The 72,089-nt window shown below is 41.7% G+C and overlaps 1 protein-coding gene across 2 annotated transcripts; it reads right to left on the minus strand.

The window, feature by feature from the left end:
• Positions 1 to 4,303: 4,303 nt before the first annotated feature.
• On the minus strand, positions 4,304 to 37,408 carry VGLL3 (vestigial like family member 3). 2 transcript variants are annotated; one of them, XM_054973074.1, is made up of 4 exons: positions 37,019 to 37,408; positions 23,144 to 23,399; positions 18,419 to 18,931; positions 4,304 to 7,521 (listed from the first exon to the last, which is right to left on the minus strand). In XM_054973074.1, the coding sequence occupies exons 1-4, from the start codon at positions 37,214 to 37,216 to the stop codon at positions 7,478 to 7,480; spliced, it is 1,011 nt and encodes a 336-aa protein (XP_054829049.1). In that variant the 5' UTR covers positions 37,217 to 37,408; the 3' UTR covers positions 4,304 to 7,477. The 2 variants fall into 2 exon arrangements, with proteins under 2 accessions (XP_054829049.1, XP_054829048.1); XM_054973073.1 differs by having other exon boundaries at positions 4,304 to 7,524.
• Positions 37,409 to 72,089: the final 34,681 nt, after the last annotated feature.

Here is a 72,089-nt window from a genome sequence, read left to right on the forward strand (position 1 = left end):
TGCAGATGTACCGATACTGGGTATAATCCAGCATACAATTGAGCACACACAACTGATGTTGAAATCAATATATCTTACATATGTGTTTATTATCAAAGGGCAAAGGCTTTCTGATTTACAATTTTAAGTTATAAAGTATTTCTTTTTATACTTCTTTTGGAAGTTTCATGTTGTCTTTGAAAACTTAGTATTTACAGAATGGATATGTGTTCCAAAAGCAAAATAAAAAAAATATTCCCAAAAGAAAACACAATTTGGCTGGGAAGAATTTTTACCAGATGTTTTGGTCTCCACCCTGCTTACTGTCTTGTCCAAATAAAGGCAAGATGATGCTTTGAGTTATAGGGTCCCCCCCCCCCCCGCAAAAAATAATCTCTATTTTAAGTCACAAAGATGACAGGAAGCAGAAATCTCTGCAGCCTATGAGACCATACAGTTACCAAAGCATCTTGTAAGCCAGGCATCTCCAAGTTACAGTATACAGGCAAATGTGGTGCCATCTGTCAGTGTTTGTGGCCTGCCACAGCTTGCCTTCCTCCCCCATTATAGGCAGCTAAGCATCCATAAGACTCACATGATGTTTCAGAATTAATGGAAGCCAAGCATGTGGCCCTCCAGAATTCCTTGTAGTCTTATTCTTTAAAATTAAAAGCAGGCCACATTTTAGTACTATTAATAATTTAGGCAGGCTACTTGCAAGCCTCCACACAGCCAAAGTGCATCCTTCACTAATGACTAGAGTTAATGATAATGTGGTCCCTGTAATGGCTGCTGCTATACATTGCTGACACAAGCAGTGCTGAAACAGAATCATTTTGTTCACAGCCAGGATCTCCCTATATCAAAGGCTGTTGGTACTAGATCTCAGTGTAGTTTGGCTTGGTTGGAATTTAGCACATTCAAGTATGACTGCTCAGGGCAGCATTTGTGTGTTTTTGAGCATGTTCCTGGAAACAATGCACATTTTGCATGTATTTTTAATGCTTTCTGCAGAGTGTGAACCAAAAATATGAATTCTGATATCCAAAGCCACAAAAGCCATTGTGCAATTCCACAGCCATCTTAACCAGTGAAATGTTTTCCACTGGTTTCAGTGGGATGTGGAATGTTCCACTCTTAGGTAAGAGCAAAATTATCAGGTATGCTGGCTCTTGGCAAGGCAAGTATCTAGCAGTCTGTATGTGGAGCTGTGAAATGATGTGATGTTTCCTGCTTCTCCAACTGAATATATTTTCATGTTGTAAGACATGAGGAAACTGTTTCTGTTTTTAATTTTGCATGTATGCCAACTTTATCATGAAGCAGTCTTTGCAGACATAAAGGACGGCATGGCACCCAAAGTGGCTGTCCCCATCGTGTACAGACCAACAGCACTTGGATTACTTCAGGAAATATTTTTTTAACAATACCATTCACATTAAATTAATTGCTGTGATTTCTTCATACAAAAACCTTTTAAAAATTTTCATCTAGTATCATCCATTATTTTAAATGGATTTCTATACATTTTATTGCAAGTGAGGTCTTGAATCACATGAGAGAAGCATTTCTGATGTTTTGATAGTGTTCAGCAAGAGTTACAAATAGTGAAAAAGAAAATAAATTTATTTCAAGATAGATGTGTGGCTCTTCTGTTGAAATATTGTAATTATAATTCAGTGTTCAGATTCTTTACTTGCAAGGATAGTCCTCCCCTCTGCAGTGTTAGAGGGGAGATATAAAAACATCCCCATGTGGGAGAGAATTTGCCCCTTTGGCACTGGCTAGGTGGAAACAACTGAACATGTTTTGCTTTATTGTTGTTTTAACCAGGAAATTTGTCTACAATATATTTTTCCATTACTTTAAAAGGTTTCCCGGACGTTCCAACTATGATATACTAAGGATGTCTTTAGAGTGAGTTAACCCTCAAATTACGATCTGCTGTGCAAAAAATTTTTGTGGCAGCTTGCAAAATTCGCCAGGCAATCATGCGTACTGAATTTAAATTTTAGTTAAATTATATAAATTGATACTGTTTTGTTTTTGTTATTATGGCCGACCTCTCTTTTGTAATCTGTAAGTCTGAGATTTGTGCTAGTCATTGACCGAATAAACTTGATTGATACTTGCAAGCATAATTTGAAGATGTGAAAAACGTGTGGGAGACTGACTCCTTTCTCAGCCCATTAACTTTCACCACCAAAGAGATAAGCAGATTTTAAAACTAAACTGACACTTGTGTCTTTGACAGGGACAACAGCTGTGGCAAGATGTCAAACAAAGCTTTGGCTATGTCTGTGGCTCTGTGACTGTGCATAGATTCTTTGGGTTGCTGCCTTGATATAGTCCTCTTAAATCAATGGAACTATATCAGCAGGCCTTGAATGACTTCTGAGTCTACCAACACTGTAGAGGGCAGATATGAAAAATAAGATACTCTCAGTTTTATGTGGACAATGTCATCTCTCTGTTTCTCCTCCCACATCTGATTTAAATCTGCACACATGATTTGAAAGTATAGGGCTTAATGTAAATTGTTTTTAATTTATAGTTTATAATGAACACAACAAACTAGATTATTACCTGTTGATTTTAGGCCTAGTCTAAATCTGATATTTCATAAGTGTAAATTACAAAATGGTTTCTGATAAATTCAGTAACTGGAAGAGATCTCCATTTGGGTTCAAGGTAGGCACTTCAATTATCATTGCCTATTGTAGGCTTACTTAAAAGACCAATATAATATGAAAGAGGAGGAAAAGAGTTCCTCCAGCTGTACCGATTTACTATTGCCCAATCAGAAAAATGGGTGCTGCACATATTAGGAGCACTGTAAGCACTGGATCCTTCTGTGCGCAGAAGGCGAAGGTGCCTCATGCACATAATAGGTGAACAATAGCTGCACGAGTGTAAGTTGAGTAACAGATCTTACATGCACAGCATCATAGCCTGTCCTCATTTAACCACACCCATTTAGCACTCTTTCCTACCTCTGATCATGCCCTTTCTTTAAAGAAGTCTATAGAGTGATATTATAACTAAAATATTACTGAGCATGTACAGAGTACCTTACTGTTGAAACAAGCCTGAACACACAGTAAAGGAAGGGCTCTTATCGTACTTTACCATTCTTATTCATTTTCAACACTTTGTGTGGACAAACCGAGAAATCAGTTTGCTTCCCTTATTTACCAACTGCAAACTGCTATTCATGCTTGGGTCCAAATGAAAACAATCTCCACAGAACAAGACATACGATCCAAACAGCATTTCCACTGGTGAAAAAAATGAGAGTCCCTCTTACTGCCAACAAGATCTCGGTGAGGAGCATGGGACCTGAATAAACAAAAGCTGTGGGACAGAGATTATAATAAGGAAGGGAATTGGCTGAGATGGAGTGAAAAAGCTGGCTGGATCCAAACTGTGCATAGCAGTCACATCTCTGGCTACAGAAGAATAAATAGCTGGTATGTAATGAATTTCTAATAACGAAAGTTTACAATTCACTTTTACTAGGCCTATGCCTGTCCTCTGTTGGAAGTGGATCTGACCATTTCCTCTCGGTGCAGTATTTTTTAAATTCCTAAGCACTTTTGTATTTGGGACATGGGATATGTAAAAGTTAAAATATGCTAATTTATCACAGTGTCATTCTACATTGAGTTACACCCTTCTAAGTCCACTGTTTTTAGAGTATGGGGAAACATATTTTTGAAGTTAATCTTTCTAAACCTCTTTTCTCAGGATGCATCAATAGACTCTTTGGAAGGGGCATTTGGAGCAGTGGGAATTTAGTAAGAATGTAGGCGTGAGAGTCATCCCTGAGAGCTGATAATGAACACCATAACTGTGAAGCATATGATTAGAGGATAAGCTGCTAGCATGGGCACCAGAAATCCCAGTGCCCTGTGCTGCACCAGGGCTCCCACAGCTGTAACTAATAAAGTTGTGGCCCTTTCAATTCCAGCAATGTATCTCTGGTGTTTGGTGTCCATTGCCTTGGCTACCACCATCCCCTTTGCCACTGAGGCCACAAACCCTGAGCTCTTGTGCTGCATGCTACACTGCCTTCTCTTCTATGGACTAGCAGCAACAGCAGCACGGCAGATACTCCACCAGTGCTTCATGGAGACTCTGGAAGCCAGGGTACAAGTAGAATGCATATATTTTTCTGCACATGCATGTAATCTCAGAACTAATCCAACACATGCTTTAAATGCCTTTTTAGGTACCAGTAGCCAACTTTCATTCTTTCAGATTCCTAACAGTTCTAATGGGAATAAGCGGAGAAGGCACTCAATGGAGTAAGATGAGAATTCACTGTGGAAAATGAATAACTTTATTCCAGTATTGAAAAGTACTGAGTTTTGAACATACAGTTCTCACAAAAAGGAACCTGATCCAGAATGAAAAAGCCACTGCTGAAAGTTTGTCTGATGACACCTGGACAACATGACATCTGGACAGCATTCTATCTGAATTTATTTCTGCTTGTAGAAATGTATTTGGAATAGCTATTGTTTCGGGGAGCTAAATAATTAGTAACACAATGCTGAGGGAGAGGCCAAAAAGCATTTAGGGAGTTGACCAGGAGCTATGCCGGCTCTGTGAGATATGCTGATGTATGCAGGAGTTACACCCCGGTGCTGCTATGTCAGCATCGGTCACCAATGCTGCCCCACCATTACCATATGCCAAGGGGCATGGTGGTAATTAGCTGGCTCCCTAAGCTGCTCCACCTGGGAATGCTCCCCAACAGAGGTATAAAGTTACACCAGCAAAAAACATGGCACGCACATAAATGCCCATGCCTTGGGAAAGGCCAATGCCCCCAAACAGGTGTGGCCCCACCCAAAAGCCCCAGCAGAGCACAGGATGCCAACTACACCACAACCAATCAACCCCCTTCCCAACACTCAATCACTACGCCCAAGCACTACCTGCCTCAGAACTCTCTGCTGTTCAGACTTAGAGTGTGCAGCCTTGCACTTTGATGGCAGGGGAGGCACAGAGTGGGCACTTAGCATTACTAGGGCAGCACGTAGAACAAACCCCCAAGAGGGAGACTGAAGTCCATTCTGTATGGCTGACGTGTCTCATTTCAGAAATCTAACAGGAGACACAAGCAAAAGGGGCAATCATGCACTGGTGAGCAGGGCAGGAATCCACTCAAGCACTGGGTTGTTAGCATACTCTTTTACCAGGGTGCCCTCTCTCACGTAGGGGTCAGGGCACAACTGAGGTTTGGGGTTGGGACAGCTGGCCACTATACTCTGTGGCTCAGCTGGCCAAGTTACCCTGGGACCCACTGCATTGCAGGATATGGGCCACATGAAGCAGCAGCAAGCAGTAGTAGAGCACTTCTTTATGGACTTGACAAGTGTCATTAGGATGAGCCTCAGGCGGATCTCCTGGCACATATCTTCTCACAGCTGGGACCATGGACCCTGCCAGGGCTATGTCCATCACTGCACATATTTGTTTTGCTTCTGTGCAGGTGCTGATTCACCAGAGAGACCTAGGAGCACGGTCATTGCCACTGCTGCCACTCTATCCAGTTACCATTTCTAGGTCCCCTCCTGGAGCATCCTGGCTGCTCTTGGGCATGCATTCATTTGTGAGGGTGGATTGTGGATTCAAGGATGGCCTCTTTCTTCGTCTTCCTATTTTTACTTGGCGGGGGGCGGGGGGGAGTCGGATCAATGATGTTTATGTGTGGGTAGCACTTCTGCTGCCAGTCAAGCCCTTGCTGGGTAAGGAGGCAATGTCTTGACCACCACAGGGGTGCCTTTCCCCTGATGGTTGGGGAGAGGTCTGTCAGGCCACATGCCTCTGTAAGAGTTGCACTATTACCAAATCTTTCCTCCCTGACTGCAGGCTTCTTGTAAGGTGTGAGTGGGAGTGGCATCAAGGGTCAGCAGCTGGATCAGCAGCTGATTTCCTGCACCTGTTTGTGCCACTCAAAGAAGCATCATTGGCTGACATCTGATTGGTGGATGTTACCAGGGCTGCTACTGAATCCAGTACACTTATTGTGCTGTCTGTGCCTTCTGAAAGGGCTTACATTCTTGTTTCCCCCTGCAGAAGGCCCTTAGGGAATAGAGTAGCCCAGCCATTTTGCATCAGCTGCTTCCGCCTCAGTGGCCCTCAAGATTGCACCAGCTGAGTTCAGTCTTGAGTACTTTTATTCTTTAGTTAGTTGTATTGGCTTCTAATGAAATTTTCATTCTTGTTTGCATATGCTATTAAGGCAATAGCTTACTGTGCTGGGTTGACCTTTACCAACTATACTAGTCCTCCTCTGCAGCACTCAATAGGCCTTTCAGCCCCATAAAAGCTTTACTGCCTGATGGAAAGGAGTTCCAGCTATTATTTAGATCCAAAGAATTGGACTACAAGGGCATTGAAATGTCTGGGGTGTTTCAAAGCCAGTTTGTAATTTGGAACGCAAGTCTTCCATTCAAGGGTAAGAAGTGAAACATCCCATTGGAAACACCATTGGGCATCCCTAAACTAGAACCTAGGCTATCTATAGACACACACAATGGTTAGCAGAAATATAGGCCAGCAAAAAAAACAATTTAGCCTCAAGAGCCAGGCACAGGCTCTGTCTTCAGCAGCAGTGGTATTTATCAACAGTGTAGCTGAAATCAATTTAAAGGATCTGGCTACCCACCTATGTAGGCTTAAAGTTTAAATAACATCTGTGGCTCGTTTCAACAATATTTTCTCATGGGTTGCACAGCTCAAAGTTATCTTCAGAAGCAGCAAAGGAGATAATCATTTTTTAGTAACCGAGCATGGCCATAGAAAATATTCGACATTTGATTGATTGGTTAAGCAAACAGCAAAGTACATTCAAGATCCCGTGGGATTGTTATATATATGTTTGAATCATTTCATGATAGATACTTCAGACAGCAATAATAACAAAATCCCATACAAGCACATCAGACATCTAAAAATATGCATCTTATACATTTTGCCAGTGCTTCTCTGAGAACAAGTTCTTTAAACAGAACTTTACCATTTTATATATTTTTTAAAAAAATACATTGTTCTAAAATAGCCCAACACTTATGCAAACTTTCTGTATTTCTACAAAAAACAGATGCACAAAGAGCTACAAAAACTGTATTCCTGAACAGATGATGACTAGTCAAGGCTAGGCCTCTCCTGACCAGCCTCTCTCTCTCTCCATATATATATATATATAAGCAAAATACTGTTACAGGAGCAAAAAGGTTAGATTGCAGAAATGCTGCTGCAGGCTCAGATATACAATAGAAAGGCTTTTTTTTAAAATGTCCCGGGAATTAGAAATGGTCTTCTAGAGGTAAAGACTCAATCACAAAATTATGGCTGGTTGTCCCTCCATCAGTTTAGCAGTAAGTCTGTTGCCACTGTGCAGAAAGGGTGAAAAAAAAAATTGCAGTGCTCCCTTCACAAAGGTGGAGACTCTTAATACTGGATACAGGTAAGGTCCACTTGTATTTCAAAACCATGACGTCTCCTTACTTTTTTCCTGGTGCTGTATGCCTACTTTTAAGAAAAAAGAAAAAAAAATAAGTGTACACACTGACAAATGTTTAAACATTTAAACAGGAATGCCATAAGGTAACCATAGAATTAGGTGCATAAGCACAGAATTAGGCGCACAGCATGTCTGTGATAGACTAGCCTAAAGTTTCTCTAACTTCAACCAATAATATTAAATTTAAAATATATTAACATTCACTTCTAAGATGAATTACATTTGTCAACAACACAGATCTCTTGGTTTCTTGAGGTATCACCTAAGGCAGGAAGAGACACAAGATTATTGGGGGGGGGGGTTGAATATGGTTTGAGAGACCTTAGTTGTAGTATGTGCCCTCATTCTTTGCCTCTATAACACAGGTTTGGCAGATTTCTATATTGTTTCACAAAGCACCAAAGCCCATTCTTCATAGATAAAAGGAGACAAAATAAATGAACTTGTGTCTCTTCTCAATGACCTTAAAATCCCTTTAAAAGGCCTGTTGTTATCTGCATCCAAGCTAAATTCTTTCTGTTAAACTGAAAATTGTACTGAATGCCTTACACTGAAAGGGGGAAAAGATGACAACATTCTTAAAATTACTTACTGTTGAATCATTTCCTTATGCTTTGAAAGGGGCTGTTCCTAGTTAATTTATGTACATTTTATAATCTTTTAACATCGGTATAGTTATGTGAGGGTATTCAGGATCCATATCTGGTCTGCTAGCTCGTTAGCTCATGGAAAGGCCTTTCTCAGAAGCTAAGAATAATCTTCAGACAGATGCAAAACATCCTCATTAAGTACATGGTATGTTTTTTCTCAATAATTCCACATTGAATTCTGCAGGCTCTTGTGTTGAGATAAACATCTAATCATGTACTAAAAAGTTTGAATAATTTTCTCAGGATAGCTTAAGTTATCTATATAGGGGTGCTTCATATGAAGGCTCAGTCACATGCAACATCTTCATGTTGCTACCAGAGATGTACAACAAAGGCATGCAGCACACACTTCATGCGACTGGGGAACATATACACGGTAAATGTTTTTTGGTAGTCTTTCCACATGGAACTTACTCCTTTATAAAAGCAAACTGGCCAGGTTAAATATATATCCCCATAGTTCTTCTTTTCCTATAAGTTTTTTCTGAACATCTAGAGTATACCATACTGGCGGCTTCCTTTACCTACTCCTGTGTGAACATCTTTTTCCACTTGGATTTTGTCTTGGATCTAGGCCCCAGAAACTTCTACTTTGCCTCTTCCTTGCTTGTCCTGAATGGTGGCATATAAATTGAATGTTATTATTTATTACTATTATTGCCACTTCTTGTCACGGTCCATACCTCTAATCTCGTGCTTACCTATACATCTACTATCTATATTCTTCCTTTTCTTCCTACTTTTCCTTGACCTTCGATTTCCTCTCTGTCCTGGCTTCCTTTCTCATGGCTTTCTTATGAATCCAGCTCTGTAAATATATGGAATCTACTATCTCTGCCCAAGGCACACAAAACACAGCAACCTCATTAATTCACTCCTATTCTTTCTTCAGGCATTTAAAATCCTGTGGCCATATCCTTCCAAAAAGATTCTATGAAACAAAGTCTGCTTCCTAAAAAAATTAGTTAAGAACCTGTATTTCAAGAAACACATCTAGACTGATGGGAGTGTGTAGGGGTTCTTCTCTTGATTGAGAAAACTACTGGACACAATGCTATTTTTAGTATAACACCACTAAAAACATCTTGGGGTCTCTGACTTAACAGGGGGCCAATTTGTGTGGCCGTGAGGGGAGGCGCAGAGCAGGAAGGTCCCTCCATTTTGTGCTGCAGTGCAGGCCTCCTGCATTCCCCCCTCTCAGGCCAGCCACTGAGATTGCAAGGTGGCCTAGCAGGGAGGTGAGACCTGGCAGCTAGATCTGGGGAAGTTTTCACTGAGGTCTGACTGGCCTGCACTTAAGCAGGTGGCTGCACTGCCGGGCAGCAGTTTGGGCTCTGGTTTTCAAGAGGCAAGGAGCTTCTTGCCACTGCAAAAGCAGCACTATTAGTTGAATCAAGAGCAGTGATAGCATCAGTTGCAGCGGTAAAAGAGAGTGGCAGAGACAGATGGTGAGCAACTTGGGCAACAGCTTGGGCTGCAGGGTGAGCCAGCAGCTGCCTAGAGCAGCATCAGCAGCGGCAGAAGAGAGCAGTAGCAGACGGTACACTAGCTCAGAGGAGGCTGATTCCCCACTCCTCTGCCTGAAGCCAGCTGGGTGACCTTGGGTCAGTCACAGCTCTTTCAGACCTCTCTCAGTCCCACCCACCTCACAGGGTGATTGTTGTGAGGAAAATAACACACTTTGTAAACTGCTCTGAGCAGGTATCAAATTGTCCTGAAGGGCAGTATATAAACCAAATGTTATTATATATTATATTATTATGGTGTGAGTCATCAAATAGCAAACATCACACTTAGAGCAGGTCATGTACTTTGTGTGCAGATTTGTATTGGTGTGCCTATTTGCTAACACAGTTGAGCTCAACATCACCCTAGACTGCTGTGCAAGAATGTGCTGGGCCTCACTTGCTCCAACTGTGCCCAAGTTTGCTTAGCTGGAGCAGGACCCTCGATGCCCTTGGGCAAGAACAACCTTGGCACGTGGAAGGGTTTGGATCTAACACTGGCAGCCCTGATTGACCTGGAAGTTTGTTCATCCTCTTCCCTACCACACACTTCTCATCTGACCTTCAGAGATGTGCCTGGCATGAATATCCTTGATCTTGAGAAAATCCACACAGCCATGGTAAATTTGTTGAGGTGTTAGGTGGCCATCAAATTCAACATCTGGAGATCCCCTTTTGGAAATAGGTGCTCTTTTGCCTGGGTGGTGACCATCTATAGGACTGGGAACAGGACATCTGGCTTCACAGGATTAGCCACAGTCTTAGTGTTTGGTTGCAGCTGTAGGGGCTTTGGTGAAAGCTGAATGGGCCTCACCCTTCTCTTGTGGCAGAACTGGCATTGGTCCTGATCCATTTGGAGGGGAGACAATGTCTGTATCCCCCATTTTGGGAATCCCCTTAAAGGATCTTTGGGTGAGGGCTGGTTGGACACAGCTAGTTTGAGGACTGTCGGAAAGCTCTCACTCCCAGATGTTAGGGGGAACCATGCAGCAGCGTGCACCATGTGGGACCCTGTTTTCTTTCATCCCTCAATATCTGCCAGCAGGTGGGCTGGGGATAGATGCAAAGAGTTTTCTTCATTGGCTGGCAGGTGGGTCGGTCAATGCTTGGATCGTTGCCCTATGCTGCACCAAAATGATATGCTATAATTTTAGGCTGAATTCTAGTATTGGTTTAAGCAAAACATATTCCATCTAAGTCAAGGTGTACTTTGAACTTTGTTAAACTGAATGTTTGAAGCTAGAGAGTACCCGCTCTCCCATTTTTACTACAGCACAGCAAAATATGCTAATAAATATTATTTATAATCTGAATAACTTGCTCCCAGCAGCCTTGATTCTCATTTTTTTCAGAAGAATTCTCCCAGAGGATACGTCACAATGTGGATCACAAAACATGGCTGTTGGATGCAAAAACTAAGGGTTTTTTTGGATCTTGAAACACATTTAAGGGCTATACACTACATTTGTGGTTGCAAAGAAATTCAGAATTCTACCTGCAGCACAATCTGGTAGTCCTAGTATAGGGTGAGACTTCCAGTACAATCCTATGTAAGTCTACTCAAAAGTAACTTCCATTTTGTTCAACAAGCTTTAAGTGGGATTGCAGCCTTGTTCACCATGCATTTTCTTGCTGCGTCTTCATACCTTTTTACACCTTAATCTTACATATCATATCAATTTCTCAGTTATCTCCATTGATCAGCAATGTGTAATAAAAACCCAGGTGGAAAATGATTTCAGCACTCAGTGAGAATGATTCTCCAGCAACTGATGCACATCTGTTTTTAAGCTGCTGCAAAATATTTAGCAAGCATGTCAACCTGCCATAAGGCCAAACCACGACAACTAAAAATTCCATATTCCCAATACAATTCCTTTTTAAAATGAAAATTATATCTGTCTCAAATCAGAGCAGAAAAGTAGATTGGGTAGTGGGGACAGAGAAGAAAAATGTTTCCATTTGTTCATTAAAAATGGCACTATGGGTTGCTTTTCCCTGAAGGGAAATAATAATGGCATCCCTCATCTTTCCATTGCAGAAAGAGCACTTGTTGTGTGAGAGAGACAGAGAACATGAAATAGATTGCAAATGGTTTTCTATTTCTCTTCTCTCTTTCTATGCTCTCCCCTCCTAATTAATAAATGTGTAAAAATGCACTGAACCTTGTCAATATTTTACATGTATTGTCGAAGGCTTTCACGGCCGGAGAACGATGGTTGTTGGGGGTTTTCCGGGCTGTATTGCCGTGGTCTTGGCATTGTAGTTCCTGACGTGGTCTTGGCATTGTAGTTCCTGAGGTTCCTACACCTCTGAAGATGCCACCCACAGCTGCTGGCGAAACGTCAGGAACTACAATGCCAAGACCACGGCAATACAGCCCGGAAAACCCCCAACAACCAATATTTTACATATTTGAGAAAATAACTTCAGTAAATTAAGCACAATGAATTAATGAATACATGTTAAGGTCTGAAAGATACACTGAACTCAACTAGAGCTAGAGCTGAGTTCAGTACTAAATGAGTGATTTATTATCACCACCACCACCACCACCACCATCATCAAAATGTAGTCAAGGCAGCTAACAAAATAAAAACATGCATAATAAAGTATGTCTTAAAACCATTAAAACAAACAAAACACATCAAAAATAAAACAAAGTTAAAATACACATACAAAAAAAGAAAAAAAGACAAAGAATAGGGCAGGAAGGACAGCTCACTGAGAAAATGCCAGACGAAACAAAAAGTCTTAACCTGCAGATCGAAGATGGCAACAGAAGGGGACAAGTGAGTCACTCTGGAGACAGAGTTCTAGAATTTGGTGCCACGACTGAGAAGGCCTTCTCCTGGATTACCACCAGCCTAATCTCAGAAGACAGGGACACCTGAAACAGGGGCTCAGAAGATGACCCTAGTGGTCAGGTAGGTTTGTAAGGAAGAAGACAATCCTTCAGGTGCTAGTTCCACAGTCCCTTGGAAACAGATTGCGAGCCAGCATAGATGAGCCAAAACTGGAGTGATATGGTCCCTCCAACCCATTCTAAGTCACAATCCTGGCTGCAACATTCTGTACAAACTGAAGGTTCCAAACACTTTTCAAGGCAGCTCCACGAAGAGTACACTGCAGTAATTTAATATAGATGTAATGAGGGCATGCATCATAGTGGCCAGATCTTTTATGTCCAGGAAAAGTTACAGCTGGTTTACCAGTCAAAGATAGTGAGAGGCACTCCAGGACACAGCTGCCACCTGCTTATCTAGCAGTAGAACAGGGCCCCAAACCATCCCCAAACTTAAGACTTTATCCCTCCAAGGTGAGTGCACCCCCCTCCAGAACAGAAACACTTTAATTTCTGGGTCAGACCTTAATAACAACAACATTCGATTTATATACTGCCCCTTCAGGACAACTTAACGCCCACTCAGAGCGGTCTACAAAGTATGCCATTATTATCCCCACAACAAAACACCCTGAGAGGTGGGTGGGGCTAACAGAGCTCCAGAGAGCCGTGACTAGCCCAAGGTCACCCAGCAGGCTTCAAGTGGAGGAGTGGGGAATCAAACCCAGCTCTCCAGATTAGAGTCCCGCGCTCTTAACCACTACACCAAACTGGCTCTCCACTCATCAGTAGCACTACACCTTCCACTCAGCAGTAGCACTTCCATGCTGTTGGGGTTAAACTATTAATTTATTAGCCCATATCCACTCCAAAACTGCCTCCAAGCACCAGTTTAGGGTTTCTGCAGCCTCCCTGGGATCAGCTGGAAGTGCAAGATAGAGCTGGTGTCATCCGCATACCCAAGGCAAGCCAGACCAATTATCTGGATGACCTCACCCAGCAATTTGCCAGCATTTCTGCATCCAGGTTTGGAGCTACCCACACAGGTTTCATGCATCAAGCAGGCCACAAAATCCACAGGACAGTCCTTTCAACACAAGTATCCTCAATAAAGTTTTACTGTTGAGCAGGTGCACACAAGTAATCACAGTTAGAGGGCCTGGGATATTTGGTATTTTATGTACTTGGTATGTAAAAGTTTTAAATTAGACTTGCACACTAAGCCTCCCTCTTCAAAATGCAAATCCAAAACTACAATTAAGATTTCTCTTTTCTGCTTTCAGCTACACAGGAACAAGTTGCAGCAATTTTCTTAAAACAAGATTCCTGCTCTATATGCAGATAAAGTATGAGACTGTCTAGATATCTAACTTAAAAAACTGGAATTGCTATCATATTAGAGGAGCCTTTCTATCCATCATTAATAATGACAAGTTTCACAGAAAACTGAAATTTCTTCATGAATATGTCTTGCCAAAAGGCAGACCCCATGAAGGGAAAAACAATTGCTCCCAGTCCTGGCAGATGATCACTTTACAACCCAGAGCATGAAATTTAATTACTCTTGTATCATCTGTACAGCTGCAAACATTATTAATAGCTATAAAATTATCCAGACCTTTTAAGGATCCAGTTAAGTTATTTTTCTTAATTTCCTGAGGCAGCAAATAGCACTGTTTGATTCTTTCACTATGTAAAGGAGAATAAGAGGTTGAAACCTGCTGGGATACAGCAGATAATATAGAAAAGTGAGACAGAGAAGTCAGAAAAGGCTATTCTACCAAAAGAATCCCCTGAGTATTTGGGTTTTGACATTAGATTTCATTATCACTCATTCTCCTTTCAAGTTATTTTTATTGCTCTAGTTTGTTTTTAAAAACCCTCTATGCAACGAAATATTTGGTTAGAAGAAGAAGGAATTGTCCTGCTCTAAACCACTAAAAGAGAAACTCAAACAAGGACTTCAAGGAACGGCAGAAACATCTAAAGATATTTAAAATGGCATAGTTGCATACAAAGATGCTAAGACGTATTAGGCTGTCTGATGTGATGAATAAAAAGTTCTGGCTGAAGAAGATGCCAAAAGAATGAACCTCTATGACAGGGATGGAGCTGCAATAGTTTCCCATAAACTCTACTAAACCTGAGAAAAATAATAAACTTGTGTTGAAAAGAAATTGCTTTTCCAAATGTTTAAAAAAAGCACACAAAGCAGTCTGAAAACTGAAGAAGTAGCTGGAAGAAGTTTCTGGAATTCATGGCTAACAAAGCAGTTGAAAAATAGGAAGGCATTCAGTTGCAATCATAGGTGTAAACTACGGGGGTGGCTGAGGGGCTCAACCCCCCCCCCCCGATTTTGGCTGGGGAGGCTGAGCCCACCCCCCCGGGCAACTGGTGAACTACATGGGGACTGAGGGGCTCAAAACCCCTTGGATTTGGATGGAGGGACAAGCAGTGACAAACTCTCATGAGGGACTCAGTTATAATGGCAGATGAAGCATTGTTCACCCTTCCTGTTGTACCATATTACAATTTCCATTATTATTTGGGGCGTTGTTCCTGTTTTTTGCTCTTATGTATTTCTGTGTTTATTAAGAATTTATAATTTTAAAAAGGAGTTGCAGTTTATATAAACAATTTACAAAAAAATGTTACAAAAGAATTAAGAGACTCTGATGGAAGATATATGATTTTGAAAATCAGGCTCCTAGAAGGCAAGATTTACACACTAGCAACAATATATGCACCAAACAATGCAAGAGAAATTTTTTTATGAAAATGTTTTCCAATCCATTTTCGATTTTCAAGAAGATAATGATCTTCAGAGACATGAATGGGATAATGGATCTAAAAAAAAGATAAGTGAAAGAAACCAAGGTAAGTGTGGGCAAGGTAAGTGTAGGGCTAGGGCTGGGCACTTTAAAGGGCCCTGCAGCTTGCAAGCGGTAGCTCCCTCTAAACTATCAGCTGGCAGGCAGCAAGGGGGGAATCCCCCCCTGCCACCTGTCAGCTGATAGTTTAAAGGGCCCTGCCGCTTACAAGCCACAGGAATTTTTTAATTTAAACTGCCCCTTTACGACCCAAACGAATCAGTAGACCAGTTCGTGGAAGTTCATGGAAACGAGCTTCCATGAACCACTGGTTTGCGAACCATGAACCAGACTGGTTTGTGCAGGTTTTTGGATCGTAATTCAATTCATGCCCATCTCTACTCTGGACAAGAAACTACTATCAGGACAGAACATGGGGAAACAGAATGGTTTCCAATTGGTAAAGGTGTCAGACAAGGATGCATACTATTTCCCTAGCTGTTCAATCTCTATGCAGAGCATATCATAAGGAAAGCTGGATTAGATCTAGAAGAAGGTGGAGTGAAAACTGGTGGAAGGAACTTTAACAATTTGAGATATGCAGATGACACCACGTTACTGGCAGAAAATAGTGGACTTGAAATGACTACCAATGAAGGTTAAAGGAGAAAGAGCCAAAGCAGGATTACAACTGAACATCAAGAAGACAAAAGTAATGACTACTGAGGAATTACACAATTTTAAAGTTGAGAATGAGGAAACTGAAATTGTCCAAGATTTTCTATTCCTTGGCTCAATCATCAACCAAAAGGGAGACTGCAATGAAGAAATCTGAAGACTGAGACTTGGAAGAGCAGCTGTGAAGGAGCTAGAGAAGATCCTTAAAGATAAACGTCTCTCTGGTAACTAAGATCAAGATAATCTAAACTGTGGTATTCCCAATTACTATGTATGGATGTGAAAGTTGGAGAATGAAGCTGACAGGAAGAAAATGGGTTCATTTGAAATGTGATGCTGGGGGAGAGTTTTGCAGATACCATGGACAGCCAGAAAGACAAATAAGTGGGTACTAGATCAAATCAAGCCTGAATTCTCCCTAGCAGCTAAAAGGATAAAACTGAAGCAATCGTACTTTGATCACATCATGAGAAGACAAGATTCTCTGGAAAAGTCAATAATGCTAGGAAAAGCAGAAGGCAGTAGGAAAAGAGGAAGACCTAAAACAAGATGGCTTGACTCAATAAAGTTTGCAGGATCTGAGCAAGTCTGTTAATGATAGGACATTTGGGGGGTCTTTCATTCATAGGGTTGCCATAGGTCGGAAGCAACTTGATGGCACATAAAAACAACAAGACTCCACTTCTAACACTGTCCCTTTCCTCAGGTTTCAGAGGGGGAGAAACTAGAGAGTTAGAAAGATAGATAGGTCAAGGCATCTGTTTACTGTTTGCTCCTTTACTGCCCTGAACTGTCCTTTGATGTGTAGATAGCTAATCTCTGGACTTCCTCCTCAGGAATAGCTCAGTAGATAGGAGTCTCTCTCTCTACTTTCCTATCAAAATATGGAATTCCTACAATAAAGAACTCTTACTCCTTTTCTAAAACTAAGCCAAGTATAAGTTTTCTATTTTCTCTTTCACATGCACACCAGCCAGCACGCTCCAACCACCCATCATCATGTTTTTTCTGCAATCAATGCTACTCTGTTAAGGAACAGTTTCTGTTCCTTTTAATAGGGAAAAAGTGAGTCTCTATTTTATTTTACTTTTCAGTTACTTTCTCATTACATTGTATTTTGGAAATGGAACACTGGGAAAGGGTAGACCCTATGTTTCCTTGTTGAAATAGCTTTATTTTGCTTGCTTGCTTGCACTTTTGGCGGGGGCTGGGTGTGGAAGAACAGTTAGTTTTTTCATGGTAGTGTGGGGGGGGCTGCTTCAGCCACTCCTAAGCTCATCTTTCAATTTCCATTCCATTTTTAAATGGAGAGGTGGTGTTTATTGCAGAAAAGGACAATTCCTAAAATGGCAGCCTGAATGCTGTCTCTCTGAAACAATGAGAAAGCCCATCTGCATTAACAAGATTGTTGGGGGGGGGGGGGGAGATCAGATCAGAGGCCTTTTCAAAATTTCCTTTTGCCCTGTGTGCAGCCCGGAGAGAACATTGGCAAGGAACGGGCACTTAATTATGTGATTTTGTTAATAATGTGTTCTGAATGTCTTTGTTTTTAAGGTGGAATTTTTAAGCAGTGAGCTAAGAAAGCAAGGTATATACAATTCTAGGTAGTATAACTGAGTTTTCTTTGGGGTCGTGACTAGCACTGTTCTGAATTGCCTCAAAATGTGCTTGTACTCACTTATAGGATATGAGTTTGAAATGAGAAGGAGAAGATTGCTACTCTGAACTCTGTACATTGCTCAGAAATGAGTGCACAGCAACAGTTTTGTATTCTGCCCTGGTTCAGACTTCAACCACACATTTACTAAATGAAGGCATCTGCCACAATTTAGTAAATTTCAGTACTAAGTCACTCTTATGAATAAGGCAGAATCAAGACTCCTGTAAATGAACATCCATGAAAACTTTAAAAATGTTCCCCTACAGGCTTTTCTGTGTTGACTTTCTTAGTGTCAAATTTGTGACCATTAGTTTGTCCTATACACATGGTAGGTATATTTGTAGATCTTAAACTGACTATCCTAAAAGTGAATTTCAAAAACAGGACACAGTAGGAGATCGTTGAGATAGCACTATAACCACTGGCCAACTCCCACCTTTCCCTAGGTTTGGCCCAGCCCAGGGACATTATTAGGGGGGGTCTCCATGGGTGCCCAGGTCCCCCTAAATTTGTGGGGAGCCCCTCCTTATATCTCCCATGGCCCCGCCTCCATAGATGGTGGCAATGGAAGCCCCTCCCTGTGATGTCATTGGCTGCTCTCTATGATGTCACTGGGCCTCAGTTCTTTTAAGGACTAGATATAGCAATGCCTCTGGCCCAGCCCCAGCCCCCGGAAATTGGAAAGTCTACGCCCCTGGTTGCAATATATATTTTTAATAACATAACATATTGATGTGAACAAAATACAGCTTACCTGTGTCAAACCCAAAGGTTGGCACAATGTCGACTGTTCCATGAAAAGTTCCAGCCCATGCTGAGGTAGCACTGGTGACAGTTGTAGAATCTGTCCTGGCTGCATCACAATGTGGTGGAGGAATCTTGCCTGTACAAACTGAAGGCATCAGCAAAGGTCTGTACCCTGGGTCAAGGTGTGAAGTCGGCGGGTGGTGGTGGTGATGCATGTGCGCATGGGGGTGATGATGATGCATGTACACATCATGCATGTGTCCATATGTAGGACTCACCTGAGATGCCAAAGGATAATGCCAGGATTCTGACATGCTAGGTGGAGGAGGAGGAGGTGGAACAGTCTGGTGCAGGGTATGTCCTGGCCAGTTGCTAGGATCTGCAGTTGAGAAGGTGCTTGGTGCAGTAACTGGGAAATCATGATGAACTCCAGCTAAGCATGGTGGAGGTGGTGTTTGATAAGAACTGGTCCAAAACGAAGCTGGGAAACCACTCCTTTGGCTTGCTATTGCAGAGTTCTCTTTGAAAAGCAAGTAAGAGGTATACATGAGAATAAATTTTCCAAAGTAGCTTCAATAACAAAGCTGTATTTCTCACATTAAAAACTACCCATTTGTAAGAAAGAGATTTATAAAAGCAAATAATGACAAACAGGAGAAAATCACAATAGACAAAATCTAGAAGGAAAAGAACCCACATGTTAATATTTTTAAGCACTAGAGTTACTTATTCCTCTTTTTTCTCTTTTGATGAGCTTTGAAGGAGGTAAAAGAATTTTAATAAAACATAAGCTATTTAATAGTTAGTATATTTGGCAATCTGACTAACTGGCAGAACTAAGAGACTAGCTTAGCTAAATTCCAATGCCATTGTATTACAAAATCACATATTCTAATCCCATCTTTCTAAGGAGTGGTTAGTGATTGTGGTATATTGGCAAAAGTTCCATTAGTTTTCTTGCCAAAAACTTGATTTGAAGAAATGGTTGAAATAAAACATCTTGGTAGAAAGTTTGGGAAGAAATATAGGAGCCAGAGATGGAAACAAATGATAATATGACCTATACTTTGTTATTAGGAAATAGAGCCCTTCAAATACCCCAAACATAAAAACAGGGGGGAAATATCCGACCAGTCAAACAATATGTATCAAATGACCATACAAAATACTTGTCTTGTAACCCCCCAAGAATCCTTTAGAAATTAACAAGTGCTTCAATTTTTCAGTTTTGATTCCCTTACAAATATGGTGGAAACCAATACCACACATTTCTTTGTGTGCCAAAGTTAGCCTTAGCAAGGATCATGAATTCACCAAAGTAAAAAAAAGCTCTTTCACTTTAATTTCTTCCAATGGTTTTTATATCCAGTTTTCCAAGGACATCTTCATTTATAACCTACATAATTTTTGTAGCTAAAACTATACCTCCCAGCCAAAGAACTTACCTTTAGATGAAATATACTTCTAAAGCTACAAGCCTAACAACTATACTATAGGTTACAGTGCAATCCCAAGAAAAGTTACTCCAGTCTAAGCCCATTACACTGTTAATTTTACTATAAAATTAAGCATTTGGAGTTTATTTTTGCTAATATCTTACATTTATAAACATAGGATTTCAGATTGCGTCAATAATGTCACTTCATTTTAAAGCTATAGACTAATGTAGGAGGACGGTATCAGCAGAACAAACACAAGGATCATGAGGAAATCTCAACATATTTAAAGTTTGCTCTTTGGAGAGTTCTTTTCCTGAAAAAGAGAAGCTGCTCAAAAATGTTGAGTCTTTTTCAATAAAGCTTTATTTTGAATCATTTCAGATTCACATATTTATGTACACTGATAATGGGTTGTTTCATCAGTCAAATGACCTTTTGATGCTAAGTTATCAAAGGAAAAATATGTATATGTGAGCTATGCCTTCAAATAAGACAATAATTCTGTAATTCTGACAACAGTTCAGTATTGTTCACAGTTTTAGTCTCAGAAGTCATGTATCTCCTCAAAAGATATATATTTTAATTCCAGGCACAAAGTGAAATAACTGAATCCTTTCTTAAAATAAAATAAAGCATTACCTAAATTACAGAGAAGCAAGTAGACCCTAAACATTTTCTTCCCAAATCAATCAAGGCAATCAGATAGATTAGTGTGCTAGCACTACTATTTATAGATTATCTGTATATTACTCTATTTAATAGGAAACTTGCTGTTTCCTGCACAGATGAGAAAAACAGCAACACAGATCACCTACAGACAAGGCAGTGGATTATGTTACTCAGTGAACTCCCCAGGTATGCATAAAATATGACTATACATAAATTGAAAGGAAGGGAAAACCTCAAATATGGCCTAGTAAATAATAAATATGTTTCAGTAAGGATAGAATGTTTAGAGTTGCTGAGTGTCACTTAAAGGGGCCAAAGGGGGTAGAGTGGAAATCAGTCTGTTCACATGCTTTAGAGCTTAGAGAATCCCGACGAGTAGAGTGATTCTGGAGGTGGGATTTCTGAGTTATCATATCTCCCTACCACCACCCACCACCACCACCACTTCAATCCTCATGGGTCCCCAGCTTGTATTTCCAGCTGGTAATTGCAAATGTACTATTTTTAATAACCTTTAAGAGTTTTGTTGACTAAAAAATTCCTGATTGCCCTTGGCTAGTCTTCTCCTTTAATTTTTAAGATATTCAGTCTAACAAGAGTAGCAACTTCTTCAATTAATGAATTCTATATAAAGGAATATACATCAGCAGAACTGAGACACTTTGACCTTCTGAAAAAATTAGAAAGCATCAAGGTGACATTCAATTTCCTTCTTCCAAACTGATGTACTTCTGATGAACATCTAGGCATGGCAAAGTTCATTACAACCTATTTCACCTTGAAAATGAAATATCTGAGTAATTCTCTCAGGCTACAAAATAAAACAGAACTATCCCTCAGTGCAGAGCAAAGGCACTTCGTGGAAAATGTTCCTTGCTGTGCTCCAAGCAAGAAAGTTCTCCACATTTTGTACAGACAGATTGCTTGGCAAATCTAAGTAACTTCTTGTGTCTCAGTAAATTGATGTGCAGCATGGTAGTAAGCATTTATACTCAGAAGCAACACTCATTGAGTTCAATGGTTTTACTAACCAGTAAAAGTTAGTTTCTACCCTTTAGCGAAACAACAGAAATAATTCAAGACACAAAAATCAAGAAATACTTGTCTAGTCAGACATTCTTTCTAATGCGGATGAGCCCAGCACCAGCCAAAAGAGATAAGGAAAATGCTTGTCTGTTCCTTTAATATCTCTGGAAATCTTTTGCAAAATCAATACAAAGGAATGTGCAGTATCAGATGAAATTGCACCTTCATGCTTGAATGTACATACAGATGATTCAGTCTAATTCATAAGCTGTATAACCATTTTATTAAATATATGAGAACTGTTATGATTCCCCAACCAAATGATAAATATACAATCTGTTGTACGACTGTACTGTACGCTACTTAACTGTCAGGTAACTGGGATAGGGTGACTTTTGGAAAGTAACTGAGAAACTAAAAATAATTATGCTATATCTTATAGAGATTTTCAGTACAGAACAACAAAAATACTCAAGATTCTTGGACATCATCCTATATATGCCTGTATTGGAAATTAAAGAGTCCTTAATATTTTTGTTTTTCTTTACTTAAAATATCTGGTGAGGTGATATCTTGATCTTCTCATAATTATTTTTTTTTTCATTTATGTCACCACCCTAGTTTCTCTATCCTTTGACAATTTCATCCTTGAGCAGTTTGCTACCATTTTATGACAGCTAATCAAGATGCTAGATATAGCCAAACCAAGTCTTGCATATTTATTGTAGTTGATCAGCTGTTAACACCAAGAGCAATCCTTTCTGAGTAAAATACATACTCATTTATTTAGACAATTATACTCCACTTTTCTCCCCAATGGGTACTCAAAGGGGCTTACAGCATCATTCTCCTTTATTTTATCCTCACACCAACCTTCTGAGGTAGATTAAGCTGAGAGTGTGTGACGGGCCCAAGATCACCCAGAAGATAAAATGGCAGAGTGGTGATTCAAACTTAGGTCTCCCTGATCCTAGTCTAGCACTCTAACCATTATATTCATTGCAATGGAAAAATTCAATCACATACTTAGCCAAGTATTACAAGGAAATTTAAATGCTCAGTTCTGGTTAGATCATGCTGACACTTGTTTGGTTACACACATTCTACTGCTTTTCAGATGATTTGACATAGCATCTACCACTCTTTCAGTTCATCCATTAGTTTTGTCAATTCTTTCATGTAAACCAAATCACATTGATCTGGATGGCTTGACCTCTATGAAATCACAACACATATTGATTCAATATTCCACTTTTCCTGATAGATAACAATCTTTTCTACATTTCAGCTTCGTATGATCTCAGATCAACACAAAAAGCACTATACTTGAAGTGAGAAAAATAATAATTTCCAGCAGAATTTCCAAATGCATGACAGCATGGCCATGGATATTGCACACACCATACTTGTTCAGTATGCCAGACCTTTTTATTTGTATATGTCTATATCTGTGTCCTCCGAGTATGATGAATAGATCTTCTGCACATCTGTCTTTTTAAAAGTTATGTCATGTGTATACACCCTGATGCACAATTAAAATTCAGTGCATATGGCACAAATCAATTCTGTAAAGTTATAACCACTGCTTATAATCTTACCTCTCCATAGCGGGTTAAGCCCTGCCTTGCTTTTTGAAAGGACAGACTCTGAGTTGAAGCTGCTGGCTTGATTTAATGCTCTTGAAAAGTGTTCATCCACTACTGACCCAATGTCTCCCTGGAAGTAAGTGAAAAGGATGCACCGAGAGTTAAGGTACTCCATTTCAGCAGGCTGGTCTTTCTCATCTTCCTCTTGTTTGTTAGGAAGAGCTGCTTCCAGAGACTCCTGCATCTTGCTATATACAGCAAATTTAGCCTAGTATAAGGAAACAGAAGGAAAAGATAGACAATGAGAATGAACATAGACAACAAGATTATGGTAACAAGTATGTATTTATCGCATGGTAGATGAGATATATTTTATAATTTCACAGGCAACCATCCCACTTGTTCTGTATATGAAACATTTGTTTCTGGTCTTCTAAGGGCTCCCATGTAGGCATCCCAGGTTGTGTCCTCTTTACATCTTGTGTAGAGTTAAGAGAAATTTTCTTAATTTCTCTTTACCCAGTTCCTCCCTGAATTCTAAGAATTCTTTTTGTTTCCTCTTTTTAGGAATTTGGAGTCTGTTTCGAATCAATTGTTTTTTAATCAAAGAGAAATTTGAAGAAAGGAGGGGCAGGAAGGAAAGATCTGCAAAAATTTAGAATTTCTCTCCGTAGGTGCTAAGAAACAAGCAATGTCTTTCCAAGCCTTCCTGTCTTCCTACCAGAGCATCACCCAGGGTGTATAATGTAAAACAACGCCAAGGGTTGAAGTTACAAAAGGGTACCTTGATTTCTCTTCAAAGAAATGAAAGAGAAATCCTGTTCTTAAAACAGGGGAAATAAGAAGAATTAATGGCTCTCTAAAAAAGTGAATTTTGGAAAAAGAAATTCCCTACCCCATAACAATTCTAATCTTGTGGTAGCTTCTCAACTCTGGGGGCAGGGGAAAAATTCACCTAATCTAGAAGTTCTCCCCAGTGATTTTTCTAATAAGTTTAAGTTTTCTTTTACTATCCCTTTTCCTGAGTTAGCACAATGAGTGACCAGTAGATGACAAAAAGCCAAGAATAAATAAATAGCCATCATCACACTAAAAAAACTATGGATAAAGGTTAAGATATAGGGTATAGAGTAGTATACAAACTGAGTAAGAAACAGAAGCAAAGTTAGAATGCTAATGAAACAGATCTTGAGAGTGGGCACCATCATAAATTCCCTCAAGTAGCCAATGAGAGTAAATAGAGACAAAATTATGGAAACAGATATGCATTTAGTGCATGGTAAATGAGATATATTTTATAATTTCACTGGCAACCATCCCACCTGTTCTATAAATGAAACAATTATTATTGATCTTCTAGGGGCTGCCATGTAGGCAAGCTAGCTTGTGTCCTCTTTACATCTTCTGGCAGTTTCCCAATTTTGGGAGCAGGGGAGAAAATTACCTAATCCAGAAGTAACTGAAAGTCCTCCACAGTGGTTTTTCCAGTAAGTTTTCATTTACTATCCCTTTCCCGGAGTTAGCACAACAAATGAGCCCGTTTGGTGTAGTGGTTAAGAGCGTGGGACTCTAATCTGGAGAACCGGGTTTGATTCCCCTCTCCTCCACTTGAAGCCAGCTGGGTGACCTTGGCTCAGTCACAGCTCTTCCAGAGCTCTCTCAGCCCCACCCACCTCACAGGGTGATTAATTATTGTTGTCAGGATAATAATGACATACTTTGTAAACTACTTTGAGTGGGTGTTGTCATGAAGGGCGGTTTATAAATCAAATGTTGTTGTAGTTATTATTATTATTAAATGACCAGTAGATGACAGAGAAACAAGAACAAGACAAAGAAGCAAGAACCAAAGACAAAAACTATGAATAAAGTTTGTTATAGGGTGTAGAGTATACATATTGAATGATAAAAAGAAAACAGGGTTTTACATACCTTTAACTATTGTTCATTTGAGTTCTTCTGTGCAGGCACACATCAGGACTGCACTTGTGCGCAGGCCTGCTGACCAGAGAAGTTTTTTCTAAGCTACTTTAAAGCTCCATTAAGGTGTCGCTCCTCCAGAGCAACATAGCAACCACCTTTCCCACCTAAACAATCATGTGACATCAGAGGAGTGACACCCCCTCCCTCAGTTTTCCTGAGCTGCCCCGAGCTACAACTAGCTGCCACCAGAGAGTTCACAGTGGGGCAGGAGGGAGGGTATGTGTGCCTGCACAGAAGAACTAGATGAACAATAGTTATAGGTATGTACAGCCCTGTTTTCATCGTTGTTGTTCTGTGCAGTTCCACATTGGAAGATTACCAAGCTACACACACAATAACTAGGTGGAGTGAATTTCTCCAACTCAATTTTATTAACAACAATATAAACACCTTAAAGTTAGGCAGAAACAGGGTTTCTATCAGAATGCAGTCTGTGTTGTCCTGCTGTGCTTTGCATAATGCTTTGGTTATTAATGGGATTGGCAGAAACATGTAAAACAGGTAGCCTGTCCATGTGAACTAAAAGGCATCCCCTAGTCATTGGGGATCGCTCCCTGCCATGGAGCAAAATCTTGTTGACTTGGCATTGGACGCAGTGGAGAATAAGTCCACATTTAGGTCACCCACAAGTGTAAAGATGTGGTTCAGGTAGATACTGTTTATCGACCATTCGTGACTGACCCTTAACACTCTGCTCAAGACATCCACTCTTGTATTATCTGATCCAGCAATATGATTGGCCTGTAGTGAGATGTTGTTGGCAACAGTTCCAAATAGCAGTGGCCTTCACACAAAGGGGCAAGGAAGCAGTGCCCCCTTGTTCGTTCACGTAATACATGGCCGTAGTGTTGTCTGTCTGGATCTGAACATTCCGGCCTTGCAGTACAGCAAAGCGAATGGCTCTGAGTTCTAACACATTAATATGTAAGGTTTGATCATTAATAGACCACTGTTCATGAATGGATAAGGAACCACAGTGAGCGCCTCAATCCTGGGTGGAGGCATCCGTTGTAACCATAACCTGGTAATGTATTGTACCAAAGAACATCCCCATGATTGGTATCCACAAACCACCAGTGTAACAAATTAATTACTTGCCTAGGTATGAAAACCCTGTGATTGGGGAGTGTATTGTCACTTGATATCGTCTCACAAAACAATTTTGTAACTCATGCATGTGTAGGCATACAAAAGGCACGACAGACATACCCGCTGCCATAAGTCCCAACAACTTTTGTATTCTCCACATGAGAATTCCTGGAGAAAATGGCCACAAATTTCTTAAGTGTACAGGCCCTGTCAAATGACAAACAGGCTCCATCCTTTATAGAGTCAAGAACAGTACCTATATAAGACACTGTGCTGGTTCGAGTTTGGATTTTTCAAAATTAATAAGTAACCTCAAATGTAAGGAGGTGTTTACCACCAGTGAAGCATCATTCCATAACTGATCCCTTGAAGGAGCCGTAATCAGCCAATTATCCAGGTAGGGGAACACTGAACAATCTTTCTCTTTTAAATGGGCTACCACTGGGGCCATACATTTTGTGAACATCTAGGGGCTGTGGACAGGCCAAACGGTAACACTGGCTGTTGTCACATGGCCATAAATTTTGCGCCAAACTAGCGTCATCTCCCGCTGAATGCTCATCTTATTCTGGTTCTGTTGTGATTTCGCCATTCTCCCCAAATCACGCTTTGTGACCCTTTATGTCATCCTCATCCGCTTCCATGTGAATGCCCTGGATTGACTGTGAATGCTTTGCAGCGCCAAAGTGCTCACTTCCCTGATCATCTGTCCCACCTAACGCTGATTCTCCCGCCCCACACTCCCACAAGCCCCAGCACGACCCACAATTAAGCCTCAAAAAAATTTTTTTTCAAGGTGCCTTACAGCGCTATTGCGATATTCTGCCATGCAAGAACAACTGAAGCAGTTTACACCAAATGAGTACACTAATGTTTCCTCTAAAATTTTAGTGCCAAGTAGCCATGGATTCTCTGCTTTGCTGCCCGTCTTGCCCCCCCCCCTCTTTTTATATATATATATATCTCAATGTTGGTATAACGAAGTGCGATATAGCGCAAATATGTGAAAAAAATTTTTTAGAAGGGGGGGATTTCTTGGCCCCATTTCTGGAGGCAATTTGACTTCCAGTCAAATTGCACTTTTCCCTGTTAATGTGACCGACTGGAAGCACAAGCAGTCATCAAAAGATGGGAGAATCCGTTCTGATAACGATAACAGAGGAAACGATTTCTAGCACAAAACTGACGAAATAAGGGGCCGTGTGATGACGGCCACTGTGTATTGAAAGACTCTGATGTACTTAAACAATAGCTACTTTATATGATCTTTCCTAATGGCAACATGGAAGTAAATATCCTTTAAATCCAGGGCAATAAAACAATCGTCAGGGTTCAAGAATGGCAGTATAGCAGACAAAGTGACCATTTTGAATTTGGAGGTTTTTAAGAACCAATTTAGGCCTCTCAAGTCAAGGATGGGCCAAAGTCTCCCATCCTTTTTGAGGACCAGAAAGAATCTGGAAAAGATCCCTAATGTAATGTTTGCTTGTCAGATTTCTACAATTGCTCCCTTCTTTAGGAGGTTTAGTATCTCTGCATCCAGTTCAGGTAAGACATTATTCACAGCCAAAAACTGTTCAATGCAATCAGGTGTGGCTACAAACTCCAACCCATAGCCATCTTTAACTATGGCTAAGACTCAAGAGTCAGTTGTTACTGACTCCCACTCTGGAACATAAGCTGAGAGCCTCTCTTCAAATGAGTGGTCTGGGCTGTGTGTGGCCGCAACAAGTCAAAATTGTTTCGAAAGCCCCTGGGGATCCTTCTGCTGAGTGTGCCTTGTTGAGACTGCTTTGGCCTGTATGGCCCACATCTCCTGTTCTGTTGGGGTTGGTTATAGAAGTGCTGAGATGATCCTTGCTGCTGTTGGAAGTGTCTATACAGTCTGTCATATGGGTGGTATTGGTACTGATGCCTTGGGAAGTATCTGGGCATGTACGACCATTGTTCAGCTGGCAAAATGCCCAAAACCTTGGCTGTCTGATGGCTCTTCTTTTTCTGTGTGAGTGTGTCATCTGTTCCAGCCGTAAACAGTGAAGAAGACTCCTCAAATGGCATCTCCTCAACTTTTATCTTTGTTTCTGGTGGTCAAGCGGTTGAGCGTAACCATGAATGCCTTCTAATGAGGATTGCTCCTTCTGTACCTCTGGCCAATGTTTCAACGGCGTGTCCCTCAGCATTCATTTGTTTCGATAACCTTATTGCCACAGTTTGTAGCAGGGATTTTATCTTGTAGCGCTCTTATCTTCAGGAAGACCTGTGGTGTAATCAGACAGCCTTTCCCATAGATACAGTTGTATCCTCCCATTGTGGTTTGATAATTTGCTATACGGCAGTTGAGAGGCAACACAGAATATTGCCTCCTGCCAAGGGCATCAATTTTCCTGCCCTCCTTGTCTGGAGGTGCAGAGTGTGATCCAGGCCTGTTCTGCTGTTATCTCATCTGTCACAAGGGATGATGGAGGTGAGTGCTTGATGGCCACATATCGTTTTTGATTTTATACATCTGTTCCACCTTCTTTGAAGTCCCACATTGGGACTGTGCATGCAAGCAGGCCTGCCAACTGGAGAAGTTTTTTCTAAGCTACTTTAAGCTCCATTAAGGGGTTGCTCCTCCAGAGCCACATAGCAACCACTTTTCCTGCCTAAATGGTCATGTGACCTGCTGGAGGAGTGACCCCCCCCTCAGTTCTCTCTGAGCTGCCACGAGGAGAGGAACTTAGCTCTTGTGCTCCATACTGTCATCTCAGCATTTAATGGACTTGATTTTGGATTCTGAATTGGACTAAAGTTAAAATGCTAAAGAAATAGGTCTTGAGAGCTGGCACCAGCCTAAATTCCCTCAAGTATATCAGTAGACCCATGCTAAGTGCATTTAAAATGGAGTAAGCACATTATATTAGTTGTATAATAACGTAGTCCTTATCAATTGTTATATGAATAATTCCTTTTGTTCAACTTACACTTCTGAGCAATTATGTTTTACAAACTATTCTATTCCCATAATTCAATTCAGGCATCTCCAGTTGTCATACTTTCACTAGGCTCAGTATAATTTGTAGAGGAGGGTGCTACTCCCTGGAGATGTGGGTGACATGTGGGCCTTTTGTAAAAATGCATATATTTCTGAGAATGAAACATTGCCAAAGATACAAAACAAATTTGTGTTCTTCACTCATTCCAACAACTGTTTTGTTTTTTTACATAGCACCAATTTATAAAAAAACATTGCATATAAGAGATGATTAAATGTGATGTGATTGGTGTGATAAACAAACCCTTTGAAAAGCATAAGAAAAACAAGGAAATAATCAAAAGGCTATGTTGGATGGAAGCCTCTGAATATCTATTCCCATTTTTTTCTCAAATCAAACAAAATGTCAAAATAAATATGTGTGAAGATCTAATTTGCATGGAACATATTTTTCAGTTGTTCCACTTCATATAAATGTTTTCCAAGAAGCAATATTCTTAATACTATGATAGTGGCACCCCATTGTGTCTAACATGCTGGGAAGGAAAAAAGGTTTAAACAGTGGTCATTTAACTGTTGGCTACTCAGTTTCAGATATAGTTCTGAGCCATATCACCCAATACAGAGTTTCTACAGTCCTGCCACTAGTTTAGCACTTATTGGCCAGGTGGCGGGGTAATCAACATGGAACAGCATAAATATTTCTGTACCTCAGTGTCCAGTTTGGGAATAAATGTGGTTCTGGGCCAGACAAAGGCCTGGTTTCTAGTTTGCATTCCACATATTCCTTCCACATGCCTATCGATTGACTAGTTTCTCTTAGAGACACCAATTTAATTGTACTTAGAAATATAAACTTTGGCATCTCAAAGTGCTTATCTTCAATGCAAAAGTAAGCACTAAAGGTAAGTTTGCCAGGTCACTCCCATCTTATATTTGTGCTTTGATAATTTTTTAACCTAAATTTAAGACTCAATTTATTCCTGTTGGAAGCTAAGCAAGATCGGTCCTGGTGAGTAAATGGATGGGAGACCACTGAGGAAGACTAGGGTCACTATGCAAAGATAGATTATTTTTGTTTTGTTATATCCCACCTCTGACACCACTTGTTATGACCTTTACTTTCCTTGGGGTAGATGTTTCTTTTAATCTTTCCCTTACACCCTCTGGGTAGTTTGCTGCCACCATGAATATATTATTCCAAGATATTTTATTTAAAATTTCCCTTTTGGTAACGTTCCTAAGCGTCAGGCTCCTTCGTGGTTCTATGTGGCCCTGAGGATAGGAATGGGATATAGCAATGACAGCTACACTGGGATATAACAAAACAAAAATAAACTTTTACTTAGTCAAGAAGCGTATCGGTTTCATAAACGTAGTTCTCAGTTCTTAAAGTTACTTCATTTACTCTCATTCACACAGATCTCTTCTAAGGCTTCACACACAGTTAGCATCTTTCACTAAACTCAATAGTTCTCTCACAAATACTTCAATATACTCAGGCAGCACACAGCTAGCCTCTCTTTCTCTGACTCTCATTCACAGAAATATTAAACCTGCTCAGGCAGCACACAGCTGGCCTCACTTTCCCTGACTGAGTGTCCTTTCACAAACATGCTCAGTTCAGGTTCCACACAGGTTATATTTCTCTCATAAATCCTCCAATATACTCAGGCAGCACACAGCTAGCTTGCTTTCCTCTGACTGAAACTTTTCTCTCTCTGCACTCCCACTCTTCACCTAGCTCAAACCAAGCATTTAAAGACACATGCACCCATTTACTTGAAATCATTACAAAAGGCAATGACAAATCACCTCTGAACGTCTCTTGAAAATCGCAGCTATGGACACCGTAAGTCAGCTACGACTTGATGGCACTCTCCACCACCATCTGAAACAACCATTTTAATGCAAAGAATATCTCCTAGAAATGCTGAATTGAAACTGAAAGAGAGATAACTGAGATCTGACATGAGCCGGCTCAGCTGGACCATCCAAGTCAGGGTTGCTGCTTTAAATAACATACCAATAATATTTATGTTTTAAAAAATAAGCATGAGGGAAGCAAGGCCCCCCCCATGAGTAACTGTTTCATCTTGTCTTATTTGAAGTTCAATTTATTGTAAACAGTTTAGACCTTCAACTTAATGTGATCATCAGAAAGGTGAATGAGGAAAATTCTAAGGTGAAAGATAGTATTAGAGGAGAATGTGGACCCATGTTGCTGGGATCCAGATGCCTGGAAGTCTTTTAGTGTTTGTATACAGAGTAGACACTGGAATTCAGGAAATTAAAGCTCATATCCAAAGCTGCTCCTCTGTGGAGGAATGCTCTTCGTTTCATAGACAAGATTCTGTCAGCATTTGCATTTCATTCCTTTCCATTTCTCGTCCTTCCTGTTTGTGTCTTTTATTCTCAAAAGTTAGTGCTAATGATTGGCAGATACATATTTTTAAATATATTTTCTCATGGAAAGAAACCATATTATTATTTCTGGAGTACAGTATTAGATCTAGGACCTATAAATATTGTTTTGAATTAACAATTTGAAAGATATTTTGCTGTATATAAGTAGAAATAATCTCTTATTTATTAACAAGCCTAGGGACAGATTTCCACACACACACACACACCACCATTATGTAAAGCAATAGATGTAATGTTCACTATACATTTTTGACTAACAGATACAACGGCATGATATGGTGGCATTGAGACTGGAATACTATAATGCACTCAACAGAGGTCACCCCTCAAACTCGACTCAGAGACTCAAGCTGGTGCAGAATCCTACAATTCATTTACTTTCAGGTGTTAAATAGAGCATGCACATCATTCCCATTCTGCAGTCACTCCACTGGCTACCATCAGTTACTAGGCTGAATTCAAGGTAATGACTATCAAGTTCAAAGCCCTCCAAGGAGCAGGGGGGGTTAATCCCCTAGACAACTGAGGAGATGGGCCTTCCGCAGTCATGGGAACACCAATCTCATCCCTCCAAACCCTGTTAGGCAGATCTGTCTGCCAACCAGAGACCTCCTGTTCTGCTCTATGTGAGCATTTCTTATATAAGGCACAGCTCTCTGCCTCGTGCTTTTCAGTTCCAGTAGATAGAAGGAGAGGGAGGACTTGTAGCTGGGATTTGGAGTGAGAGAGTGGAATTGGAAGCTTTGGGCTGGATTTGCTGCTGCTTTAAAAGAGACTGAAAAGCCTCTTTCTTATTTTCAGCTCTTGGCCTTGCTGGGAAGGTCTTTGGGTGAGGGTGCCTTCTTTCCTCCACCCCACCCAACCCCAGTCTCAGGGCATTGCCTGGCTCTGGGGCTAGCTTGACCGAGGCCCACCTTTTTCCCCTTTAATTTTCTTTGCTTATATTCTTATTTACAGCATTTGTTCATGCTGCCTTGTTGGGCGAGGGTGGGTGGAGGAAAGCCTGCTGAAGTCTCCCTGCAAGTTTGGCATCTCTGGGTATGATTGGGGTCATTGAAGTGCCCTGGGTTCTGAAGAATCACGAAACTAATGAATCATTTTGCAAAACGGAAATTTCATGAAAGTTTGTGATTTGTGGAATGCGATGAAACACTCATTTCAATTTTTTCCCATTTCATGCCCCTCTCTAATACTATACACAGTAGTATCATCCACTGTTCCTGTCCCTTTACCAAAGCATCTTTCTGAAACATTTCAATGGAGTATAATCCTATTTGAGAATTAGAAACCATATACTATCATATAAAGCATTCCATATAATGATCATTTTACTATACATATCAAACAACATGCAATTACTATATTGTAATAGTACTTGTATATACTCTTTTACCATTAAAAGCAGGTGAAGTTTTGTGAAGGTAAGACAGTTTACTACGTATCAACAACATTTTTTAAAATCTTCCAAATCATTCAACAGAAATACAAAAGAAGAGATGTCATCTTTATGCCAGTAACAAATTAAGCAATATTTTGATTATTCAAATATTATCTTATACAATATTTTGTTTCTGATATCCTGAAAATCTCATAAGCAAGGATGAGATTTAAGAAGATTAAATCCTGGTGTTTCCACTGTAAAGCAAGAGTTCCAAAAATATACTGGCATTTGTTGGTTTGTTTTTAACATAATATTAGTTATTGTGAAAATAAAAACAAAACCATTCATCAATAATTTGGTTCCACAATAAACTGTGTTAAAGTGCAATTTCAGATCTAGACTGTCAGTGCAATTCTAAGAAGAGTTAATCCCATCTAAACCCATTGAAATCAGAGGGCTTAGACTGGAGAAACTTTTCTTAGGATTGCACTGCACAACTCTTAAATGGGGGCGGGATACTACTTTTGTATACTATAGACCTGAAAAGGTTAGGGGGCATTGCTGGAAGGTTTTGGCGACAAAGATTAAACAAAACAATAGAAACAAGGAGCTTTGCATTTTAGCCTATATTTGTGTGTCCCAGGCAAACTAGTATGAAGGGTTTCTTCTCATGTAAAGAGAAAATAATTTCCATGGATAATGATAAAACCTTATGGAATGCAGCAAAAACAAAAAAAAGTATTCTCAAATGACTACATTGGGGCCAAGTCAATATTAGTCCCATTTCACCCACGCACAGCTTAGTCTAAAAATGCTGTCAGCCCGATAAGAATTTCCTGATTTACTTCATCACATCAAATTCTTAAGTGAAAGCATAAAAAAGTTTTGATGCATTTCAAGAAGAATAAGACTTGCTTTTTCTTCTCCGTTTCACTGCCTTTAAGATTCTTAAAAAACTGATTACAGGCACTACAAGCAGAGTTTGAAGAAAGCACAAAGTTAAAGGTTGGTGGAATTTTTTGCTTTAATTGTGAGGTTTCCATCACGATCTGATTTAATATAGACATGGAGAAGGTAAAAATATACCATTACTAATAATGTGCTATGTGCTGTACAAAATTCCCCAAAACACAATCTACTGTCTAGACACAGAAAGCAGTGTTCTTAATTAAGCATGGAGGAACTCATTTAGAAAGTCAATGTTTGGAGACATCTTAAAGACTAATGTGTAAAACTGGCAGTTAGCAACATAGGAAGTGATCCCAAGTACATTTATTTGGAAGTATACCTCTACAGTCTACATCCCATGATCTTAAATACTAACAGTAAGTCCAATTGATTTCAATGGCATTAAAATAAATGTATTCAGCATGAGGCTGCAGAAATCAATAAATTTTACTTCAGAATTAACAATTTGATTCTAAACATATTTATGCACAAGTAAGTCCCAATAAAACTTGCACGTAAATATGTTAAGGAGTAAGATACCAAAACAATCTTCTTCACTTTTATCCAGCATTCACTAATATCAAGAATTGGATTTCTTGGCAACCAAGATGAATGAAATGATAGCTAGCCAAGTAAAAATAAACATGAATCTAGTGGCACTTTACATGCTAAGTATATTTGATGCCAGTCTAAATGTTCATAGACTAAGGCACTAGCCAAGAGGCTCTATCCTCCAAAGAATTATGCTGGAATAAAACCTTTAAAACAAAAGCAATGGGGTAAAAAGTCAATCTGGTTGTGTTCTTTTTGATAAAATGCATGAAGAAACGGATTAAAAACTTTGCCCCTTTAGGACATTGAGACATACATTAGTAAAAAATATCCTCAAAGTACAAATACTACTTCACCTTTTTTTTGTAAATGTGCTTGGGGTAAAAAATAAAACAAAAAAGTTAATGATTAGTAATGAGATAGGCTGGGTGTTGGAAAACATACTGACTTTTGTCACCCACTAGTAGGTTTTGGGGGGGGGGAGGGGTGACATTTACATGTAAATAATTTACATGTGAATTTAGGTTGGAATAGTACGTGCATCCCAAATACAACTTGTGTAATTTTGTCACACTTCTTTCCAAGTGGTTGTCTCTTACTTTCTGTTTTTGCTGCAAGAAAACTAACATTCTTTTGGCATTACTACTCAAGTGAAAGCCCTTTCCTCGCCCAGCAATCTCTTTCGGTATTTGACCCTCATGCCTTTCCTCCGCTCGTCCCAGCTTCAGTACGAAACGCCTTCCCCGTCCGCTGACAACTGCAGCGGCTTTGCCACACGCGGGCAGGCTCTTTCTTCGGGTTGTAATCGAGTCGATCGCTGGACTGCCTCTCCCTGCTTCAGGCGCAAGAAAAGAGATGCAGCCGCGGAACCAGCGCGGCAAGGAGCTGGTTCTTGCTAAGCGCCCAGGAGCCAGCGCATGCGATCAGCTCCAAACGTCAGGTGCAGAGCCGCCGATGGCCGGAGAGCAGCCTTAATTTTGGCGGGAACAACACACATACCGCGAAAACAGCCGACGCGCTTCCCCAAGCACGCGCATCCCGCTCTTTCTGAAGCCTCTTTTACATGCCTTCTTCACAAGACTTGCCCTTCAGGAGACCCGCAGCCGCGCATTCGCTGTGCGCTTCACACATTCCCATTTAACTGCCCTCTCCTCACACCCTACGCTGACCGTACCCAAAGCAGCGTGAACTTTCTAAGGCGATAGGCTTGGAGATACCACTGAAAGACAACACGTTAACAAGGAGGTTTATGTTTTACTAAGTTGGGGAGAAGGGTTGAAATTTTTTCAGTACTAATCATTGAGTCATCTCTGCTTCCGCCACAGCAAAAGTCACTCACTCTGTGGTCGAGGCACACTGCCACTGGACAGTATCTTATACACCACAAACGAGACTTCGTACTCTAACGACCTGCTAGTGCTAATGCACATTGGCTTTTTCCTATAAACAGATGTATTCATGTACAGGCATGTGCATTCACCGTAAAGTGAGGGCTAAAGCGTCAAATGGTAACATGGATTCTTTCTAAGGCACAACTTTTTATTTCACCATTTTTACTTCACTAACCACCCCGTTAAATGTCTGCCAAGAAATCGTTGTGATGTGACGTTCCCCCATGGGTCAGTATGGCTCGGTGCTTGCACAGGGGCCTTTACCTTTACTTCACTAATCAAGCAAGCAAATGTATGTAACTATTACCAGAGAGAAAGACGGTGATACAAAGCGGTGTGTCAGTGGGAAATTGTTAAACAAACTGTATGATTTCATAAGTAATGCGCTATCACACATACTTAGGATGATTCTCACACGCCACAAGTGGTGATATGCATGTACTGAAGGAACCATCACAGACAAGTGAAGGAGGTGAGAATTAGGTGGGGTTAGTGACTCCAACCACTTCAAATTGCAAGTGGAGAATCATGAAGAATCACACTTTGGAATAACTTAAGAATATAGGAGAATGTTTCCCAACAGTAAAAGCGTCCAGCAAATAGAAAACCACCACAACAAGCAAATAGAACTGGATAACCTACACTACTAGTTTTCTATTTGCATGTAAGTTTTACGCAAAGCAACAGTTAAAGCTGAAATCTGCCACCTGAAGTTTGCGGTCCCACCTGACGTCTGAAGATTGCGCTCCATTCTACTCCCTCGGCATTTCCACCTCATTTTCCAGCATGTGTGAAACAGGACAGAGATCAAACGCCACTGACAGAACTTTCACATCAGTTCCCCCTCCACTCCAAAGGCAATTAATTGAGTTAATACATCCAATAAGCTGAGACCTAGGGCCATCAAGTGGGGAGTCATCAGCGGGCCTTTACACAAGCATAGCATCAGTCAAGCCTATACGTTAACAAAAGATTCTTAGGGACCCTGTCCCTGCCCAAGAAAAAAACTCTTCCCCCGGATCTAATTTTTCCCCACACCCTGGCTTCTCTCATCCCATCAGGCTTCTGGTACGAAGAGTCTCCCTCGTCTCTTGCCGCATCGTTCAGCCTTCCCCCTCCCCACTGACCCGCGGATGTCTCACCTGTTGGCTCTGCGAGAAGGGCAGCGCAGGAAAGGGGCAAGGAGTCGCGGGACAGGATGCCGCTGCCACTGCACTAGACAGCTTCAACTGGGGCGGGTGATGCCTCACCACGTCCGAGCAACTCATGGCAGTAGCGGGACCTGCTACTGCCACTGTCCGGAGAGATGCTTTCCAGCCGCGACTACTTTTCCCGGGCATCGAGGAGCCTTCTTCCAGTCGGGCGCAGCGGTGGCAGTGCCTGGGGCTGCAGACCTCAGCGGCAGAGGCACCTTCATCTTCAAGAGCCGCGGAAAGCCGCTCTGGAGTTTTTATAGTAGCCCAGCAGTGACTGCTACGCTGGCTGCATAGGGCGGAGGAGGTACCGCAACCCCGGGGAGGCAGAGAAGGACAGCAAGCCTCCGCCGCGGTGATTACCATACGCACAAAGAGCGGTCTGCTCGCCTCGCCAATGGCCAGCGCCCAAAGCGCACGAGAGCCGCGGCCCAACTTTGGAAACACCGCCCTTCTCCCTTTGGATTGGAGCAAAGTTTGAAGTGGGCTGGAAGTGGATTGGCACAGAACGAAGGCGGGGCAGGGAAAGAGCAGGCCCTTTTCGTGCGGGCCGCTCGCACAGGTTGTCAGGTGGCTGGCCCAGGCTGAACGTCGGCGGCAGCTGGAGAAGGATGGGTTGTCGGAAGGCGAGAAGCCATCCCAGCGTCTATCTCCTGTGGTGCCCCTGCTAGGTCTAGAGCAGGCACAGATGCAGCGCCTCTGTTTTTTGTCGGAACCTGGGAGTTGGTGAAATGAAAGGAAGCGCCGGGTGGTCTTTGGCGTCCCCAGCTCCAGAGGCTGTAGCAGAGAGGAGGCTAACGCCTTGTCTCAGCAGGCTGTTGGCTTGAATAGCAGAGGAACAAAGCCCTCGCTCCTTCACCCTCACCCCACCCAGCCTGCTTTCCTCCCAAGTAGCAACACCCGGGATGAAAGCAGGCTGACTGCTTTGAAGGAAAAGAGAGAGAGAGAAGCCTTTCTGTTCCCCACCCCAAACTTGCCTGCTGCATCTCCCAAGTGCTGCTGCTACAGCCCAGGACCAAAGCAAACTGACTGGCCTGAGGTGGGGGGAGAGAAAAGGAAGGGAGGGGCTAGAGGAGAAGAACGGAGAGGTCACTATGAAATACTGCCTGGGACTGAAGAGTGCAGAGAAACCCTCCTTACATTCTTTCTTGTCTTCTCGTTGCAGGATCACCTTTCTCTTCACCTCTTAACTCAGGCTTCCTATTTTGTGTTGTCTTTATCCTTTCTCTTCCCCTTTCCTTGAGTGTGTTTAAATCCCCTCTCTTCTCTCTGCAGTTTGTGAATGTATCAGATTCCCCCCTCTTTTTTTATTCCTCATCTTTCCCCACCATTTTAACTCCCTTAGTATTTGTGTTTTATTCTTCTCCCTTCTCTTGGATTTCTTCTATTTTTTTAAAAAAACCTTTCCCCCATTACATGACTTATTACACCCTACTAGCAAAAAAGCCAGTTGTTTAGCAATACAACAGGCTCTAATGAGCCCCAGCAGCATTCCTGTGCTCCGCAGCAGACCAATTTTGGCCTCAAATGGGCTAAAATCGGGCCAGTCAAGAGTGCAGGAGCACTCCGGGGCCCATCACGCCGCCCCAGCAGCATTCCTGAGCTCCACAATAGACTGATTCGGCCTCAAACAAGCTGAAATTAGGCTGGTGCAGATTGCAGCAGCACTCCACAACCTGTTGCACTGCCCTGGCAGCATTCCTGCACTCTGCACTGGCCCAATTTGGCCTCAAGTGGGTGGAAATCGGGCTGGTGTGGAGCACAGCAGCATTCCAAGGCCCATTGTGCCACCCCAAAGAAAAGAGACACCCACTCTAAACACGCAAAAAACTGGGTACAAAAGCACAAGAGTAGGGAAATACAAAGAATGAGTCAAAAATACGAAATCAATACAAAATATATTCACTTTACAAGAAGCACAAAGACTTTTCAGATTACATCAAATTAATAAGTCATATAAATAATATTACATAGGAATAGATTCAAACAGAAAGTCGACCAACAAGTAAGTAAACACTATGGTTGGTACAAACCAATTCAATTCAAAGAGACATCCAACAGGTACATTCCCATGACATCTCATAAATAGGTAAGTATAGGTAAGTACAGTCCAGGTCCTTATTAATAATGAAACATTTTACTTTGTTATAGGTGGAAGTTGGAAGGGTGGGATGAGAAGACAAAAGCCCATGTCGCCTGACATGCAATGCTGGCTTGAGACCTGATGTTTCGTAAAGGGGCAAAGAAAAGATCCACCAAGCAAAAATAATACAGCTAAGAGCATATAGCACCAATCAGTTAAAAGAGTTAAACAAGTCAAACATGGCGTCTTTTGAACTGACCTGATTTGGCCTGAAGTGGGTGGAAATCGGGCTGGTGTGGAGCACAGCAGCACTCCAAGGCCCATTGTGCCACCCTGGCAGCATTCCTGCACTCCAAGGCCCATTGTGCCACCCTGGCAGCATTCCTGTGCTCTGCACTGGGCTGATTTGGCCTCAAACAGGCGAAAGTCAGGCTAGTGCAGAGCACAGGAGCACTCCAGGGCCCATCACACCACCTCGGCAGCATTCCTGCACTCTGCACTGGCCAGATTCCACCTCAAGCAGGTGACTCCCCAGTGTCTCGGCGGCTGCAGCAACGCAACCCTACAGAGACCCCAAGGAGACTGCTGCAGCAATGGAGAAGGCCGGTACAAGAGTGCGGCCCTCCCTGCTGGCAGTAGCTCCGGGCTGCACTGGGCCCTCTCATGGCGGCTGTGGAGCCTTGGGAGGGGGCGCTGGTCCTCCCCGTCCCCTCCTAAGCAAGCAGTATTGGCAACAGCTCTTTATCCTCGCGCAGGTCAGAGTGTGCCTGTACAGGGATAGAAAGTGAGTCGTCACCAATATGGTTTGCCTTTTATATAGTGGGATTCTTCCCCACTGTATGCTTTTATGGGTTCTTAATATATCTTCTCATGTGGTACAGATTTGGCTTGGATTTTTGATGGTCAGAATATAATGCTAACAGTGGCCATACGTAAAGCAGTTTACCTGTGCAAATGGTGGAGTAATATAGTGAACACATATTGGGTTTTGCTTCTGCCTAAGGCTATAATGCTTTATGCACCTGAACTGGACTACTTTTGAAGTCATCACATTCTCCCAATTCTAATGTATTTTGATAATTTGGTTGGAAGTTGGTAATAAGATCATCAAATTTTGTTCACTTTTCAAAAAAACCTTTATTTCAAAATCTGACCAGGATCTTTTTCTTGTTTCAAGGATCTCTCTCACCAGCCCTTCAGCACTAATTGTTATTGTTACAAGTAATAGTGCAGGATAAAAATAGCTGGGCTCATAATGACAGAAGGGCTCATGTAAAGGAGAAGAAGCATAATTTCCTTTTGCATAAGCGCATTACATGCTTGTAAAATGAAGACTGATACTGCCAGATGAGGTCAGAGTGTGTGTGTGTGTGTGTGTGTGTGTGTGTACACACATACAGAAGAAAATGTAGAACAATTACATGGTAAACATTTTGCATGTATGGAAGAAAATATTTTTAAGCAATATACATTTTAAAATGATCTGAAGTGAATAATGCCAACACATATAAAGCACAATCCCAGCAAAATAATTGGCTTTGCCCCTGCAGAAGCCATTTAGTGGTTGGCTCTGTTGGAATATAGGCTACAAGATCTGACATTCAGTTATTATGGGGTTAATGTATTAAACAGTGTTCTATTGTTTGTAATGACCTGGAAGGAAACCTGGCACAGAGCCAATAGCCTTAGCTATCTGAAAGCACTGAAATTGAGAAACTACTATTGATTAATAGGTCAGGTGACTTCCTCTCTAAAGGTCAAGAAGAAGCAGAATCTCCAGGGCTTTTTTTCTGGGGAAAGAGGTGGTGGAACTCAGTGAGTTGCCCTCGGAGAAAATGGTCACATGGCTAGTGGCCCCGCCCCCTGATCTCCAGACAGGGGAGTTTATCTTGCCTTTTTAGATTGCCCTCCGTGGCACAGAGGGCAATCTAAACTCCCCTCTGTCTGGAGATCAGGGGGCGGGGCCACCAGCCACATAACCATTTTCAAGAGATTCCGGAACTCCATTCCTCCACGTTCCAGCTGAAACCCTCCCCCCGTTATATCTCCATTATAGCTCGTGTGGTCTTTGTAGACTAAAGATATAGGAAACAGTGTTCTTTGTTTTTGTAGGAATCCCGTGTACCTTTTTCCTTTAGAGTTAATTGTTTTCTTAAAAGAAAACAAGCTTCTGAGTCTCTATTAATCAAGATCCATTGCAATTCTGAACTGAAAACTATTTTTACCCAGTTTTTCCCAACAGGCTCAGCCCTCTGTGGCAGCCATTTTGCTTTTGCATGACCACCTTATGTCAGGATTCCAAAGGTGCCCACAGGCTCAAAAAGGTTGGGGACCCCTGCTGTAGAATGGATGTGGGATTGACAACTGTCTGTGTGAGTCTCTCACTAGCTTTGAGTTTTGTAATGACATCTGGTTTCTGTTTGAAGAATAAAGAAACCTATCATAGCAAGGGAAAAATGTTATTTTTAGTTAAAAGTGTGTGTATATGCAAGTGTGCGTGTGCGCACACAAACACAGACATGATAGTGTTTTTTTTAAAAGGAGCTTTTTAGAGTAATGTCTCCTAAAAGCATTTCCATTTTGAGCACTCCATGGGAACTTACTGCCTATTGCTTTACTTGAGCAGAAAGTGAAAGGTTATTTATCAAGAAGAAAAACAGAAATAAAATATACAAGAACAATATTTAGGATAGCCAAATCTTACTTTTTATGTGCCTGGGAAGAGATTTTCAATGAAAAATGCATATACATCATTTGTCACAAATAAATTTACAGTTGGGAGTTTAAAATTACTTTATGCAACATTCTTTAATATTCTTCTTGAAGTTAGCCATGTCTAAGTTCCTTGAAAAGGAATGGGGCTTGTTAACTGTTGAGAGCTAGTCTGGTGTAGTGGTTAAGAGCAGCAGGACTCTAATCTGGAAAACTGAGAGTGTGACTACAAGTGACTTTCTTCATGTGGAGAACCTTCTCGCAAGGTTAGCTGGGAAGTGAAGTCCGAGTGGTCCTTCCCCTCTCTGTTAGAATCTCTGCCTGAAGAGCCACAAGAGGGCTTCGTTTGGGGGCGGGCAGCTGCTACTTTCTCCCAGGGCATCCTGCAGGCTGTCTGCTCCCAGGGAGCTTCTCTGGAGAAAGTGGCCGTGTCGGTGAAGCTTCAGCCACAGCGACAGTAGAAGGATCAGATTCTTCCGCTGTTGCAGTAGCTTTGCTCTGAGTTTGATACCCTACTCCTCCACTTGAAGCCAGCCAGGTGACTTTGGGTTAGTCACAGCTCTTCCTGAATTCTCTCAGCCCCATCCAACTCACAGGGTGATGGTTGTGGGCATAATAATAACATACTTTGTAAACCACTCTGAGTGGGCATTAAATTGTCCTGAAGGGCTGTATATATAAATTGAATATTATTATTATTAATCATATTTTAGTAAGTTCAGTGGGTTGTTCATGAGTCTTATAGGCTTTAGCTGGGTTGCACCAATGACTAGAATGTTTACCATGCAACTGCTCTACATTACATAAACGTAGTTTAACATGTTTTTTGTAACTACAGTATATGAAAAATATGTTTATTGTATGATTATAGACCATATCAAAACTGAATAAAAAGGGTATGTAATCAATTACTAAAATAATATCAAAGTAAAATATGTACAAATACATTACTTTTATTGTTCTCTATATCCTGCTTTAATGCAGCTGGACTGGGTGTTTCAGCTGTGTATTCAGATATCAGCCCCTATACTGCATTTATACAATGGCAAACCAGAGTAGGAGGGAATCACAAAAACTCTATTATGATCTCTGTAGTTAATACCATACAGCAGAAATGATACAAATTTTTACAAGTTTTCAAATGGGAGGGGGTGCTATTTCACAGGATTCTTTGGTATCTCCATTTTTGGAATTGGAACGTAGATTGAGAATTTCCAGTCTGATATGTTTTACATATCAACAAATATGTAAAACGAAACAATGACCCACAGACTGGAAATGCTTTAGGGTTGCCATTTCCCTCTATCTTCCCGGCGGGAGGGTTGGGACCTGGCCCTTACCTTAAGAACATAAGAGAAGCCATGTTGGATCGAGCCAATGGCCCAACCAGTCCAACACTTTGTGTCACACAGTGGCCAAAAACCAGGGTCCTCAGAAGGTCTGCCAGTGGGGACAGGACACTAGAAGCCCTCCCACTGATTGCCCCCCCCAAACACCAAGAATACAGAGCATCACTGCCCTAGACAGAGAGTTCCATCTATATCTTGTGGCTAATAGCGACTGATGGACCTCTGCTCCATGTGTTTATCCAATCCCCTCTTGAAGTTGTCTATGCTTGAAGCTGCCACCACCTTCTGAGGCAGTGAATTCCATGTGTTAATCACCTTTTGGATGAAGAAGTACTTCCTTTTATACAGTCTAACCCGACTGCTCAGCAATTTCATTCTGCTGGCTTTCAGTTTCTTCTTGCATATGCGCAAAGCATGTGCGGTCCAGAGCCAATGTGATGACCTCATTCACAGAAGTGATGTCACCACACCGGGTGTGTGGCGATATCACTTCCATGAGTGACTTCATCATGCCAGATGCAAGAGCACTCCTGCACTCTGTGCGGGGATGATCCAGCCCGCTTGGGGCCCAAATTAGCCCCAAACTAAGAGCGAGAATGCTCCTGCCGCCAGCGCAACATCACTTACAGAAGTGATGTCACCGTGCCAGGTGAGAGCGTATGTGCGGCGTGTACACCTGAGATGCCTGCTGGTGGCAGGCAAGTTCCAGGAGCCTGCCCCCTCCCACCGATCACCCAGGTATAGGCAGACGAGGGGGCAAATCCCCAGGACTTTTCCCACCACCTGTGTGCATCTAGGAACCCTATTTATCTTGTTTTACATATTTATTAATATATACCCTGACCTGGATAGCCCAGGTGAGCCTGATCTCAATAGATCTCAGAAGGTAAGCAGAGTCGGTCTTGGTTAGTAATTGGATGGGAGACCTCCAATGAAGACCAGGGTTGCAGAGGCAGGCAATGGCAAACCATCTGTTAGTCTATTGCCATGAAAATCCCACCAGGGATTGCCATAAATCAGCTATGACTAGAGGAACAGATTTTATTTCCATGATATTTTCTTGTTAAAATTTTGATGGATGCAGTTTCTGTACCTTGAAATAGAAATTGATATCCCATCTGCTCCAGATTTGTTTCTCCCAATTGCAGCTTTCACTTTACTTTCTAAAATTGTAGGTTCTTCATCAAAAGATTCTTGTTTGAAGAAATCTGCCATCCTTTCATCTGTTCTGTATACTAATTCAGTATTGTTTCCTTCTTTATTTAGTCCTGATTGGACACTGTATTTCCATGTTGATCTTTCGCTGTGGTTTGAATTTCCCTTTGATTTCCTGGATCTTTTGGACAAGTCTCTTGTTCTTCCTTTTTTGTTGTTCTCTTCTATTTCTCTGCACTGGTTATTAAAATAGTTCTCTTTGTCTCTGCATGCTAGTTGCTGAAAAACTGTATTTAGAATTCTGACCCTATTTCCATCACCATTTACTTTTGTTTCTTGTCTGTCTTTAGCAATTTTAAGAGTTTCATCAATCATCCACCTAAGCTGCACTTTTCTTTTTGACTACAGGAATAGTCTTTGCACATTTGATCTTAATTATGTATCTAGTTTCAGCCCACAGTTCTTCTGATTCATAATCAATTAAACTTAGTAATGCAAATCTGTTCTTTACATGATCTTTAAATTCTTCAAGAATATTATTTAGATAACATTTTGGCACTATGATTCTTTTAGTATTTTCAGCTTTATTCTAATTTTTGATATTAACAGTTCATGGTTTGTACCACAGTCAGCTCCTGCTCTTGTTTTACCAGACACCTTAGGTGCAGTGAAATATACCTTGTTTGATATTAAGGGCAGGGTTTACCAGTCATGACAGGAACTTACCCTGGGCTTTTTCAAGAGGAAGTAGCCAATTACTTGAATACTACAGGAGAAAATCGATTAAGCTCTTTTATGTAAACCTCCAAAACACCTAACACATTTTGACCATAAGCACTGACATAAATCTGCAGGCCAAATGTCTTGAAATCTCCTTCACAATATAGTAATGCAATTAATAGCTGTTTTGTACATTTATTATATTCTCTCTCTGCCATCTACCTCTGACCACCAAAAGAATGAGACTTTAGCAGTTGGACTGGTACTCTGTTCCTAAATCACAAAGGACCAGGTTTTGCCCAATATGCAAGATTAATTTAAGCCAAGTCTTGTCAGGGCTCAGCTCCAACTCCAGACCTTGTTTTAAATGGCAAAGCTGAATGATGGAACTTAAAGAATAAAAGTCAAAAATGCTTCCCAAAGGTTTGCATGTATCTTTTCCTCACTATCCTAGCAGAACTTATGTGGCGTTACTTCTGCTTTTAAAGAAATTAATCATTCTTCAACTATGTATGATTTAGCTCAGGACAAAGGTTTATGAGGGGAGAATCTAAAGAATAGAGAAAACTGAAGCCAAATAAATTATTAATGCACAGTGTTAGAAGTCCAACTAGAAAAATTCTGGAAAATCCATGAATGGACTCAGATTTTTTCGGAGGTAAATTTCAACTGGAGGTCTCCCTCTCCAGTCTAAGGCCACACAGTATGGGAAAGATTACCTGTAGTCACTGGAGATCCTGTTTGCCCCATTGGCTGAAATATGCAGGCAATATAAAGCAACAGGAGCTTTTTCAAATGCTGCTTGAAGTTGGAACAATAACTCAGGGAGAAAAAGAGCTAACTACCATCTTTGACATTACAGCCCCAATATGTATCAGGCCTTGCAGCTGCAGTATTCCAGGAAAACACATGCTGAGTATTCATTCACAATATTCCACTACCTCTGTTATGATCTGGCTGTGCCAGGAAGGCCTAGCAATGCCTCAGAAGCCTGTTAGCAGTGGGAGTAGGCCTGCCTACAATTCCCAGAAGCCCCTGGGCCATTTTGGCACCCTTTTTGGCCAGTCAGAGCACAGGGGGCTGGTGCTATATAAGTCTAGGAGGAAAAAGCCTGCATTCTTTCTCCCAGGGAGCAGACTTGATGAGATTTCTGCTAGGGAGAGAGGCCCTCATCCAGGTAGGGTGAGAAGACGGGCCTGGCAGACAGAGGAAAGTGAGTTCAGTCGTGCTAGGGCCTTTTGTTTATTTTACTTTCACCCATCTATTGTTGCTAAGGCACCTTGTTTGTTGTTTGATTAACTGACCTCCTTGTAAATAAACCCTTTTGTTTGTTGTTACTCTGCTGGGTCCTCACTAGAGTTGCCAGGCCCCCTCAATCTCCCTGTGGGGGGACAGAGGCCTGACGCTTATGTTTTGGGAGAGGGGTGTGTGCGCGTGCGTGGAGTGTCCTTGCGCTCCGCAGTGCCTCAAAACAGGCCCAATCTGTGGCAGAATGGGCCCATTTGGGGCGCTGCGGAGCACAGGAGCACTCCTGCACTCCATAGCTGCTGAAAACAGGCCCAATTTGCTGCAGATCGGGCCCATTTTGAGTGCTGCGGAGCACTCCGCAGCGGCCCCGATCCAGGCCAAAATGGCCCCGATCCCAGCTGCTGTGGTGCGCAGTAGCGCGCCGCTCGGTGGGGCAGCACGGAAAGAAGGTGCACGCCCACCGCTGCTCAGATAAATGGGGGTGGGGTGTGGGGGGCTGGGGCGGGAGATCCCCCACCCCCACCGGAGGTCTGGGATCCCTAGTCCTCATGCCTGTTTATTGGCCAAGCTACGGAGGTCAGAAGGGTTGGGAGGGTACTTTGGGCCTTCCCAAGGGACCCTAAATCCCAGAGTGGTGGCAGTGTAAGGTGACTCACCCCACCTGAGGCATGACAAACCTCTCTTAGTTAGTTTCTTATATACCTTGCTTCAGATGTGATGTTACTATTCTATAGACTTTTCCTTGAAGCCAGATTTTGAGCCTGAAATTAAGATCATGGCATGAATATGTATACCAAGTTTTATTCTGCGATCTTAATTTTCAAGCAAGACTTTTTGAAATTTTTCCTAAACTAGGGTTCATCATTGAAAACACACAACACAAAATGCTGTCTGAATCTGAGAATGTGTATTTTGATCTGAACAAGAAGCTGTGGCGTGTGTGTATGTGGTAGACAGAGGTAATATAAATGTTGATTATATAATTATCGAAGCATTAACTCTTTCTCTGTGCTATTTCTGTGATTGAAATAACACCTTCCTGAGCAGTCTTTAGACCTGGTGATAAAAAGTTCCATCAAGTCGCAACTGGCTTATGGTGATTCCATAGGGTTTTAAAGGTGAGAGACTCTCAGAGATGGTTTGCCATAACAACCCTAGACTTGATAATCTCCCATCCAAGTACTAATTGGGACCAAACTTGCTTAGTTTCCAGAATCTAATGAGATCAGGGTTACCTAGTCTCTCCAGGTCTTCAAACCGAATAGGATAAAAAGACAGAACCAGAACGATGACTGAACATATAGAAGAAGCCTATATTACTAAATATTAAACAGAATCGACATATCACTCCCTTTCTACAGACAGTCTATTGTTACTGATCAGTTACCAGATTCAATTTAAGGTTCTAGCTATCACATACAAAGGCATTGGACCCACATACCTTCAGGACCCCCTTTCCTGCTATGTTATGCTGTGACAACTCGACTCATTTTAGCAAAGCCTTCTGAACGAGCAATCCTACAAACAAGTAAAATCATGTGCATTCTATGTGGTAGCTCCTAATTATGGAGCGATCTGCCTGAAATTGTTATGGAAGACCCCATGCTTCTATCATTTTGCAACATGTGCAAAAGAATTATTCAAGAGACTGTTCTTGTGGAAGGAGCAAAGCTGCAGTGTAATAGTACAGCTCAGTAGGTGAGTTTTATTAGGGTTGAATTTTTCCCTGGATGAATTGTCTTGTTGCCTTAAGCAGATATATTTGCTTCTATTGTTCTTTTCCTTTGTCCAGTTATGAAACTCCAGTCTCACATATCAACCTAAAAGTGTTTCTACAGGAGTTTCTTTTATATTTACTTCTGTATAATATTTAAATTAATGTAGAGTAATGTTTAATTCATTAAAGTTGTTGTACAAATTAGGTACCTTGAATGTCCCTCTGGCCAATCTTGATAAGAGACACAAGCACTCGGAGTTCTGTAGAGGAAGCAATCTAAAGTTGTTTATTAAACAATGGAGGAGCAATTACACAGGGAGCAGAAGGTCTCCTTGTGTCCAAAGCTCGTCAGAGCTACAATAGCAGTGCAAAGCAATTAATACCTTCTGGTTAATTATATTTGTTATCTTATTGGCTCAGAGAATACAGGGGCACCCATTGGAAGAAAAGGGTGACCACCTTTCATGATACAAATGTCTAGGGGTCTTCTGATGGGAAGAAGCAACTTAGGTCAGCAGCATAATTACAGAAGTTGCAAGATTGCAATTTCTTATCTGTCCTTGGTCTTATCTCTGGAAGGAACATCTTCCTTCCTTTCTCACACATCTCCTCTTATGGGCTTATTCCTGCCCACTCCTTTGGCCAATGTAACATTTAACAGTGGCACCTCAGAGTCGCTTCTGGCAACCTTGGGGGCTTTCAAGCGAACTGGGTTCCATTGGTGGAAAGCTATTGGAATGCGCTTGTGGTTACAGTAAGTCCCTGGCCCCAGTTTTGCAGTTTCTCTCAGCCTTGAGAGAGATGTTTCTTCCTTTTATTGCAACATTTTGCATAGACAGTTCTACAAAGGGGATTTCTATATCAAGGTACAGGTGTCAGGAGTCAAACAGGTGCTCATTAAGCTTATTGAGCACAATCTACTGATAGCAAGCTTCACAGTGCTTTGATCTTACATTTCACCGTGATTTACATACATTCTGCTTTGGTCTTTTGTTTCAAGTTTCATTTTCTTGCAAGTTGCATTACAAGTTCTACTTTAGCTCCTGAGAGTAATAAAAGTGCATAATACTGAAAGGCATAGCAAAGGTATATAAAAGCTCTTTCATTAAATCCATTTCCCACAAAGTTAACAACAATAAATAGTCCATTTGAGAAAATGTTCTTCCGATGGAATGGAATCTGCATGTGGAATGTTTCTTACAGACCATATGGCTACAGAAAGTATAGGAGTGCAGAATCCTCCCAGATGCCAAGCTCTGAGATATAATAGCTCCAAGGAATATAAGGAATGAAATATTAAATTATATGTCCGGAGCAGGCTCCTCCTGCCCCGGACTGGGTGCGCACGCCGGCCTCCCCGCCACCCGTGGAGCTTCCCCCCCCACCTACGGAACTCCCCCCCCACTCCCGCACCCCCCGCACCCCCCCAACACCCCCCGGGGACCCCCTACCTGCGGGGAGCACGGGCGGGGCGAACGGCGAGCCGGGCCGAAACGATGAAGCCCTCGCCCGCACCGCCGCCGCCGCCGCCAACGGAGCCGCATGGGCCGGCGCAGACGGCCGCCGCGCCGAGGGAAGCCGCTCTGACGAGGGGCAGGGCCACGGCCCGGGAAATGCCGACACGGCCACCCGCGCCGCCCGGGGCGGGGGCGCAGGGGCGGGCCCGGCCGGGAGCGGGGCGAGGGGGCGGGACGGAGAGCCAGCCGCGCCATCTCCTGACTGGCTGGACGGCTCCTGGGAGGGCTCGCCGGTGTGAGCCACAGGCAGGGGTTGGCGCACAGTCAGCGCCGGCGGGCCATCAGCGGGGAAGGGGAGACAGCTGGTGAGACAAGGAAGAAGGGAGGAGGGAGGATGATGGATGGGCACGGTGACCAAAGGGAACAGGGGAAAGCTGAGGGAGAGCAGAGGGTGGAGGTGGCACGCACAGGGATTGGTGACGGGTCCAGGGGCGGGGAGGAGAGCCGCTATAAAGGGGGAGGTCCCAATGACGCCGAGGAGGAGTAGCTGACTGAGAGGTGGCACAGAGAGAGGGAAGGAGAAGTTCTCGGAGACAGCTGGCTGGAGACAGAGGCCGCTGGAGCAGCCCCGGCCCCGGCCCAGTCTGAGGCAGAGGGAACTCACACCTCCCCCTGGAGGCGAGGGAAGGGACGGCGGAACGTGAAGAGGGTGCGGTCGGGGGCGGGGCGGGGCCTCACATTATAAGTAACATGAGTACAGAAGGTATGGAAGTGAAAAAGAGAACAAATGCTTCTTTGAATTAAACTGAATTTTCCCCATCATATGAGTCAATCTCAAGCATAACTTCAAGATTACCCTGTCATTTGACTGATACTCCCTCATTATATTCTGCTTCTTGTAATATTGTAGACTTTTCTTTACATAAGATATGCAAAAACATTTTATTTTAGTTTGCATTCAGGTTATTTTGTTGATTTTTAAATTCTTTAATAGCACATGTTTGGATTAGTTAAATCCAATGAGAAACACATTTCACCTGTAATTCCTCCTCCCCACTCATAAATTTCTCAGGGGTTATACCCCTCATCAGGTGCCCTCCCTCCAAAATGTCCACCATATAGAAGAAACTTCTTTGTTCTATAGGCAGTGAAAGGAACAGCACACATCTAGACCAAATCATTTTTCCTCCATCCAACTGGAATGAAATTGTCAGGGATTCTGGTATTTATGCAAGGAATCATATTTACCAAATTACAAGCAGAAGGAAGAAAGAGTTCCTGTTAGGTCAAAAAAGGTACAGTGTGTACATAGCGATGAGTTTTTCCTCCATTCTTTCCCACCCTAATGTAACGGGCTGCTTATCCGTGTCTCATTAAGGCTTCCACTAATCAGACTAAAGATTTGATCTTAAATTCTGAGTAGCTTAAAGCCTTGAAGTAAGACTTGAAAAAACAGCTTTCACTCCTTTAAAGAAGCTGCTTGTTAGTACAAAATAATTTATAGGGTTCTTCATGTAATACTGTCCCCTCCAAGAGCCAAAGAATCCTCTTAAGAGTGTAATGATTTATTTTATTAAAATAAACCCTAGTATTTTAATGATGCAAGATATCAAAATATAAATGCTTATATTAATATAAAACCTACCAAGATGGAACAAATAAAGGCAACAAGAATTAAGTTTCCTAACATTTCTTAATTAACTCTAAGTTTAAATCAATCAGGTTTACTATGAAATGCATTAAGGTTGCCGCCTAGCGCTGAGGGTGGGAGGGAGAAAGGGGCTTGAGCAAACACAGACCACACCAGGCTTGGAGAAAACATGGCCACGACTTTATTGACAGCAGCAATAGAGGAGTATTGGCGCAGCATGTGGATCAGATCCCAGAAAACATCGGCTGACCCGCCTGCCAGCCGATGGACCTCAACCCCCCCAGACCCCGGCTGGGGGAGGGAAACCGAGGAGTGGCATTTGAGGGGAGATCACCTGGGTGTACACCCCTGAGTGATTCCCCTGCCACCTGGGAGTGAGGATGCCGTGGCAGCCCCCGAGCTGGGCATGCACCCCCAAGCCTCACTCCCAAGATTCCTTAAGGGAATCCCCTAACGGGAAGCCTGGGGCGCGGAGGCCCCCAGCTCCCCCCAAAAGTGATCTGATCCAATGCCTACCACCCGAAAGTCGTGACATAAACCAAAAAACTGAAAACAAGGGAGAGGTGGGTGGGAAACGCAACGAGCCGAAGTGAGGAGGAGCGGGGACGGGAGCTGGCTATATACCCAGCTGCCGGACCTGAGTGAAGACTGCAGACCAGAGGTCCGCAGCCTTGCCCCGCCCCTCCACGGAGCCGGCCAGGGCACCCCTGATTGGCTGACTCCAAAGTTTGAATTTCATTCGCCGTCGGCCCCACCTGGGGATTCCCCGGATGAGCCCAACGCGGCAAAGACGCTGCCCTTGCTCCCTCCAAGCCCGGTGGCGGCAAACAGGCACCCAGTAAGTCCGGACGCCTCCGCTTCCCTTACCATTACAGAGGTAAGTTTCTCACCTTCATGAGATTTCTGATCTACTATCTGCATTTTCATATGATAGCATAGATAAACTTATGATTGGCTTAAGTTTTAATTATTCATATTTTCAATCGTGACATTCTAATTAGCCAAAAAGTGACACTATGTCCAGCTGCAAGATAAGATATATAAATCAGTAAAGATAACAGGAAAAGTTAAGTAAACAGATAATCATTGGTCCATTCTACAATTAGAGAACATTTATCTGATGTTGTCCACTATTTTAAATTGACTGTCAAAGATGAAAGAGCACCTGTGTAGTTATACAATATACTAGAAAAAAACTACAGTAAAGTTCATACAAAGTTCACTAGAATACATGTGTAGCACTAAGTATAACATTCTCTAATCCATATTTCCATGACACTAAGGCTCTTGATGTGGACTGGTTTTAAATAGAAAATTCTGAAGGGTGCTAAACTCTGCATGCAGACACAAGAAACCTCTATACTAGGTTCGTTTATTTCAGCATTTTTCTCCCAGTATCTCTTTAAGTTGGTGCACTTGTTGGAAGTAAATTATATGCTTTAAAAATAGTTTCCCCTTCCCTGTTCCATTTCTGCAAAAAACACATCACTCCCAACATTTGCATGAGATCAGCCCCATGCATACTTTTAGATGGGAAGGGAACTCAGATTATCAGTCAAGTGTTTCTCATTTATATAGATATGATCAGGTCTTGACCACATCTTGACCTTCAGACAGCCTCAGAGTGCTTGGTCATCCACAGGGCCCGAACAGACCCTCTTGCCATGCTGTCTCGCTGTCACTTCACCATGCTGGAGAAATGGAAAATTAAAGATAATGGGAACTGAAAACAGTTCAGCTGCAAATATCACAGTGCTCTCAGAAAATTTAATTTAATTTAATTTAATTTAATTTATTATATTTATATTCCGCCCTCCCTGCTTTCGCAGGACCCTAAGTGGCTTAGACTATTTGGATCTGAAAGAGGAAGAAATTTTGTTTACATTAGGTTTTTGAGGGTAAAAAATGGGATGCATTCAGGGCAGATTTTAATTTGTTACATTTTTTACTTTCCTACCATCTGGCTTTAAAGGTGTTTTCCATTCAGGGATAGGCGTGTATAGTTTTCCAGTGCTGTTGTGGTTTTGGGCATTCCACATGGCAAGCTTTTCCAGTTTTCCTACCCCAGTCTCCTGCCATTAGGACTTTCCCCATTTTTGTAAATCAACAAGTGAATATTGTTATATCAGTATAATGTTATAAAAATCTGTGTATATTGTTCTCACCTTTCATTTAAAAGAAACTGAATCTCTAGCCCCTTTCCTTGTGGAGAAATGCCTTTCCCTTTATATCTCAACAATGAAAGATATAAAACTGAGAATTCCAAGAACCTGCTACACAGAATATTATAATGATACAACAATATTCAATTGCTGATTAAGAAACAAAAAGCCCTCCGGGGTGGGGGGAATGAACTGACCCACCATGGATATGGGCAGGGAAAACGGGTGCTATGTACGCATGACCACAAAAATCCAGACTTTCCCCATACACAGCAGCCATCAAGAATTCACTGTGATCTTTTCCAGAATTGTTCAACAAAGTGGGTTTATGAAAGAAAAGCTGGGGAAACCCCCAGAAGGTGCATGAATGCCCCAAAATGCTGTGAGGAAGCAGGGAAAAAACTATGCTCCCCAAGAGCATTTAACCCTTGTGTGGAAATGAACAAGGATAAAATTAAGCTTCATGATGTATTTATCACTTCATCACTTTTCAAAAACATTTATGCCTGGGGGGAAAAAAGTTCAGCCCTCTACATAACTCTTTGGCTTCTAACCACCAATTTCAAATACTCTCTTCTGTATTTTATTTTTCAGAGCATAGTCAGTGTGGCATAGTGAGTAGAGTGCATAGAGAGTCTGATAAATGTCACAAGATAAATTAGTCATATGCTGTGACAATACAGATTGCTTTTCTGACGCTGTATAGTAGACATAGATGAAGGTCATGCTGAACACCAGCTACTGGCCCATATTGAAATACAGTGTGCTTATTAAAGCTGCATTAAGGTAACAGAAAAAATAGGATTGAATGAAATACCTACAACATACTTACTATGGTCTAATAACTGTACAAGAACAGTTTTCTTCAGTCTCAATTAGTTTTAGTTGATCTCATGAACCATGGTCACTATCAAATACTTCTTCCATCTGACTTTATGGAACCCAAAATGGAAACAGCACTAAATTCTCAGAAACAAAGTAGAACATGAGAAGAATAAAAGATCCAAGTCCTCTTGAAACATGGGCAGAAACTGAACAAATATGAGTGCATTAGTCTGCCACACAGTGACCCACATACAGAGTTAACACAAGAAGATGCATTAGGGATACAGAGGAGGACTATTAGATCGAGCTCTTCAGATGAGAGCTTGTAGTGGGTGAGCACTGTTAGCAAAGAAAGCACTTTATGGCACAAGTGGGCATTTCAAGCTTTTATTGTTTCTACTTTCTTACATAGCAAAAAAGAAAACAAATTCGAACTAGCTAAGCTTTGGATGACTGCTGAGGAGGGGGTGGAGGGACAGTTTGGCTGAAACTACTATATGCATAAGCACAACATTTCAAATATGAGTCCTAAACCCCAAACGGCACTACTGCAAAGGAAAGGAGAAGGAAAACCAGGCAACCATCCTTTGGAAACAGAAAGTGGCAGATCCATTCAGCTTCACGTAGAACCAGATTCCTTCAAAAACCATGTACCAGTTCTTTCAGAGGCAGGTTTAGGTTCCTTTTCAGTCACAGAAGATTCCTTGTCCTTCAGGATCAGGAAAATGTTAGTGAAACAGAACAATAGAGAATTCCCCACTGTAGGCTATCCAATGTTATTAATCTATCCAGAGATTCCAGCAGGAGATAGGGGCACATCTGTAGGGCTAGTCCATAAAATATCACAAGGTATTATGCACTAGATTTGTAGTTAAAAATCCCAAACTAGATTCTGATAAAAACATTTTTTCAATGTTGAAAGAAACCCTGGTCTAATTCCATCGACATGAATGCATTTTTACCCACAAATGAAGCTACCTTGAGGTCAGATCCAGGTACTTGCTATCACCATGGTGCTTGTGCACTGACGCATAGTGTTATGAAACAAGACCAGCTTTTAAAGTGCTTCACAGGATGTTTTCAAGTATAATATTCTATTATCGGGGTCCTCTATAATAAAAGCTTAGGAGATGCTGAAGTTTCCATTCTTACTCATATGGAGGAAGGAGAATAAGATAAGGAGACCTCTGAGGCATGGGTGCATGCACACGCACACACACACGCACGATGTTATGGCACTCAGAAACAGGCAGATATATACTCACTGCCGCTAAGTTATTTTCCCTCTTGTACTGTTTTCAACAAGTGCTCCTTGCTTAGTGAAATAAAATTTTCCAAAGGTAGAAATGTATTTCCAATGTTCATTTCTAATAGTTGCTGAAGCCTGGCCTTCCATAATTAGCTGGAAGGAAACAGATGTATCACTACAATTCCACATGGCACTTAATATAATAGCATGGTATTATTCTCTGTAATCTCACAAGATCTAAAGGCAAAAATGAGAGGTGCATTCATATGCCAGCATAAAAACCCCAACCAAATTCACTTTTAATGTTTTATCTGTACACTTGCCAACTAGTGCAAATTAAATATTTTATTTGTACACTTGCTAATTAATGCAAAGAAAATTAACATAAAAAACAGGAAAGGCAAACACTGGCTTACAGAAAGTACTGAAAGAAGGTACCGTGTTGTAGATCATATAATGGTGGAGGTTAAAATCTTACTTACTAGCTATGTGGAGAATGGGGAGAGAACTAAATCTAAGCCTTCACTCACAGTGCAGTCCTGATGGAGAGGGGGAGAGCACAGGGAGCCAATGAAGTGCTCTCCTGGTGTATCTGTGCTGAGTGCTGGTGTGCCAATGGTGTGTGGAGCTGTTCAGCCAGTGGGAAAAACAGCAGACCCAGGGGCATAGCAGGAGTTAATCAGCTCCCTAAGCTACCCCAGCCCAGAAACGGCCACCAAAACTAACCAAAAGTTATGCCATCAAAAATCACAGCTTAAGCCATAGGCGCCCAAACAATGAAATCACAGCTTAAGCCATAGGCGCCCATACAATGAAATCACAGCTTAAGCCATAGGCGCCCATACAATGGAAAAGGCAAAATGTCCTCCCACAGGTGCATTTCTGCCTACAAGCCCCAGCATAGCACAGGATGCTAAGGACAGCTGCAATCACCTTCTCACTAGTAGCCAAATTCCCTTCCCCATTCAATCAGAGCCTTGGATGAGGGCAGAAAGACTGGGCATAAATTTTGTAAACAAATTAACAATACTGACAGAGCACTCCCATGTTTAAATCCCCCCTTAATCTGAAATCCCAGTGGGTTGGGTCCCATTCATCTCAGCCTAATTTGACTGGTGGTTGTAAGGATAAAATGGAGGAGGACAGAAATATATAAGTTTCTCTTTGAATCAATGTCAGGATAAACATGTGATATAGTCAGATAGTCAGAGCAAAACTACATGTGATATACAACATGATTGTCACAAGGTCTTTCAGCAGATGGTAGATATCAGTTGTTTAAGAGAGAAATGAGGGACAAGATTCACACTGTAGCACCATTTGAGCTTATCACTGCTAATGTAGAGTCAAAATTAGTAGATGTGTGTGAGCGTTAAACAAAACGGTTATAGCGTGCCACTGGGCAATCCGCCTCCTCCTGCAGGTCACATCCCAACAGGCCAGCTCCACTGGCTTACACTGTGCAGATGCAACGGTGGCAGAAAAATATTGTTTCTTTAACATCATCACTACTATGGAATACGCTTTAAAATAAGCATTAGCCAGCATCTTATTAGTTTCCAGTGAAGTTTATTGTATCTAGCCATAGGGCATTACAAATCACAAATAGCGAGGAGTGAAAAACAGAAATATATGATTAAGAACAATAAAGTTTAAAACTAATAAAACCAATAAACCATTTTCAGTTAACAAATTCAGATAGGACAATAAATAATTGATAAAAATAGTAAAAATCCTAAAAAATCATTATTAATTGAATCCCTTAAGAACCACATTAGCCCGTATTTTTTTTTGCCGCCAGGGCATATAAAGCCATTTTATGAGACATATTACCATCAAAATTAGCTAAATTAATCTCAAGTCATTCTCCACTGCTGCTCTAACCATCACCCTTGTCCTTTCATCGCCTGTAGCCCTTTGCTAAATCAAGAGGCTACCTGGACTCTAACATCTAAAAGAGGGCAACAGAAAAGCAAAAGTCTGCTAAAATCTAGATGCTTTGTAAATACCTACATAAATAATGGAGAGGGAAAACTGTTTGGGAAAATAAAATAATTGCATTACAGAGGAGACTAGTTTTGTGTAGTGGTTGAGAGTGTGGGACTCTAATCTGGAGAGCCAGGTTTAATTCCTCACTCCTCCACTTGAAGCCAGCTGAGTGACCTTGGGCTAGTCATGGCTCTCTGGAGCGCTCTCAGCCCCACCCACCTCACAGGGTGTTTTGTTGTGGGGATAATAATGGCATACTTTGTAAACCACTCTGAGTGGGCATTAAGTTGTCCTAAAGGGCGGTATATAAATCAAATATTATTATTATTGTTATTATTATTCCGTAAGTATTAATAGCAGCTGTTTCCATACGCCCTTAAAAGGACAGCACACAAACAGAAAGCTGGTGACACCTCTGTTTGCAAAATGGATGTGGGCCATTTGGCTTCCATTTTTCAGCACCATTTCTTGGACCACAGAAAGTGCATTCCCAAAAAAGGCACCAAAAAAAGGAAGCCAAATGGCCCACAACCATTTTGCAAATGGAGACATCTGGTTTCATGAGGAAAAGCCACCAGTGTTAGGTAAGTAGGCCATCCCTCTAAGGGCGTGTGGAAATGGCCAGCCTTTGGGAAAACGAGGGACCTGGAAGGGAAGTGGCCAGAGATCAAAAGAGAGTAGAAGCAACCATCCTAGACTGATTCTTCCAGTCCTATTGGCACACCTGTTCTTTTGATTAACCACTGACAGTTGCTCTTCCAGCTCTTGCACTATGACCACATCTCTTTTTTTCTGCAGCTCTTCTTCATCTATGAGCCTTTCAGGCCAGTTAAATTATATCCTCCTTTAGTGTGTATTAAATTTTGTGCCATCCAAGAAGCTTAGATCAGTACTAACAACTGTTCGTACATGAAGGTATGGTCAGGCCCAGGCCAACTTACCAGCGACTGAGCAATTCCAGTAGGGTTAGCTTATTCTCTATACCCTTCTATGAAATTCATAGCCTTTCAGTAGCTGCTGTTTCATGTATTTAGGGTCTCCACAGGTCTCAGATGAACAAGAGTTTCCCCATTCATGCAACCTCCATTTTTTTTTACCTCATTCTGCCTGACTGGGGTTAGGTTCAAGTTTCTTCATGCAGAAGAAGTGTTGCATATCTATTCTCATTTTTATAAACATACATAGCAGTTTATATACATCTTTGAATTTAGCAAGTTGTTTGTTGTTAATTGGATTGAATATTTAAAATGCTTTAATTGTAATCAGTTGCCAAGGGCATTCTGATACTTTGAAGATGTTTCTTCTAGAAATGGTGCTTAGGGTGCCTAAATATGGAAATGACACCCTTGAGTTATTACATAGCTTAGAGAGCTGATATCTGAACATATGTCTGAAAACTTCATGTTCACATTTGATAACCTCAGACTTTACGTGGCTAATTCCAGAGACAAATGAAGAGGAATAAATATGCTTGTCTTGCCTGAAGTTGAACAATTACAACATGGTTCTGAATCAATGCTTCAATGGGCAACCATGTCATCAGCTTACAATGAAAATGAGCTATGTATTGTAATGTGGCCCAAGAGAACAAAGATGTTACCAAAACATTGCTAATGGAAAATGTATCATGATGCCATTGCCATAACAATTTTAAATCCAAGTATGAGCAGGGTGAACAACAGCCACACCAGTGGTTTTTTAAAGACCTTTTTAAAGGGTGGGTCATATTGTTTGACCAGAATTCCAGTTCAGAATTATAGCAAAATGATTTTATAGACAATAGTAGCAATCTTGAAAAGAAGTCCTCTCTCTTTCTGTCTATCTATCAATCATCCACCCACCCACCCACATGGATTCATCCACTCATCCATGTGAGTAACTGCAGTAGAAATCTTAAATATGTGACCCTGTTATGTCTCGTGGTGACAGTCACATCTCCAGTTCTCCATGCAGTTCTACCATTACAGAGAGTCCTTACACAGCTATTGAGTCCTTTGTACCTTCATTATAGTAGCAAGGAAATGAGGATGTGAGAGTTGCATGGTGAAGGGGTGACAGCACTCACATTTCAAAGGGCAGTGGCTATTGGCAAAAATGTACTGACATTCTCAGCACAGTCCTACTCTTGAATGCTGTGGGTCCAAACTTCGGTAAAAGGTAAAATGCAACAGATGATTGAGGGTGGACTGGATGGCATTTCCCAGTGTGATTCATTGCCTGAAAAGTGGTAGAATTGCAGTCATGAAAGCTAATGTCACTTTTTGCTGTAATGTTACAATCCATATTCAGTTACATTGCTAGTATTTCAAAATGTGTTAATGCCCTAATGTATGACCAAATCTTCTCTGTACATTCTCAGTGTATATGATGTGCAGTATGTGAAAAATTGCCCTTTACAAGATATGTTAATGATTCAGGATGTATTCAGGAGAGTATGGAGAAAAGATACTCTGGATCAAAACAGAGTTAGATGGGGCTTAACATTAAGGTTTTTTTCTTCTCTTGAAATCTAAAAAATACAAAATATAAGTGAGGACCCACAATGAAATGTTTTGGATTGCCCAAGAATGGCTGCAAAGGTCCCACTTTCATAAGTATTCTTGGGCAAATTAAAAACAACCAGATCCTACCTTTCCAAGCATTCTTGGAATTCTAAGTTTAGAGCGAGATTGGCCTTGTTCCTAATGCTGGTACCATTCAGTGCTTTTCCCTCTGCACCATTTTTCCTAGCCAAAATGGCCCAGGCAGGGAGTTATTGGCATAACTTTGGAGCTGCATATGGAGTATTCTGAGCAAATAACTCCCTGCCAGAGCCCTTCCTCCCTCCACACTGCAATTCCAAGCAGAATTGGACTCTACTGATTTTTAAAATGTTAGAGAAAGTGAGTCAGGTCTGAGGAACCCCAATCTGATTCACCAAAAATGTAACATGTAGTTTGGCCCTAAACTAGGACTATTCTGGATATTATCCTCTGTTCTTGTTCTAACTTCCCCAAGTAGTTCACTCAGCCCCAGGAGCCTCTATTTGCAAATATCTATGGCTTGTTCAGAAGGAAGAGTCCAGCAATGTGACCTAAATAATTCCTTGAATTTAAAAATCATATTATTTATGTTGTTCTTTCTTCATATCCACTCACCGGTATCAAAACTAGTGAGTAGTAGGGGATGTGCATGCCAATGTTCCTGATCCAAAATATACCCAAAATGCCATTTTGGGATTGTTCTGAGTATTTATGGAATGAAAAACAGAATTATCACACTTTCCAAAAACACACACAGTCAAAATTGGGTGGAATAGACTTTCTTGCAAGTCTGTAACAGATATTTTTGGAGCAAATGGCACCAAATTTGCAAGGAAACATCCATCAATTACCTTAAAGGACCCCCCCCCCCCATTTGAAAGGGATTAGACAAAGGGGTCCCACATTATGACACCTGGACAAGGTGCCCCCAGCAATCTTGCTCTCTACTATTGCCTGTGGGTGGAACAGGATATCTTTCCAGTCTAGAGGGGGTGTTTGTACAGCAAATAGCAAGTCATCAGACTCTCCTGAGGACTTTTCTCCAAGTTTTAGGGAGACTGGGAAATGTGGCCCAACTTCATAGACCCCTGAGCAAGGTGTTCCCAATCATCCTGATCTCTGTTGTTTCTTATGGGGAAAATGCCACCCTTAAAACCTTCAATTTAATCTAGCAAAACAACCTCCTCTCCCCACCACAAGAGTATTCTAAAACTCCACCAGCAAACAAAAAAACAGCACAGGCAACAGAAACAAAATTAACAAAAGTATCCCCCCTCAGAACAGACCAATCTACAAAAGTACCCAGCCTTTACAAAAAACCAAAGTAGACAGCAAAGCACCTAAACAAAACTCAACTAGTAGAAAAGTGAAAAAATCTTATAAACAGTATTGCCTGCCCCCCAGCTCTGAGCAGTGGCAGAAGAATTTTTTTAAAAGGTCCCCTGGCCAATGGCATGATATTACTTCTAGGGGAAACCCAGAAGTGACATCATGCCTCTCTAGCAATCACTAGATACTCTGCAGCAATTCCTAGAGAGGTATGACATCACTTCCAGATCTTCCCAGAAGTCACATCTCAGCTTCACCAATTGCTACCCCCCATGTTCTTGCCCCCAGTCTTTTGCTGGTTGCCAGGCCATGCCTGACTACCCTACAGGTAAATGCATGAAAAAACCCTCAGATATGAAATCCCTTCCTCAGTACAGAAAAATTAAATACACATCTAGAATTTAAAAATTCCCCCGACTCCAAACTTCCAGCACTAACATGCAAAATAAATAAATAAATAAAAGCCTTGCTTTCAACAGTTATACAACCACAAAACATTAAACCAGCCCTGAAGAAGCTCCCACATTGTCTCAACACAGCGCAGCAGCAACAGGCAGACACAGCCATGTCCCACTCCACAGAAGCTCCAGAGAGATCAGAACTCAGGAAAATGGCTAGCTCTTACCAGGCCATATTCTCTCAGAGTCTCTCTACATGAGATGCTTGGGTGCATGTCTATCAAATGTCAGGAGATGCAATGTTAGCTGGGAAGCATAGTTTTGAAAGACAGAGCTAGCGGAGATCGCTCTGGAAGGGATGGATTCTCTCACAGCTCTCTGCTGCGTCTGGCATGCTGAACTGTCTCCCCTTCTGGAGCTTTTACCCCGCTGCCCTTGTTGCTTATAACTTTGAATTAACTGAACCTTGGCAGGGCAAAGGCTCCAGAAGGAGAGACACCAGAGGTGGCAGAGGGCTGTGAGAAAATCTATCCCCTCTGGAGTGATTTCCACTGGCTCTGTCATTTTAAACTTCCTGGCTAACATTGCGTCTTCTGATACGTGAAGAACATGTGTCAAAAGTTCTGGTAATTTTCGCCAATAGGAAACAGTAGAAACCAGGGTGTCTGGGGGTACCTTTTTCAGAGGTTTGTAAAGTCCCACCCTGTTTGTTCAATCTCCTTCAAACTCAAAGAATAGGGTTACCATACTCCATAAAGGCCTGAAATTCTGGAATTACAACTGATCTTCTGACTTCAGAGATCAGTTTCCCTGGAGAATGTACTCTGCAGTACTATACTCCATTGATGCCCCCCCTCAAATTCCACTTTCCCTAAGCTCTGCCCCCAAATCTCTGGGAATTTCCAAAGATATAGTTGGCAACCCTATTGGAGGATCTTTTGGGGAGAGGAGGGTATTGATGACATCTGGAGAAAAACCTAGTCTTGGATTTGAGTAAATATTGTATCTGAACATTGATGTGTTATTCTACCAGCACTGTAATAAGTTATATACATCCTGTTTGTGGATGAGGAGAAAAAGAATCCATCTGACCAGTTCAAGGCATCCCTTCTTAAAATGGGATCCAAACTTAGGTGATTATCCTGGGACTTCTGCTGGAAGAGAAAGAACACCTTTAAACTCAACTCATGGTTTGGATCCAACCCATTGTTCCTCTTCCTGCTAAATGACAGCAGAATTGCATCACACATTCCAGTTCTTTTTCAAGGAAGGTCCAGTTTCCACAGTGACCAAAATTACCTTCATCTGCTGTTTTGGTTATACCGCCTCCACTTTGGCAAGTTTGAAATGTTGCTAGATATTGATGCTGGCAAGTTTATTCATATTTCTAACTAAACAGGTTGGGTGTACTAGTGATGGAAAGCTCAACCTCCCACCTCAGCTGTGCATCACTAATACCCATCCATATAACAGAAGCACACAAGCCAAAGTGTGAGTCAGAAAAATACATCATACTCAAAACCCTGCAATAACTGGTGATTTTTTTTTTTAGTAAACTGGAGAAATTATAAGTGTTATAAAAATGTGAATGTGCGACCTCATTTTCAGAATTTTTTAGACAGTGAATTCAAGTAATTTAAATACCATAGTGTAGCTTCTATTAAGATGAACTTGAATTAAAAGAAACTCAAATGCCTATGTTGCTAAAATGTATGTTTTCCTATAATATAATTACAATTGTGAATCATACTGAAGTTACAAAATGTGTGGCCATTTGGTTGTAGGTGGGCCTCCATTCAGTTGGAATTCTGGACAGCCAGAATGGCTGAGTAGCACCCAGATGGTGGACAGCTTGAGACACCCAGTCAAAAGGCAAATGCATTGGCAGGAGAAAGAGAGGTGCATATGCCAATCATTAACTATTTCAGCCCTTTTCAAATAGTCAGCGTGGCTAAATTCCAGCAAAGTATTGGTAGGTCTTGAATACAGAAATATGGATAATATTATCTATTCATTTTTCAAAGTCAAATTTGGATGTGACACTTGGTTCAGTATTGCTTTTCATTAACTTTAACATATCAAAAATAAGTAGTTAGCTTTAACCCACCTATAAACTTCACAGGCTATAAAAATGGTTACTCGTGGTTTACCCTTACATTTCCTCTTCATAAGAATGTAAGCCAATCTCCTAGCTTGAATTTTTTTTGCATTGCCTATATCAAAAGCACTGTTTCTGTTCCCACTGTTGGAGGAGAAGGAAGAGCTCCCATTTGCAACTTTGTTGTGGAGCTATTTTTCAGAGGGGGCAGGGAGAATCCTGAGATCAGCTGTGAATCAGCTTCTGACCAACAAACAGCTGCAAACCTAGTGTTCAGCAATTGTTCAAGAGTCTTAATGCAATCTGAACATATCCCTCGTTGGTTCACATTCTGATCATGAGTGCTGAGCAAAGTAAGCGAGACTGAACAATGTTTTTCTGCTGAACAGGTTCACTAGAAATTTGTGGCATTCCCAAGTTCACATCCAGTTGTGTTATTCAACTGTTAAACACATTCAACACAAAATTCAAGGCATCCACTTAGATCTTATCCTTCCATACAAAATAAATCTAAACAACAGTTTGCAACAAAATTTAAAATATATAATGAATATAACAGTTAAAAACACAAAAATATGAATAAGAGGCAGCAGATGGGGAGGAGGTAACTCTTTCAACAAACTAAAACTAAGAAACCATAAGTAGTATTTCATCTTCTAAAGAAAAGTACCCCCTTAACACTGCACTTAAAAAGCCAACAGTGAACTATCAAGCAGGTTCGTATCGGCAGAAAGCTCACAGCATTGGTGCCACTATCAATCATTTTCAGAGTCCTCTCTTCCTGTACTTCAGAAGTGCACAGGTGGTTATATGGGACAGGGTATGATGCACTTCTGAAGTAAAGGGAGAAAGGACTCTGAAAATGATCCCAATGTTTGGGTGGGTTCATAAGGGAAAAGGTAGCCCTTAGGTCACCCAGGTTCCAGAACATTTAGTCTTTACTGGGGCTGAGAATAGATGGTACAAAAGTGGACTTATAAGTACAAAACAACAATCCCATCAACATGCTGACAGACAAATTCTGAATAAACTGCAAAATCTGAGCATTCCTAAAAGGCAGCACCATCTAAAGCATACTGGCTATCACTAAGCCACAGTAATTGTGACCGAAGCCCTGTGATTGTGATGAAATCAGAGGAGGACACTGGCATTCCAACTGAAGATGAAGATGACAGCTACCGCTATTATCCAGGAGCATCCAGGAGTAGCCCCAACATGCAAACCTGAATTTTAAGGGAAAGTACAACCCTATCCAACGCAGGCAATACACCACAGAAAAGATCCACATAGGGGCCACCCTCACACTGCTTATATCCCAACTATGATTTCCAGGAATGAAATTATTTCTGTCAACAGAATTATGACTTCCCACCTCCTCCATCCCTCCCATTGCAGCCAAAAGTGTCTCTCAAAATACTGCTGCAGAGATGGCGACTAGAGATGGGCACGATCCAAAAAAAAATACCGATTAAGCCGTTCGTGGATCTGGGCCACTGCCGAACCCAGGCCACCGATTCTAACCCATCAATTCCCATTTCCGATCCAGAATTGGGAAGGCCAAAGCGGGAGGGCGCCCCGCTGTTTCCAGCGATATAGGAATGGTGGTTGGTGGCAGCGGCCGCCAGGCCCGGCGGGCAGGGGGAGGCGGCGATGAGCCGCCTCCCTTCAGGGAGGGAGGGGACATTCACACACACACACACTTAGAGTAGAGGGGGGGAGTTTTTAACCCGGCAATGAGCCGCCTCCCCTCAGGGAGGGGACATTCCCAGGGCCGGATCTACGGTTGCCAGCGCCCAGGGCAATGGTAGTCAGGCTCTTGCGCGCATGTGTGTGCGCGCTCCTGGGTCGCCCCCCCTGCCCACACAGCAAGCCGGCTGTCCTGGTGCGCTGTGGAGCTGGCGGCAGCGCGAGTGGCTCGGCGACTGTCCGCGCCGTTCACCTGCCCCGCAAGACAAGGGGCGGCCGGCTTGCCCGCGCGCCCCTTGTCCTGGGGAAAGACGAACGGCACAGGCGGCCTCCCAGCCTCCCGCGCTGCCTTTTGCCTTTCCCCAGGACAAAGGGCGGCTGGCTTGCCCACACACCCCTTGTCCTGGGGAAAGATGAACGGCGCGGGTGGCCTCCCAGCCTCCCGCGCTGCCATTTGCCTTTCCTTTGTGCCCATGGCTTCAGAACACCCCCTTCCCCCTCCCTCCCCTGGGTTGCTGCTCCATGGTTGGAAGGAAGCCTGCTAATCAAGGAAAGCTGGGCTTCCATTTGTATTTCGAGGCGACAGAAGGAGGGCAAACACAGCTCATTCCTCTGGCTCCGTTGCCCCGGGAATAAATTACTGGCGCCAGAGTGTCTGCAATCTCAAACAGAAACCGATATATCCAATCAAGTCCCGAACAAGCAACCCCCCGACTGCTTGATCGGTTGCCATGGATGGAACCGATTAGCTGAGTCACGATGGCGCAAACGCCAAAATCGGGGGGGGGGGGGGTTGAAATCGTAATTCAGATCGTGCCCATGTCTAATGGCGACCTCAAGAATAGCTTGCCAAGAATAATTTTGCCAAAAGTATTTACTTAAAAAATGACGAAAAGGAATAGCCTGTCTTTCACATCTGATCACCTCAGGACTGGACCCACATGTGATGATGGACCTTTGTAGTGAATAGGTTCATGAACAGCCTTGTCTGGGACAATTTCTGTTTTTCTTTTTAAATCAATGTTTATTTGATGGGTTAACATACATTTCTATAATACATAATACAACTACATTTACCCTTTAAATTGGTATATATGCCCCCCATCCCTTCCCCCTCCCCCTTTTCCCTTTTGACTTCCAACAGCACTATAACCCCTTTATTTCTTATCGTTAACTCTATTCAAATATTTGTCCCTATTATTTATTTATTTATTTATTTATTTATTTATTTATTCAATTTATATACCGCCCATCCCCAGGGGCTCTGGGCGGTGAACAATTAAAATCGATAAAAACAAACTAAAATCAATATACAAATAATAAAACAAATTAACAAGGTGCAGTGGTGGGGAGAACCTTCCCCACCCCAAAGGTGGGAGGCCGACATGGCACCACCCCCTTCAATCACCAAACGCCTGGCGGAACAGCTCTGTCTTACAGGCCCGGCGGAATGATAATATGTCCCGCTGGGCCTGGGTTTCCATTGACAGAGCGTTCCACCAGGCTGGGGCCAGGACTGAAAAGGCCCTGGCCCTGGTTGAAGCGAGGCGGGCTTCCTTAGAGCCGGGGACCACAAGTAAATATTTATTCGCTGATCGGAGCGATCTCCGGGGAAGTTAAAGGTAAAGTTCATACTTATTCTCTATAACAATTTCTGAAAGGGATTACAGGAGCCAAATGGCAGAGACCATAGTTCATAGCAGATTTAGTGTGGTGCCCTGAAATGGTGCGCTGCTTTGCATGCAGAAGGTCCCATATTCAGTTCTGGGGATCTCCAGTCAAGGAATCCCAGGTTGCAAGACTAGTAGTAATCTGTGTCTGAAGCCTCAGGGAACTTCTTTGACTGGACAGCATAGGTAGAAATCAACCAAGGGTCTGACCAATAAGGAAGCATCATAACTTGATAATCCAGTTTTCATGCATAGGCAATTATGAGATCATTTAGGAAAGCAAATTTGCAAAAGCAACATGTTATGATTGAAATAGATCTCAGTTTCACTTGGTTTTTAAAATCCATTAATTCAGATAAATGCTACATATTTAAATAATATCCGTAAGCTTGGAACAGCAGGAAAGAAAAGCAGTTTTTTCTATACACAAGTAAACACAGCTAAGCACCACTGCACTTAAACTATTATTTTACACTCTTCTGTGGACTGGGAGAACAAAAAAGGCAATGTAAAAGGATCAGCACTTGGCTTTAATAATGGGGATTTCCTTTCAGATTTTTACTGTTTGTAATTCATTCAAGAAAACACCTGTTTGGTGCCAATCTTATGCTGTGCAGTTTTAGTTTAACACTCTTGTTCACTCACTCAGCACTCAGCCTGTCACTAATTTGTGCAATGTGCATTGTACATTAAGCACATGGACAATTTAAGAACACGGCATTTTTTTAAAAACAATTTCTGGGCTGAGAATGTATACTTGAAGTAAGGCAGCTTATGTGTTGCACATTTGCAGTTTATTAAAATCATTCTGGAATGAGCCTATTTTTGGTGTGTGCCTTTTAGAAAACAAAAGCAAATTTGGCCTCATTTCCTATGCTAATTGTTCACATGCAAGCACATAGATGTGTAACAAGGAAGTTCTTTTCAACTGAGTCTGAAAATGACAGATGCTAACTTAAGAAAGGAACAAATTCAAATCCCAGTTCTTACAGATATTCCTGCTCAAAAATAGCTTACACTTTGCATGAAGATCAGGGTGGGTTTTTTTGGGGGGGGGGTAACCTGGGAAATACATCTAGGTGGGAGCAGCAGTGTTTTACAATGGACTATGGTGATTCTGGAATTTTATGGGAGTCATATGAATCCAGTGGTAATGAGTGATTGCAGCCATGTTGCATGTACTACATGGTTAAAGAAAGACTATACTAGATATAATATCCTCTGTTTAGTGAAATAGCATACAGCCACAAGAGAGGCTCATTATCTGTTATGTGGTAACAAGTTTACCATCCCTACATTTCTCCAGATTTCTTATTGGAGGATGGAGCATCATTTTCCTGCCTCATGGTTGGAAACTACAGGCTTGCTACTTTCCTATGAAGCATCACATGTGGTTGAATACACTGCAAGTTACTGCTTGGTAATGGTTGGTTGGTTGTATTTACTCTCTCATGCATTGGATTGGAGTATGGGCAAAGGTGCCTCAGTCCTGGGTGGGTTGATTTGTATGAGGTGCAGATGATTGAGATAGGAGGTTTCTTATAGCAAGGCCAGTCTAAACCAGAGGAATCATTCAGAACACTCCCTTACCCCGAGCTATATTCCAGTCAACCCTGTGAAATTCAGAAATCCTGTATAGGTTTATTCTTTTAAAGCGAAGCCACAAGCAGTGCTGTTAAATTCAGGGTTTTTTTTTCTTTCTTCAAAACAGCAAACAATCTTCTGACAACTTCAAGACTCACCAGTGCATTGTGGCACAAACTTTTCTGAGCAAAGTCCGTATCATCAGATTCATACTACATTGACAGTGTGAAACGAATGTAGGCTGCTGCCACACCTCAGGTTTTCCCTGCATGAAGTACAGCATGTCCCTGCAATTTTTAGAGCTTCCACATAATGTGCTCTTTCTAAGCATGACTTATGAGGCTCCCTGGGCTTTAACTTTTGAGAGAAAACAAGTGAAGAAACAAAAAAAACCCTCCTCTGCTCTGGCTTGAAGGAGCAAGGGTGAGGTGGCTGCAGGCAGAATGTCCATGAGGTGCTAATCTGCAGCTGATCTGAGAGGGGTTGGAGCTAAGTTCACATTTCCCCCTCCCTAAAGCACTTGCACACTCTTTTCATTTTAGTTCATTGTAGCTGAGCTGCAGTGCCCCTTTAACTGTGGGGGAAAGAGGACATTGCTGGGCTGTGGGGGGCTCAATGCAATCATCAGTTTGCAGTGACTGGCATGGGTATGGAAGCAGAAACTTTTCCCGCCATCTCCATTCCAAAGCTTTTCCAGCCCCTTTCTACAGAAGCAGCCATGGCTACCCTTCTGCTGTTTTTGCAGTTTTGTTCAGCCTGTTATGTTGCCTGTTATGTTGTATCTTCCTTAGAGTTAATTTCAGATGGCCATGTTGGTCTGCAATCAAAGACTAAGATCTGCATCCAATAGCACCTTAAGGACCAACTAGGACCACAGTATGAAAGAGAGCTTTGACTCTCAAAAGTTCATACCTTGGAAATCTAGTTGGTCTTTCAGATGCTATTGGCCCCAGATCTTGATCTTCCTTAGAGATATGTGCCAAAAAATCACACCTCTGGATGATCAGTGCTTCAGCAGCACTAAAGAGCATTCAAGTGGAGAAAGTTAAGTGGTATGTTAAAGTGCATCTTTGTGGTGAAACAGTTTACAAGGTATTTGGTTTTGCATAAGTAAACCAGAAAACACTGCACCAATAGCAAGGGATCATGGGAGATAGTATGGATTGCCTTCACTCTGTATATAAATGTTGGCAGCAGACTGTGACAGAATTCTCTCTCCATCTCTCTTTAATTTGCTACATAATGCAAACAACTTGAACAGTCTGCTGTTTCCTGGATCTCAGTTTAGATCCTGAAAACCAAAACAGACGCAATGAAAAGTTTAAAAAAAAATCAAAGTAGGAGGAAGGGAAGGGAAGGGAAAAGACAGCCTCCCAATATGGACTCTCTATGTGCAGGTAATAACTGTGATAGCTGTTAATCTGCCCAGCTTGATAATAAAATGAGGTGCAGTATTGCTTAATCTTCAAATCATGATGATTGTTTCGGCTAATGATGTAGCAGCACAACTGTTACATTCTGCAATTACATTTTACACCATGGATTGCTTCAATTGTGCCTTCTAATTCTAGTACTTTAGGCTCCTGCTTATGTTTATCGACAGATACATCACTCGCTTTTCTGCAGATGTTTCCTGCCTTTATAACCAATATAAAAAAGGTTTGAGCTAAAAAGTGATTAGATGGTTGCTCGCAAGAAAAGTGCCAAATAGACCAGCTAATGAGAATGCAGGGGTATATCACTTTTGTTATAGCACTGAACCATGGTGTTTCGAAATAGGGCACAGTTCTGGCTCTAACCAGGGTCTGCAAGTTATAGATCCATGTAGAATTCATGCACAGCTTATTAATACTTCTGGGGTTGTGCATTCAGTCTGAAAATAAAACACATGTCCACGAAAAAATAAAGCTGCAATAAAATATATAAGCCAGGAGATCGCAACATGACTATCAGCATATAACAAGCTTATTAACTGTAGGGGAGATTTTATAATAAAGAGATAAATTACAAAGGTACAGGCCTACACAAGTAAAAATTCTGTCAGCAAACCAGTAAAGAAAAGATAATAATAATCCCCAATCTGTAATAAAAAAGTGAGCAACAGTGATAGACAATACACAAAATCACCAAGACCATGGATTTATGAGAGGTAATAAAAACTACCAAATACAATTTAATTCCAAAGGAGACACCTACAGCAATAAATTTACCAGAAAACTGTACTACAAATGAGACACAAGGTTTTTTAATCTTAGAGTTTCAGCAATATTACGTAAATCAAAAGTGGAACCATCTGGTCTGATCTTAATCCAAATGAAAAAAAAATCTAACAATAATTCAAAGTACCAGTCCATGTAGCCTTATGTGTAGTGGCAGGTTGCATACATGTTTTACTCACGTACCTGTCACCCTGACAGTGCCAGTCACCTGTGGGGATAACAACAGGGAAACAGGGAACTGCGTTCAGTTTCTCCATCCCCATAAACAGTCGACCCACACATCAGAGATTACTCTATTATTAATTTATTAAGGGATGAACACAGCAGCATCATTCAGCAAGGATTCCCATGCATAAAATCCACAGTCCTGTATGCAATTAAACAACAACTCTGAACACTTTTCTTCCCCCAAGCGATTCTTGTACAAAAAATTTATTCTGCTAAAGGAGTATACTTTCTGTTTGGGGTCAACAAGTGTTGTAATTTGAAATTTAATTCTCCCATTTAGCTATGGACATGAAAAAGATAGTATAGGAGATCTTTTTTCCACATCAATTGTGCATTATGGATATGTTGAACAAACGTATGGTAATATTCAGGTATCAGAACAAACTTTAGTAACCAGAAAACTCAATCTGGTATAAACACATTTGGAACCATTCGCACCATGAGTTCTATAAGTATAAATGCATTGAAATAGTCAGCTGATGTTGTCTATATAACAAATAAAAGTACTGATATGAAACAGTTCTTAGGACACATCCACACAGGGTCTCTCTGGAGTTATTTGGTACACACTTTCAACCTATACAAGGCAACATGAGAACCTTTGTACTATCTGCCTTGATTCCTCTCCATACCAATGGCCCACTTAATTGTAGTATGCATACAAAGAAAAGGATGACTTCTCCGCTGGGCATGATATTTTCTTTTAACTTCTCAGTTTGGTACAAAAACAGAAAACTGTGAGCACCAAAACATACTCAAATGGAACTAAAATAACCACAAAGGCTAACATGTTTATGGTGTCATAAGCTTTCACAAGGCCACTTTGTCAGACGTATCTGATATAAATATCTGTTATTTTGACTGTGAAGATTAATAAAATGACATTTCTGGAATTAATCTGAACAGTGACTATTTGACATTAGATGGTTCCACTGAAGTTTGTGTTGGAGGCATCCTTAATTTAAATGC

This window comes from Eublepharis macularius, chromosome 3, assembly GCF_028583425.1.
Source record: "Eublepharis macularius isolate TG4126 chromosome 3, MPM_Emac_v1.0, whole genome shotgun sequence".
Lineage (NCBI taxonomy): Eukaryota > Metazoa > Chordata > Lepidosauria > Squamata > Eublepharidae > Eublepharis > Eublepharis macularius.

Bases quoted from the DNA above. Each gene is read 5' to 3' on its own strand.
- VGLL3 (XM_054973073.1), bottom strand. From the start codon at position 37,216: ATGCCCGGGAAAAGTAGTCGCGGCTGGAAAGCATCTCTCCGGACAGTG. The intron at 18,932-23,143 runs GTAAGATTATAA...TGCTTTTCAAAG, and splicing joins GCTTAACCCGCTATGGAGAG to AGAACTCTGCAATAGCAAGC. The intron at 7,525-18,418 runs GTAAGCTGTATT...TTTTCTTAAAAG, and splicing joins AACCTTTGGGTTTGACACAG to TAGGCATACAGCACCAGGAA.